Below are 72089 nucleotides of genomic sequence, written 5' to 3'. Positions count from 1 at the left end.
ATTATGGTGATGATTTCAGAACTATGGAAACATAATAAAGACCACTGAACTGGGCACTTCAAATGGGTTGATGTTATAGTTGTAAATTATCTCTTAACAAAGTTGTTAAAGTATCTTACCCATTTTAAAGAGGCAAAGGTGTTTTAAAGTAATAAAATAAGACCTTTATCACTTAACTCAATGTTAAGGGTCTACTGACTCTTCTGAAGTTTTTAATTATACTTTCAGGGAGGCTCAAAGATCCCTTTAAAAGGAGGTTTAGCTTATTTCTAGGATATATGGGACATTAAGAAATGAAAATTAGAGGTTTTAAAAGTAGGAGATAGACATTAAAAGAAATTGGCAATAGTGACAATTTGTTTAACGAATTAAAAATTCCTTTGGTGATATATGATATAAAGAAACGGTAGGATGTGAACCAATGCACATTTTGTATCAGTATCTCTATCCCTGATTAGATTGTGACTGTTTTCCCACTTAGAGGGCCTAGAGTTTGAAGTCGAGTACCTCTTGATCAAGGGAAGTAAACTCCCTCTATTTAACATTTTTTTGACCTATCCTTTAGATATCTACATATCCTTTAGATATCTTGCAATATCTAAAAGCATCATATACATTTTTAAAGAATCTGACCATTTACTTAAAGAACTGTGCTCTTTGTTTAAAACAAAAACACTTATTGGCATAGCCCATCCTATCCTAAGAACAAAATTAAGCTTATTGCCCACAATTTTTAAGTTTTATATGTGACTAAGACAATTCGAAAAGACCCAGGAGGGTATTCACTTTTGAATGCCCGTCTTGGTAAAGACAGCTTTCATACTAGTCTTACTTTCTGATCTTATACTCTAGTAATCTTTGCCTGCTACTCATTTAAGGGGGGAAAAAAAGACCCAGGAAAGGAATATCAATCAGCCAACTGTAAAAAAAAAAATAATAATAATTAAATTAAAAAAAATAAAAATAAAATAAAAATGGTTTTAAAACAATCTGGAAGCTCAAACTTTTGGAGAGGGCAAGATTTTTCTTGATAAAAATGTACCCCCAAATCCAGAAACCCACTTTTTATATCAAGAAATTAAAAATAAGCAAGAATCTAAAACACGAGGACAAATGAGTCATAGCCTGACCTGGTGACAGGCTGTAGAGGGACGATGAGAGCTTTTCCAACAGCTTGCCTGAGAAGAAGCCAAGGGACCAGCCTGGAAACCAGGAGCTAAATGTAGATGGCGGTGTGTGTGTGTCACTTGGAGCGCTGCATGGTGACTCTGTTCCTGCCAAATATACAGCAGCTTCGCTGTGTGTTAGGACCTAATAGAGGCATAAACCACAACTTCTACTGTTGCTGGGGACAGTGGAAACCAAACCACATTTCTAATTCAAAAGGAGGAAATGTGAACAAAGAGAAACAACCAACTAAATCTCATCAGGAAACGCGGGTTCTGCTGCCCAATTAAGAGAGGTGCACCTTCCATCAAACGTGCAAGGTGATCAGCACGGATAAGGGGAGACACCATGGCAAGGTTGGCCAGGACATCCTTACAACATTAATACTGTCCGTGATTTTCTTTCCTCTGTGTCTGAAGATAGATCACGAGGCCATTACGTAGCACACAGACTGTCATGGCTCACACACTTATTTGTGAGCAGAGCATGAATTGCTACTTTTAGCTGTCCAGTTCTTTCTATAGACTGGATGCTCCTGGATGTCATGTGACAGTGGCTTGCAAAGGATTTTATATGGGGCTTGGTACGTCTTCCTTACCAAAACACGTTCAGAGGTCTTTTTTTCCAAATATGAAGATAATGTGTGTTCATCATGAAAATTTGTAGGAAATTTAGAAAAGCATGAAGAGGAGAAGCTAAATTTCCCCTCCTCCTACATCAAAGGAAGCTATTAGCCATGTGAAAATTCTATGTATGTCTTTGTAACTTCTGACTTTACAGTCTTTCATGGGTCATTTTTATACGGATTCATTTTGCATTACCGGGAACTATGGTTTTGGAAAGCACACAGAAAGTGAGATACTAATATGTATCACTTCTTGTCTATTTAGCCAGCCTTGGTGTGTCCTATTGCCTTAACGTTGGGCATGGTCCAGCCACCCTAAATTCTTTTCTGTTCTCCGAAATACCATATTTCATCCTCTGCTTGGAGTGCCCAATCTTTTGGTGCCCAATTTATCCTTGGACTGCTCTTCATCTTCATCTTGAATACCTATCACAATAATCTTCTCCTTTGTGAGATCTTCCATGGCCCTTTCCAATGGGTTAGTTAAGACCGTTGAAAAGAAAACCACACACACAAAAAAAGAAAAACTACTAAAACTTTGATGTAAAGGACTCTGACACTCCAATCATGCCATCTTCCAATGGATATATTGTTAAAAAAGAAATAAATGGAAATTTCCCATAAAATCTATTAATAAAATATGAATTTGTCCAAAAAAAGAAAAGCACAGGGCCCCAAATGGAGTCACTGGGGCCAAGTCACCAAACTGGGGCTCGCTCATTACCCAACCTAACTACGGTTCCAAACTCCCCCAGAAATGTAGTCTTTACCAGTCAGTCGAGAATTTTCTGAGCAACACCAATGAGGTCATCTGTCACGAGGGTTCTCTCCATCTCCTCCAGGGCCCCAAAGGAAGAGGAGATCATCTGCATGAGAAGACCCTCAGCCCTTTCGCTAAAGGAGAGTGAGTGTGTCTGAAATAATCCTTTCTTTTCACAGGCTAACGTTGTTGCCTCACCTCTTTCCTAGGAAAACCTTCCGTTCTCGTACAACTCCTCAGAGCTGCCCTCTATGTGCCAGATGGGACGCTGCCCAATGCCTGAATTGCTGAATAAAGCCAATTAGATCTTCAAATTTACTTTAACACTACTATTTTTGTTCAAGCTACCACCCTACTGCCCAGCACATTGCCCTATTAATCTACCTACTGTGCTGGTGTTATAGTCACAGCTATTTAACTTCCTTACTGTACAATAAAGAGATACTGTTTTGTTTTACTTTCACGTGCATCTAAGAAAAAAGCGCCGACTTCACATTAGACGATCCATAAATAAGTGGCCAATAAATGAATAGATGGGTAAATGAAGTTGTTTCATATCTCTGAGCCCCAGTTTCCTCACCTGAAAATGGAAATACTACCCGCCACATATATTTGCTTTGAGAATTAAATGAACCAACATATACATTGCTTAACCCAGTGACTGACCCACAGTAAGAGTTGCTTACTTCCCCCCTTTGTTCTTAAGACAATATTACTTAACTTCTAAGCTCCTTTTAAAAATTCCCTTTGACCTATCTATCAAGAAATGTGAATGCTAAGAGCCAAGCAAAGGGTTTCTCTGAACAGGTAGCAATATTATGGTAACAGTTTTGCAATTCTGATTTATTCAGGCTTTGTGACTGTTAAAAACCCAAAGAACACCCTATAGAAATTAGATAAGCTAAAAGGGACAAGGGGTAATAGTAGAGCTAGCATTCCTTAGAGTTGTATTTTCATCTCATGGAAGCCTATCCAAATGCAAATAATGCTGGGGGACTTGTGCTTCATAAACAGTCAAATATGGAAAGGAGTTTGACTTTCATTCTTTGCGTTAAAGAACATTGTACTTCCAAAGGGGGGGAAAAAAGAACACTGTTTAATGCTTTACATGAAATTCCATTTCCCACCACATAATTATTAAAAGATAAGTCGCTTCTGCATTATTAATAAGAATAAATAATAAGAGGGCAATTAAATAACTATCATTAATGACTTGTTCATGAATACGTTAGCAGTTGGCTGTTTTATCATGAAGAGAAATTAGAGTAAGATAGTAGGAAAATTCAATAAATAATAAAACAGAAAGCTGTGTATTGTGCCTCTGTTAATTACAAATATATCTGAATCTTAGGGAACACTAAAGAGGAAATTTGCATACCAAGTACAGAAGTAGTTCAAAGCTAATAGGTGCTTTGTTACAAGCAAAACTCTCCCCTGTCTCTTTGCGTTTAAGTTTGTTTACTCTTAGAAAAACTTGATTTCCTGTGTCTGAGGAAAATAAGCTTATAAAAAAGATGAAAAGGCTGCTATATGGCACTCCAGTAAAGAGATGCTGACAAATTAAGTGTTAATGAATCAAAAACATATGGATTACACTTCACTTCAAATAGAAATGATTTTAGAATCAACGGGGAGAGTACTTAGCAAAATGTAAGTCTTTGTCAATCTTTAAAACCCAAGCATTTATGGTGTCTTCAGAAAGCTCTAAGTTATTCCTTTCCTTAGTAGTGACCTACCATTTTCATTTTATAGAGAAGATCAATGTCTCCGAGGCCGAATGACCTTTCAAACGTTTAACAATATACTGGGTAAGTTACAAACAGACATCCCAGAAGTTCAGGGATAAAACACATCAGGGGAGAAATATGTATCAATTAACCAAAACCACCATGCCAACGCAAAACATTTTCCTCTACCCCTTGCTCAACGTGATTTAAAAAAACAAAACGAAAGAGAAATGTCGGCAGTCATACACCTTCTTAAATCATCCTCTTTTATCTGTATTTTTAAAATTATAGCTAAGATGTGTACGTTCAAATTAGTTGGCTCAATATCAATGTCTTCATTATGCAAAAATTGGAAACTCTACGTTAGCAGTTCTAAGTACAGTCCACATTCACATAAAAACCTTTCAATATTTATTCATTTTTGAGAGAGCGAGACAGAGCATGAGCAAGGGAGGGGCAGACACAGAATCCGAAGCGGTCTCCAGGCTTTGAACTGTTGCACAGAGCCCAACGCGGGGCCCGAACTCACAAACCACGAGATCATGACCTGAGCTGAAGTCGGACTCTTAACTGACTGAGCCACCCAGGCACCCCTCATATAAAAACCTTTAAGATAAATGTCTTCATGCTTCTGTAGAACTGGGAATTTGTTCAGTGCAAGAAGAAAGTAACACTAGATAATGGAGTTCAGAATATGTATTTGATTACTGAGCAGAAACCCCTATGTTTCAGACAATTGAGGCATATTTTTAGGATGTATTCACCCAGGTCCCTAAGATATGTTCTTTACTAGCAGGAACAACAAAAATTTGATGTTCTTTTTTCAATGCAGCAAAGTCTGTGTTTTAGTATTTAGTCTACCAACTTCCCAAGGAAGACCTGTTCATTCACATTCCTAAATTGATGCGAATGTGTCTTTCACTAAGGATCTGTTCTGATGTCCAAGATGATTACTAACTACTGTGGGTACTTATTCTTGTGCCTGACACTTAGTGTAAAAGGCTTTTCCGTCATTTTGGAAGTGGAGCCTCCACAGGTCAATCCTGTGCGTATGTAATTCACTGCAATCACATTCAGGGGCCAAGAAGTGTTACATGTAGATGCTTTGAGCGCTCCCCTTTTGTTCTCTTGATGTAAGGAGTTTAAAATTTTTTTTTTTTTCCAACGTTTTTTATTTTATTTTTGGGACAGAGAGAAACAGAGCATGAACGGGGGAGGGGCAGAGAGAGAGGGAGATACAGCATCGGAAACAGGCTCCAAGCTCCGAGCCATCAGCCCAGAGCCTGACGCGGGGCTCGAACTCACGGACCGCGAGATCGTGACCTGGCTGAAGTCGGACGCTTAACCGACTGCGCCACCCAGGCGCCCCATTGATGTAAGGAGTTTAAAAGGTTCCTTAGCTCTTACTAAATGAGGCCCCTGCTTCCCACCTCCTGTAATCAGAGCAGCCCATTTCCCCTCTGAATTGACAAGAGTCAAGGGTGCTATACGCTGCAGTCACCATTCTGCCACCTACCATTTTGAATTCAGTTTGACTCCTGGTTTCCATTTCCACTTGGTTCCCCATTCCATTCCTAATTTCAAATTTGGCTAGGTCCAATGTAGCTTGTTACTTATCTTCACCTTCTTTTAAGTCCCCATCAAGCTTGCAAGCTTGTTTTTCCCTATGCACATTTATGATGAGTCCCTTATGTAATTCCACGGTATGACCATCTATTAATAAAAATTATTCTAACATACGACGACAAACATAGTTCCATCTGGTAGTTCCCAGACAATACACACACTTGAGAAACAGACCTATCCTTGCACTGCAGATCAGGATGATGAATCCTTGGTGGCATGTAAAATACAACCTATAAGGGATTGTGAGGTTGAGTTGAATTGAATAGTTAGGAAGTGCCATGGATAATTTGGACATTCGCTGAATAAACAACTCTTAATGGTGGAAAATTGAACTACGTATTATTAGACAAAGTGCATTAAAATATCAGAACTTTAAGGTAAGCAAATTATAGAATTCAGTGCAAAGGCAACCCAAATTCTTAATTGAATGAGTTCCCTCTTTTTACTAAAGCTTCCAATGGCTTTCCATTGCCTATAATAAACATATAGCCCCCACTATTGCGCACATTTCCAGTTTCTAAACTCCTTCTCCAGGCTGATCTTTCACTTTCTTCCACCCTCTGCCCTTTGTTCCAGCCCAAACAAATTGCTTTCAGTCTTCAAACTTGCCCTGGCATTTCCTGCTTCTGTACCTCTACTCACTGGTTTACCTTGCTGTATAATTCATCACTAAATGTAAATTCAGCTTTTGTTAATTGCCTCCTTTTATTAAAAATTATAGATTGTATATAACCTTCATAACAGAATTACATCAAGAATGAACTCAAGAACTCAAACATTGTTACAGTCACTAGCCAAGTGCACATAAGTAGCAACACCTATACAAGGAAGAGAAAGCAGGGTATGTATCTATGTGTGCTTGTGTTTCCCCTGTATACATTCATGATAAGAGTCGCTGATATAATTCCATTGTCTGGCCACCTATTAATAAAAACTATTCTAACACACAACAACAAAAATAATAATCTTCATTAATTGCATCTGGTAGTTCCCAGATAAGGCATACACGTGAGAAATAGACATTTTAGGTTTTATGCTTTCCAATTATGCTACTTGAATGGATCTCTAACTTTACGGTCCACTGTCCCACGAGGCACAACTTTCTCCAACCCTTCTTCTCTGCCTAACATCCCACTATTTTTATGAGCTTCAATAGCCCCTTTTAAAGTGGTAGTTTCTTTAAGAAAATAATTACAATGTAAATTAGTCTTCGACAAATAGTAAGGCACACTTTGGAATTAGGTTCCTAAGTATTGAAGCTTTGCTTCCTGATATGTTTAAAACCATTACATAAGTTTAACCATAGCCATTCAATCTATGTACCTAGAAATATCATTTCTTCTGTTGCTAATGAAGGTCCTACGGCACAAATTTATTAAAGGTATACGTTTGCATGGGATAATAATTGGGTCGATAATATTAAATTCATAGGCTCATTATTTAATTGCAAGGGCAGATTATGAATACAGCTTCTAAAATGTATTTTAATGAAAAACACTACATCCTGACCTAATCATATCAACCTTATGCTATCTAATTAAGGATGCAAAAAATCATTAGAGTTGCAAAATATTAGTTCCAATTCCATCAGGCTGTGAGCTGCCCCTTCATGAATATATATATTTTTACTCATGATAAATAGTTAATGAGGTAAAAATGACAAAATTTGCATGTAGGCAAATTAGTTTAATAGAATAATGTCTTTACTGACTACTGAAAGTGACCTTTTCCTTTTCAAAAGAATGGTTAAAATACTTTGAAATTATCATGTGGCTGTCTTTGCACAAATGACAAATTACGTGTATGAACAATGTAAAAATTACAAAATGCAATAATCCTAAATTCTCATCATAGTGTAAATGTGTTCTGTGCTTTTGCATTTATCAATTTAATAAAAGGAAATTAAGCATATTATAAAGTGTCCATTTGTGTGGCAATTTTTAATCCAGAGCATAAAAATGAGAAGCATGTGCTTAATAGCTGCTACTGTGGCAACGATCTAGATCAAATTTTTAAAGTGCAAAAATTCTAGACTACTTACTTGAAATGCTTTGATATTAAAGTGTCTGTTCCACTCTTAATTTAGCATTTTAGATTATAGATGATGATTCTAAATTAAACTAGCATTGTATCTTGAAATTAGTACATCAATGATTCAACAGGACTACCTTGCTTCCCTATTGAAATAAACTGAACAAACAAACATGAAACAGGTTAAGAAGAAGAACATTAAAAAATTAATCATCAGTAAGAGGAAGTCTTCACAGTATAAATACCAGGTCATGAAGAGACACAACAAATAAAATATGTATGTCTATTCACTTAAGTGTAGGAATGTTTCTGTATGCTTAATAAACAACACCCCCCGCCCAACAAGAAATAACAGGTGCTCTACAGATTTTCAGATGATTTGCATAAACATCTCTGAATCTCATCACTGATGGATGCTGAGTCTATACATATTGGGGAAGAGACAACAGCAATTTATCTGCGTATATTAATTTCTGTTAATGGCCCCAAAAAATCTAAGCCAAAATATTTTACTTAAGACACAAATGCCTTTGATAAAATTATTTACTTTCGCTGCATTTAAACAAATCGTCTTTTCTTTGATCCATCTCAATGTGTATACAGTGTATCCACTCTTTTCCTGAGTTCTATGGTTATCCATCATGGGTCAGCTATGCCATTTTATAAAGAAGGGGATAAATATTAATTTTAAAGAATTAAGGAATTTCACAATCTCCATTAATTTTCCTTCTAGCACCTAAGCATTCATTTTTTCTCCCACTTTTTATCCCCACTCCTCTCCCCCTGTTGTTCAACTGAAATCATTTTGGTACTCAACTTTGGATTGCTTCCAAATTCCTAAACTTCCATGTTGTGAAACAAAACAGTGAAATAAATATACTCTACCTACCCCAGTCACTTTGACATTATCCTACAAAGAAAGTGCTCTTTGCTTAACTTTTGGGATTATTTAAACAATTTGGGCCTTTTTAAATTCTGTTTATTTTTTAAGTAATCTCTACACCCAACGTGGGGCTCAAACTCACAACCCTGAGATCCAGAATTGCATGCTCTATCAACGGAGCCAGCTGGGTGCCACAACGATTTGGGCCTTTTAAAAATTATGCTGTTGCCAAGGATTTTTGAAAAAGAAACCAGGATGAATGTGGTAAAGTGAAATGTGTTTTATTTCAAGTCAGAGACAGTGGTCATCAAAATGTCTGCTGGAATGTTATATTTATCTGTCAACTTAACAGAATTAAAAACATATTGCATATATTAATAGTAAATCTATGTGGAATTTTTTTAAAGCTAATGTTTAGGTTTCTATCAGACATAGAATGGAATGAGGTAGATTATATGTTCATTATATGGACAAATTAAATATGTTCAATTATTCAATCATTCATGCATGCATTCATTTATGTACTAAACGAATAGATAGCAAAAATGTACTGTGTTCTGCAGACATTATTAAAGATCAAGAACAAAAAATGGAGAAGATACTCTATCGCACAAGAAGATCTTAGTTTAAAAAAGAAGAGGGAAACACAGGCAGATAATTGTTAATTTATGTGTTAGAAGGGTCAGGTAAACCAGGTTTTGGCAAAAAGGAGTTGGTCCTCTCTGGGGACACCCCATAGAAGCAACACTCAAGCTCAGCCTGGAAGAAGAAATAGTTTGCCAGATCGTATCTGAGGAGCTGGGAGGACGCTTCTGCAAAGACAGAGGAATGGAGGGTAATATAAAAGAGTATAACATATGTAGCAAGTTATCCTTATTTTTGTACGGGCTAATGATATTTTAGTAAGAAGCATTAGGCAAGAGGATGGCTGAGAAGGGAGGGGAAGAATGTGGATACAAGAGACATCACTGGAGAATCACATCAAATGTCAAAAACACAATAGTATGAATTTTGGCTTTTATTCTTCAGGCAATGGGTTTATGACAGGGAAATGCAGGGTCAGATTTGCACTTTGGAAACGTTCTAGAGAATAAATTCATGGCCGGTATGGTGATGTGGCAAGTGCAGCGTGAGACTGAAGATAAAGCAGTTAGCAAAGAATTGCTGGTCTTCAGAAGTTGGGTATCGAGGTCACAGATACACAGAAGCAAATGAAATAGAGAAGAGTCGATATTAAGAAAGTAAAATCAGTAGAACTAACTGGATGATCAAACTGGAAAAAAAAACTCGGAAACAAAAGTCTAGAAAAAACAGAGTTTGCGATCTTTAGGATTCAGAACAGATGAAAATGCCATGTGCATTATGGATGTGTAAATGCTATGGTTTTGTGATACAAGTGAAATGCATTTGCCAATTAACAATACGTGTTAAGTCAATTTTGTTTGGAACATACTGGGGTTTAGGTGTCTTTGGGGTGTGCACCGGAAGATATCAAATAGGTTGCTGGATTATATTACTTTAGAACTCAGAAGAGAGGTGTAGCCTTGAGATACGCACGTAATAATGTTTGAAAGGCTGGAAGATCCGTTTCAAAGGGGGTTAACAAAAGGATAGTGTGTAGAGTAAGAAGAGAAATAAATCAAGTACAGAGCCCCGGGAGATACTACCACAGAAGAGGCTGATGGAGGGAGTGAAGAAGTCTGTAAAGGAGATTATTGAAAGAGGGAAGAAAATCAAGAGGACTGACTAACAAAGGCATCAAAGGAGAAAAACTGAAATAATATTCTCTTCCTCCTGTTCTCCCAAGATGACACTGAAGCCAACAATTATGTCACATATGGGAAGTCTGTCCCTCGCTTCTTTTATATTCTTCACCACCCTTGTGTAATTTGGCCCAATATATATACAGCAGTATCAATAAATATTTCTGTAAGAAAATAACATCGCGGCACTCTAAGAACCACCTGGCCATGTTTCCTCATTTCAACTCATAAAAAAATAATCAATATACAGTTGAGTTGCAAGATTTGTATAGTGGTGGCAGTCAAATTCAATAATAAATGGCTTCAAGAACAATGTGAGGAAATTTAACAACTTACTGATATGCCAACAGAATGAGTTTCTCTTGCGCGGTCAAAAAACAAATCTACTTCAAACCAACTCACCTTCCTTCTGTCACCGTTGATTCCTCTCCACTGCTCAGACCTTTTCACTATGTAACTGAGCTCCTGATTGGAAATCTCCAAATCATACGGTATGAAAAACTTGGTTTCTTCACTATGGATGCGTTGAAATACATCCAATATCCAAGAATCACTGTGCAATCTAAGAACAAAACTACTTGTTATTTTTGTTCCCCAAATATTGTAAACTTTTTTTCTTCCAAAAGCGTTAAACAATTTATGTTTCTTCTATCAATTTCTATGTATTCTATTCTAGTTCATCATTCCCATTTATTTTTCAGAAATTATTTGACTAAGAGTCCAGAAATAATTTAATAATTTCCTCCACTAAACATCAAAGAATAATCTGGGTTGTTGTTGTTTTTTTTGCCATTATCTCCTATAAGCCTACTATTTCTGATTTTTGATGCCTAAGCAATAGGCTGTAGAAAATTAAGAAATATTTAGCCATTAATTTGTATTATGGATATCCACATTAATTCGAACGTGAGGGATTTGGCAAAGGAAACTTAAATTTGGATTTCTTTCTTTCTCACTGAGTTGGTTTGAGTCCCCCTTTGGTAGAAACCCCACTGGACCAGCTCCATTGGCACAGAGGTTTCGCTGAATTGGTTGTTTTCCAACATGAATGATAAATGGATAGCTTTAGTGAGGCACCTAAACAGATAAACTGTTTACTTAATTGTCTCCAACTTCCCCAAACAGCTCCAGATATTAATTTAGAAATGCACTGTGCTTCTTGTGACACTAGTAAAGTAACAACAAAGTATCTTACTGAAAAACATTAATACTTCTTTAGTAAGGTGTATTTGAGGTGAGTATTATAAATACCAATTAGGCCAATGCTTATAACATTTTTCCACTAAATATGCTTAAGTTCTGAAAAGAGAAAATATGTATTCTATTCCTGATTGAGCAGTATGTTTACTTTAATAGCATCACAGTATCAATAAACTACCCATTTGGAAAGTTATTACAAAATGCCCAAGTTATGAATTAGAGTCCCAAGATAGTTAAGCATTACATGGAAATGCCTTTCTGTACAAAGTAGAGATCTGTAAGTATTTAATTTCAATGATCAGGATAATTCTATTTGGTTTAAATAGGATAGATGATTAAAACTAAAATTTATTGAGTTCCCATTATAATGGTGGCCTTTCACATCCATTATTTTTATCTAGCCTTCCTTTAATCCTGTCTTTTACATAATATAACACTAAAATAAAAAAAAATAGTCTTGCTGTTTATAAGTAACAAAGACAGCATTTAAACCCAGAGCTAATGCCAAGGTTCATTTCATTCCACCATCTGACTCTTCAGTGAAAGTAACCAATACAATGCGTATCTTCATTTAACGAACTCTATCTTGATTCTTTCCAAAATAGTAAAAATAGATTTGTTGACCCTACCTGCCAAATAAGATCTATGTGTCTTTTATTTTCCCCCTATTTTGCGCTCATTACAGAGTGGCAATAAAAGCAAAACTGCCAGCCAGTGTCACTGATGGCCCAAGACAGGCCATATGGCTTGGCACCATCTTGAAATTCAACTACTACTCTTATTGTGCCTTGAGATTCTAGGTTGGCCATTTGAATGATTTGCTAGTTGTCTTGTTAAACAAGAACTAGTCTTTACCATTCTCTTAAGCTTGCTTAATGTAACATTCATCTTTTTCTTTTAATGGTAGGAAGATTTAATGTACTTAAATTACTGTCAATTTGCTTCCATAAACATTTTCTATATGAAGATTTTAAGTGCAAGATTATCAACAACGCAATTAACTTTGAATTAATTAGGAATCACAGTCCTGTTTCTGCTAACTTCTGTTCCTTTTGCCCAGAAAATGTCTGTCGTCTTTATATCTCCTTCATTCTGTGTGAAAGAATAATTATGTAAACATCCAAGCAGGGATCTACAGGATGGTACACAAATGTTTGAACAGAGAACAAAATGGCACATTCGAGTGTGGAAAGCTGTACGAAGATTAATCGCGTTTTAGTTTTACATTTTTTACTTGCTATGTTGAGTGGCATTTTCCAGTGAAAAAGCTTTGTGATGGGTTGTGAATGAGTCAACTTACCAACCATTACTAGTGTTTAGCATAGCTTCCAGGTCTGTAGAGCAAGTTCTCACAAAAAAAGGGAAAAAAAATAGTCTGTAGTTATATGTGCAAAAATTTTAAAATAAAGGGAGTGTTGAATATTATATAATTCATTTGATAATATAATCAGTCAAGTGATATAACATTTACCCAAAAGTGAGTTATTTTATCCATTTGGATATTTACACAGGCCGTACTGATCAAAAGTGGTGCATATCTCAAACTTTCACTTCTCCAGTTCTTTTTAGAAAGTTAAAGAGTCCAAGTAAATGTTAAGTAAATTTCTATAAAGACATTCAATGTCTAAACAGTTTCAATTGCATAAATAAACTAGGCATTGGGAGACATTGATGAGAGAGAGCAACAGACTAATTTCTCTGTATAAACAACATTGGAGACAGTCAATGAAATATGGAGTTTAAATTTTCCAGGATCATGTTTAATTATGAAAGTTTGGTATTCTCAAATGGGTCAGAAATAACACACACACACACACACACGCACGCACACGCACACGCACACGCACACACAGATGCACATTTAGTTCCATGCATTTTCTGCCATTGTAGGCATGTGTGTATAAAAATCAGGTTGAATTATATAAAATTGAAGATACTAAATCATAGTAGATGAGAGAAGAGAAAAGGAAAAACAAACAAGGAAAAATTTTAAGTAGTACAATTAGAAAAAGAATATGAAAGTTCATTGTATTATTTTAGCAATTTTTATAGGTTTGAGTTACTCTTTAATAAAAAGCTAATATTTTATGATAGTCTATATCATTACATGATGATGGTTACAAATTCGGATTTCTTTTAACAATACAACTATTCAAAGTGTCTGAAAATTTTACATTTTTAAATTATTTCTTCAAAATGTAATTAAAAGAGAAACGGTATTCCACCTGTCCATAAAGCCTTAGGCATTATTGTTTATAGAAATAGGTCACATATTATGCCACAGGTTCTGATGATGGCCAATGAAACAAAGTAATTTACAAAGTCCTCTGCCCTGTGTCCTACATTTGAAGCAATTCATTGCCTGGTGAATGGCAGAAGCTATTATGTTTGGTTCACATCTGAATGTGGGTCATTTACAGAAACCTAGGATGTGACATTTCTTTTAAAGCTAAAAAGGACAAGTGTGAACATTTAGCTAATGTAGTATTTTAAGGGTCATGAAAAAGGATGGAGTCTGTAACTTAAACCAGCTCTAAAAGAAAATACATATATGTATGTGTGTGTGTGTGTGTATACATATATAAGTATATGTGTGTGTATATATATATATATATATATATATATATATATATATAATTTAAAAGAATCAAATATGATTGCTTCCTTTTAACTCCAAAAGTTACAAATGAGTTCAGCAGTATGGCTTTATAAATACTGTAGTCAATTTACTCATAAAACTACTTTTCTACTGGTGTAAGTACATTAGAATGCTTCAGGTATAGCTCTGAATAGCATATGCTTGCCAAAATTTATTCTTATTCTTTTAATTATAAAAAAGAATATATGAACAGATTTCACATATTCTTTTTTATAAATGTTTATTTATTCATTTTGAAAGAAAGAGAGAGAGAGAGAGAGAGAAGGTGGGGGAGGGTCAGACAGAGAGGAAGAGAGAATCCCAAACACGGTTGGCATTTTCAATGCAGAGCACAATGCACAGCTTGATCCCAAGAACCCTGTGATCATGACCTGAGCCGAAATCAAGAGTTGGATGCTGAACCAACTGACCCACCCAGGTGCCCCGGCTCACATATTCTTTAGGAGACTTGTTGAATATTTTAAATGAGGTGTATGACATTAAAGTTTTTACATGTATGGAGGAAGCTTTTGTTGGCTTTCTGGAAACACTCGAATGCTCACCATTCTGTTAACATTAATTGAAATTCAAATGGCTTTGGTTTGAAATCATACTAAATAGAGAAAAAGAGAAATACAAAAAAAGAATAAAAAAAGAGAAAATAGAAAAGGGGAAAATACTTTTAGAAAAAGAGAAAAGAAATTTAGAAAATGAAAATGTGCACACAATGGGAAGTCGTCAACCCCCCTCCACCCCCATTTCCAGAGATAGCTCTATCACGGGTTTATGAGTTCTATAACCTTCAAAATATGAGTGGTCTCATGTTTTTAAGGGGACAATCATCCTCTTCATTCACTCCTCATTAATTTACTACCTTAATCAACAAACATTCACATATGCCTACCAAACATCAAATACTTGGTAAGTGCAAGCAGTAAGGAAGGGGGTAGGGATGTATCCCAGGAAGTGGGTGGAGAGGACCCTGTGTGGGGCCCTGAAAGCTGCAAGAAGATGGCAGAGTGATGAACAAAGTACAGAGTATTAGGGTAGTGTAACATAGGGAAGGCAGGGCCCAGGTCAAGAGAGCTCTTATTGTGATAACAATAGGCAGCCATTATGTGGATTTAAGGCAAGCCTTGATATAATATTTTTTAATTAAAAATCATTCTGGTTCTAATGAAGAGAATAGATTAAAAGGCACAAAAAGGAATATAAAGAGACTAGTCAAAGAGACTAATGTTATGGTAAGTCAAGGGAGAGATCAGGGCATATTGGAGAAGAAGGAGCCTATAGATAGAACACGATGGACAAGTTCAAGACTTAAGGAATTGTCAGAACCTAGAGAGGATGAGTGGAGGGTGAGAGAGAGGAAGAGTTTGAGGACAGACCCCGAGTTCCTTCCTCCTTCCTTTCCTCCCTCCTTCTTTCTCTCTTTCTTTCTTTCTTCCTTTCTTTCTTTCTTTCTCTTTCTTCTTTCTTTCTTTCTCAGAATTGGATTGGTGATCTTGTCATTTACTGAGACAGGGAACCCTAGATGAAGTGATTTGGAGTAGAAAACAATGAATTTCTTTTCAGAATGTCAGTTTTGAAGTCCTATTGACATATATATATGTGGAATTGTCAAAGTTAATTGAAAGTTCTAAATTGTTTGACTAAATTCATGTATATCTTGAAAGAACTGAATTTTAGAACTAAACTGAGCTGCCTAAATTACAAATCTGTTAGAAATATACTATTTAAATCAATTAAGTCACTCCCAAGGAGCAGATCAAAGTTTTACTCTTTTTTTCTAAAGAAAAAAAATTGAGTATGGATGTCACAAAATGTTACCTTAGTTTCAGGTGTACAATATAGAGATTTAACTTCTTTACTTTTTTTTTAAATTTTTAATGTTTATTTATGTTTGAGAGAAAGAGACACAGAGTGGGAGCAGGGGAGGGGCGGACAGAGAGGGAGACACAGAATCTGAAGCAGGCTCCAGGCTCTGAGCTGTCAGCACAGAGCCCGATGTGGGGCTCAAACCCACCAACCGTGAAATTATGACCCAAATTATGACCTGGACCGAAGTTGGACGCTTAACCGACTGAGCCACCCAGGAGCCCCTCGACTTCTTTATATTTTATGCTACACTCACCACAAGTGTAGCCACCATTTGTCACCATGCAACATTGTTACAATATTATTGACTATATTCCCTGTGCTGTGCCCTTTATTCCCAGGACTTATTCCTTCCATAACAGGAAGTCTGTGTCTCTTACTCCTGTTCACCCATTTTGCCCATCCTGCCAACCCCTTCCCTCTGACAACCATCAGTTTATTTCCCTGTACTTACAGGTCTAATTCTGGTTTTTGTTGTTGTTGTTTATTAATTTATTTGGTTGATCCTATAATTCCACTACTGCATATTTACCCGAAGAAAATGAAAACACTAATTTGATAAGATACATGTGCCCCTATGTTTACTGCAGCATTATTTGCAATGGCCAAGATATGAAAGCAACATAAGGGTCCACCCATAGGTGAATGGAAGGAAAAAAAAGTGTGGTGTATGTGTGGGTGGGTGTGTATGTTACCCAGCCATAAAATAAAGGACTAAATCATGCCTCTGCAACAACATGGATGGATCTAGAGGCTATGATGTTAAGTGAAATAAGTCAGACTGAGAAAGACACATCACACGATTTCACTCATATGTGGACTCTAAAAAACAAAGTTTTACTCTTTATTTACTGTCCACATTTTAAAGAATCCTAGAGGTAAAACCCTTGCCAAAGACACACACACAAGCCACGATTCAAGCCAGGCCCAACAGTCTTCAATCCAGGTATCAGACCACAACATCGTATTCATTCATTAGGTGAAAATTAACCACAAATATGAAATTTAAGTCATCTCATTGTGTAGAAAAAGTAAGAAATATGAGGGACAATTAGTACTGCAGGTTCCGGATGTCTGAAGGCTGCGTGTGGACATCAGTTGAGCTACTGGCCTCCTGTGCAGCCTTAGGCAAATTACGTAAAGTCGCTAAGGCTTGGTTTCCTCAAGTTTGAAAAGGAAACGATGTTAGCAGGTCCTGAATTTTTCACTATATATTAGAGTTAGAATTCTATTCTTGCTGGTTCAGTGGTTCATTCTAATGACCACAAGGTCCAGTTCATATTGTCTTCTATTCCCGTGAGGGTGCTGACTCAGGTGATGCAGGCAGATCAATTATTTTTTAATGTTGATTTATTTTTGAGACAGCGCCGGCGGGGGGCGGGGGCAAAGAGAGGGGGACGGAGGATCCGAAGCGGGCTCTGCACTGACAGCAGCAAGCCTGACACGGGGCTCGAACTCACAAACCATGAGATCATGACCTGAGCTGAAGTTGGACGCTCAACCCACTAAGCCACCCGGGTGCTACTGTAGGCAGATCATTTTTACAGGAAAACCCAAAGTTTAAAGAGTGGGGTGAACCAGAAGAACTGCAGTGGCATTTTCTCAAATCAAATTCAGCTGTGTGGCCTTGACCACTGGGAAAGCACAGGGCTGGTGAGAGGTCCTGACTCAAGATCACTATTAATGACAAAAAAAAAAAAAATGCTGCTCAAGCGCTTAAGTCAGACTAAAGGCTGAGGCACCTTCAACCATTTGTGTCCTTGCAGAACGATGGCTCCCTTACAAATGTGACCAAAATCACTAAGAATCCATCCGCAGTTCTGAGCATCTAAGCAAGCCTCATATGAACCTACTCACCAGATGAATAAAGAGAAAAAATGAGTTGGAGAGAGTGGTAGAGAACGAAGATTGAGCCAAATGGAATTGAGCTTTGGAGACACCAAATCATAGCTGAGAACCGGCAAGCAGGGAGTTACAAAGCACTCTGTGTCTATGACAGGTTCAGCCCTCCCCTGGGTCCTCTGGACTTTTTTTTTTTTTTTAATTTTTTTTTCAACGTTTATTTATTTTTGGGACAGAGAGAGACAGAGCATGAACGGCAGAGGGGCAGAGAGAGAGGGAAACACAGAATTGGAAACAGGCTCCAGGCTCTGAGCCATCAGCCCAGAGCCCGACGCGGGGCTCGAACTCCCGGACCGCGAGATCGTGACCTGGCTGAAGTCGGACGCTTAACCGACTGCGCCACCCAGGCGCCCCAGTCCTCTGGACTTTTTGCATACAATGCCTATAAACTCTTCTCATTTACTCTGCTGTGGGCACCATTGCGACTCCTTTTCGACTCCTCTTTGCACATTGCGCTGTGATTTTTTGAAGTTGGATGTTGCCAGAGAATTCAGATTTAAAATCTATTCTTTTTATCACTTGGATAAGTCAAATTAACACACCTGAGAGCTGTGTGTATGTCTTTTTCACACCCCCTCATTATATTCCAGGGAAGAGTTAAAAATGAAAAGCAGTTGGGGACTAGAGTCATTTGAACTTACAGTCTGTGAACCATATTTTATTGAAAGGGGTATGTCTTCAATATTAAAAAAATGCATTCATTTATTCGTGTTTTCATTGCAACCAATATTTGTTGGGTGTCTATTGTGTTCTAAACACTTTTCTGGGTACAGAGAAGACAATGGTGAATTCTACAATCAACACCTTTGCCCTTTGCAGTCCAGAGTTCCATGTCATTTTGCCACTATATTTCTTTTTTATTCTGACCTACTTATGTAACATTTTAGATACATGGTTTGTGAGTGTAACCTGCCATTTGATGCACATGTAATCCTCATTATTTTGTAGAAGCAAAGCAAAACAGTTGTTCTTTGTGTTTGATCACTTGTTTGTTCAATGATTTTAGTGATAAGTTAAGATAAAAATCCTTCACAGAGAGTTTTATGGATTATACAGGATATCACAGAGAGAAGTAGGGACTGACGCCGGTTCATGCACGTGACCTGCACTATCAGATGGAGATACTTACATAGAAGGAGGAAAGGACATTTCTCATTCCAGTGGCCCAAAAGAAGCCCATGCCAGAGATATGGACTGTGCCAAAAAGAGAGTGTGTACATTGTCACTTTACCCAGGTACACATACCTTTTTGACACCTGCTTGCCATTGGTCAAGACTCATATACCCAGTTTCCTGTGAGTTCGGGATGAAAATAAAAATTGTGGTAGACTATTTTAGTTTCTTTTATCTTAGAGGTATCAGAAGAAGGCCAATTTACCAAAAGCCAATTTATCAAGTGACTGATGAATGATTTAGATTTAACTGAGCCACTTTTATTATAGATCTACAAGAGAACATTACGTCAAGAAATGTTCAGTTTATCTCCGACCCAGCTTCTTGCAGCTACAGATGGGGTTAGTTGGGGTAGAAATAGATCCTTCTACTTGCTGAAGAAAAGACAGAAGGGGAATCAGCATATAGCAGGAACTCGGCTGCCCACACCAAGGAGCTTAGGGCCTAAGGCACAGAGTGGGGACACTGATGGGCTTTTGAATAACGAACGATCAATGAATTATCTGGACCCACAGCAATGAACTAATTTGGTTATAATCATTCACTTTGCTGGAGCTGACACAATGTAGCGTCCAAATCTTTTAAATAGATATATTCCGGGGCGCCTGGGTGGCGCAGTCGGTTGAGCGTCCGACTTCGGCCAGGTCACGATCTCGCGGTCCGTGAGTTCGAGCCCCGCGTCGGGCTCTGGGCTGATGGCTCGGAGCCTGGAGCCTGTTTCCGAGTCTGTGTCTCCCTCTCTCTCTGCCCCTCCCCCGTTCATGCTCTGTCTCTCTCTGTCCCCAAAATAAATAAACGTTGAAAAAAAAAAAAAATTAAAAAAAAAGTTTAAATAGATATATTCCTAGACAAGCAGGGCACTGAGTGCCCGTCACGAGGTGGCAAGTTCAGGAGGTATGAAAATTGTTTAGCTCTACAGTAGTTAGAGAGTTTTTAGAATTTTTTCCCTACATGATAAATAATATTTTGCTTTTATTTTAAAGAAGATTGATTCGGAAAGTGGAAAATCTTTGATTATCTTATATGTATTCCCTAAGCAATGAATATGCTCATAATATCCTCATCAAAACCTACCTTTAAATTATTTTCATCCAAATTAATTTTCCTAAGTAATAAGTGTCCGCAGCTAAAATTTATCAGGCTATTTGGAACTATTAAGTCAATAATTAGGAAGACACATCCACACCCCAAAAACTAATTAACTTGAGTACCAGTCTTTCCGATTTGTGTACAGCTCCCAAGAATATAAAAGCTTAAACAAATCTGACATTTAAATTGTGATTTCTCATTCTCTGAACGTTATAAACAAATATGTAAGCAGCCTGTAGGTCTTCTGGATGACTCCAATAAGGGATTTAGAGGAGAGGGATCCATATAATATCAACAAAGGCTTTCCTCAGAAGGGTTATGTGGGACCCACAGTGATGCAAATGAAGCAAACACCCTGTGAGGTGTAGATGGTCGTCAGTTTTTCGTCATGCCAATGCCTATAAGATGGCCATCTAAAGTTTGTCAAAATGTAAATTTTTTAGGGGCGCTTGGTGGCTCAGTCAGTTGAGCGTCCAACTCTTGATTATGACTCAGGTCATGATCTCACAGTTCATGAGTTCGAGCCCCACGTCAGGCTCTGCACTGACAGCTGGGAGCCTGATTGCGATTCTCTCCCTCTCCTCTCTCTGTCCCTCCTCCCACTCTCTTTTTCTCAAAATAAATAAACATTTTTAATGTAAAATTTTTTAAAGAGGCTCTACCAAGGAGGAGCTCCATTTATCACACTGGAAACAGAAGCTGACAATTAAAATTTCTCAAAGTAAAACAAAATAGCACAACAGCTAATTAGAGACAATACCAACTTATAGAAAAGACCAGTAAAATAAAATAAAAGGTGTCTTGTTTAAATCTTGACACTATCTGTATCAAATGAACTCTACATGGCTTATGGTAAGGGGTTCAATGAACAAAATACAAATTTTACAAAAATAGAAGTAAATAGTTACAGAATTTCTGAATGAGGAAGGATTCTTTTAACTTAAGATACATTTAGATAAGTCTAATAATGATCAAAAGGCTCTACTGCATATTAATTATAATAGCTATTTTTCTAAACTATCAAAAATACATTTAAAAGTTAATTGTCAAATGGAGAATTAAAATATGCTAAAATGTGTTAAATATGTTAAAATATGACAAAAGAGTTAATTGTGTCATATGTATAAAACTCATATAACTCAGTAAAGAAAACATTTGGATACTCTTTAGAAAGAAAGGCAGAGGCAAAGGGACATTTAAAAGGCAATTCACAAAGAAAAAATACAACTGAGCGTTAAGCCTACTAAGAATATTTAGTAACTGGAAACAAAGGAGAGCATATGTAGAAAAAGATGAGATCCCATTTCTTCTATTAGGTTAAAAAAAGTTAACACATGATGTGAATGTGATTTGGTAAGATCCCCATGTGCTTCTGGCATGTATAAATGCATACAAAGTCTCTAAAAAACAATTTTGAAACGTTATCAAGTGTCTTATAAACATCGTACTGTCTGGAAGAGTGTTTCTGGGTCTCTAGGACACTCTTCAAAGAATAATCTAAAATGTGAACAAGACCCTGAGTCTTAAGATGTTCATCAGAATTATTCATAAGATGCAAAAGAAAAAATGAGAAACAATCTGTTGTCCAGGAATAAATAAATATTTAAATATTTTATACTGCTTATATGCTATAAAAAATGTGTGGGCATTAAATGTTCATGAGGTAAGTAAAGAATATGAAAATATTTATCATAGAATATTAAGGTTAAAATCAACATATGTAATTATTCTTACAGAATAACTTCAGCTTTGTAGAAATCAATATATATGGGGAAAAAATTGAAATAAATTTGCCAAAAGATTAACACCACTTTGTCTAGATGGTGACATTATTGGTGTTTTTAAAATTTATGTTTTGATTCTCTTCTGTAGTGTCAATTTTTTTCCTAAATAACACAGTCTTCCTATAATAAGGAAAAAATAACTTAAAAAGATTAATGCTTTTTTATAGTTATAAAATCCAGTTCAAATAACCACACTCATGTCCAGAACGTCCTCGTACAGGTCAACTCTCCCACTAGAACTATGACGAGTGAGAATTTTCTAGTAGAACCCCTTCAGCAATAAATTACTCAGGCTCTTGGAGGAATAAGATCCAATCAGCCAAACTCAATAGGGTCCAATCTAGAGCCTCTACATTTACTCTACATTTATAATGTAGAGCGTCTACAGAGCTAGACAAAATTCTCCGTTCACAGCCTACGCAACAGACTTGATCTGCTCTATGTTCCTGTAATACTAGCCACGTTATCGCATGTTTTGACAGGACTGATCCAAAAGCCCAGAAGATTTAGGATCATTGCCTTAATATTTGGATGAAGAATGCTAACCTACAGGGGTGCCTGGGTGGCTCAGTCGGTTAAGCGTCCGACTTCAGCTCAGGTCACGATCTCACAGTCTGTGAGTTCGAGCCCCGCGTCGGGCTCTGGGCTGATGGCTCAGAGCCTGGACCCTGCTTCTGATTCTGTGTCTCCCTCTCTCTCTATGCCCCTCCCCTGTTCATGCTCTGTCTCTCTCTGTCTCAAAAATAAATAAACGTTAAAAAAAAAATTAAAAAAAAAAAAAAAGAATGCTAACCTACATCAGTCAACATGCACAAATCCAGACTGGCACAAGATGAGTTCTTGTGATTTCGTGTCATTTTGTCTACTTTTAGGCCACAGCAAACCCTGCTTCATTGACCAGATGCCTCCACTGGTGGCAGTGCTTGCTGTGTAGATGAACAGCGCCACTCAGCTATTTAGCGTTTTAGAGAGAGACGTTGTGCAAACATCAGTAAAGAGAGCTCTTTCAGCTGACGTGTAAGAGCGACTTTATGCCTACGAAAAATACAGGTATTTTCCCTGTAGGAGATTACTGTTATCTCTATCACCATGTAGAGATATTTTGAGGGCACCTGCTTCTAAACACAAGCAAAACCTGGGGGTTACCGAGCATGCCTGGTTCTGATAGAATAGGATCGGCATGGAAGGCAGTGAGGGGCCTAAGGTCGAGAGAGTGAATAAAACTTGTTTATTCCTCCTGGACTTTTTCAGGCTCATTCTCTATGATGTCCATACACTTCGTTTACCTTTGTTTTTCCCTAATCATTTATCCATCCATCACAGGGCTTCCCACCCTTCCTACACACATGTTCCCAGGGGCTAACCCTTCTGTTTTATTTTAAAGCAAACAACTCTTGGTCTGAGGCAGCAAAATATTAAATCCTAGCTATTTAGTGCATACATTCTATGCTTATTTTTCCATACTTCACAAGCAATCTTGATAATAACAATGTGAACCTTACGTGAGTTCAAGCCCCACGTCAGGCTCTGGGCTGACAGCTCAGAGCCTGGAGCCCGCTTCAGATCCTGTGTCTCCCTCTCTCTCTGCCCCTCCCCACCTCACGCTCTGTCTGTCTCTCCCCTTCAAAAACAAATAAACATTAAAAAAAATTTTTTTTTAATGTGAACCTTGGACAAAGAAATGCTTGGTTGTAAACATCCACCTTCCTATAAGTGAGAAGAGTATACTGATACGGTAATAAATGGTACATAACATTATCTGATAAGTTTTTAATCCTATGAAAGTCTAAACTGTATGATACACAATTTGATTTCTTCAACTTCTTTAGGAGACCCTAGTCATTTTAAATAATAGAGTAATGCTTCGTGTGGAGCCTCTTGTAATAGCTACACATATGTGTCATCCTTACCAAGTTACACAAGAAAATGCCAGAAATCTAGCAAATGAACATCCTTGCCTGGGGCCATAGGACAAGTTCGTAGTCAAATGGAAACTGAATGATCAGGGAAGACTTTCTTCCCTTCCCCAGGGACGTACAACTTTAAGGCAGCTATGTTGTTGATCTAAGAAGGGAAGAATGGAGGGGTGTGCTCATCTCCCATTTCACAGAAAATTATAATGGCTATCATATGTGAATTCCTTCAGCGCCCTGCCAGGAACCCCCATGCCATTGCATTCACCCTTATCTCTTCCCTTTTCACATTGAGTGACAAGATTCATTTCCTAAAGTCCCGGGTTTGTCTCCATATGTGCTCAACCTCCTGTCTTCAGAGACTTCCTCACTCAGTCACTCTCCCTTGCTTAAGCATTTGCAATATTTTTCCTCCTTGTAGAATTTTCATATATGCATATAAATATATTCAGACCACATCCATGTTAAAAACTATTCTTTTATAAAAAAAATATCTTTTTCCGACCATTTTCCACATTTTCCATTTACAGCATAGCTTTGTATTAAAAATAAAACAAACAAACAAACATAGTTAGCAAATCCTGACTCTGTGTCCTTATTCTTCACTCAGCCTACTGCAATCAAGCATCTACCTTACAAGCAATGACACTCAAGACGTCCTCCACATGAATTCACGGTCATTATTGTTTTCCCTGAGCTCTACACTCATCGATCTGACTTCTTATGATGTTTTTTTTTTTTTCCCTTGACAATATCCAAGATACCTTAAGGTCAATATGAATAAAAATTGAACTCACGGTCTACCTCCTCCAAATGTTTACTCTCTGTAATCTTTGTCTCTGAGAATGCTACCAACATCCACCTTTCTACCCAACTCCAAAACCTAAGGTTATGCTAAATGCCATCCTTTCCTTCATCTTCAACTTCCAACAAGGCCAAAGGTTCTATTGTGTGTCACCTATTTCTTCAATATGCCACAACAGTCCACTTCCCATGTCATTCTCTTTAGTTAAGGCTCTTGATACTCACGGCTTTCTCATTAGATTTCCCTTAGTTCAATCTGACCACTATTAAATCCACTTTCCTTTCTCCTAGTAGAGTTATTGCCCTAAAATTAAAGTTATTTAAAATCTTCCATTCTTTTCACCTTACCATTAGAACAAATTCAAACTCCACAACATGATATTTAATACTTTTTTTTGAGAGAGAGAGAGCATGCAGGAAAGGGGCAGATGGGGGAAGAGAGAGAGAGAGAGAGAGAGAGAGAGAGAGAGAATCTTAAGTAGGCTCCATGCTCAACACAGGGCCTGACTCAGGGCCTATGCAGAGTCCAATGCAGGGCTCGTTCTCACAACCCTGGGATCGTGACCAGAGCCAAAATCAAGAGTTGGATGCTCCACTGACTGGGCGCCACCCAGGCACCCTGATATTCAATAATTTTATCATCTAGTCCCTGACTACATTTCTAATCTTATCTCAGCCAACTGCCATCGTCCCTTATCTTGTACTCCAGCCATATTAAAAAACTTTGGTGTGGCCAAATACATCATACTTTCTCATGATCACGTGGGTTCACACATCTTTCCTTTGCCTGTGCATGTGTTTTCTTCTGTTTTTCTCCAGCCAAATTATATGAAACCTCTGAAAATTACTCAAGGGTTATATTTCCACTTATGTCTTTGGTTTCTGCCCCAATCCTCTTCCAGACCTGTCTTGGTTCCTTTGTTCTATGTATGCTCTCAGAGACACTTGTGTTGACCTCCTCCTAGCACTTTTTTCTTTGTTAATTATGGTAAGAACACTTAACATGAAATATACTCTCTTAATAATCTTTAAGTGTATAATAGAGTATTGTTAATTATAGGCATGATGTGGTACAGCAGATCTCAAAACTAAATCATCTTGCGTAAGTGAAACTTTATGTCTGCTCTAAAGCAAATCTCTATTTCCCCCTCCCCATTAGACCCTAACAATCACCATTCCACTCTATGCTTCTATGACTTTGACTATTTTAGATGCTTCATATAAGTAGAATCATGTAGTATTTGTCTTCCTGTGACTGGCTTATTTCATTTAGCATAATGTTCTCAAGGTTCTTCCATATTGTCACATATTGCAAGACGTCCTTCTTTTCCAAAACTGAATAATATTCCATTGTGTGTGTCCACAACATTTTCTTTTTTTCTTATTTTTTTAACATTTATTTATTTTTGAGAGACAAAGCGCAAGTGGGGAAGGAGCAAGAGAGAAAGAGACACAGAAGCCAAAGCAGGCTCCAGGCTCTGAGCAAACTGTCAGCACAGAGCCTGACGTGGGGCTCGAACCCATGAACCATGAAATCGTGACCTGAGCTGAAGTCAGACACTCAGCTGACCGAGCCACCCAGGCCCCCCTCCACAATATTTTCTTTATCCATTCATCTGCTGTTGAACATTTAGGCTGTTTTTCAATCTTGGCAATTGTGGATAATGCTGCAATGAACATGGGAGTGCTAATATCTCTTTGGGATCCTGATTGTATTTCTTTTGGATAAATCTCTAGAAGTGGAGTTGCTGGATTATGTTACAAAGATACAGTAATTAAGACAGTGTGGTAATGGCATAAATACAGACATTTAGACCAATAGAACAGACTAAAGATCCCAGAAATAAATCCACGCATATACAGTCAACCAATCTTCAACAAGGATGCCAAGAATATACAGTGGGTAATGGATGGTCTTTTCAACAAATGGTGCTGAGAAAACTGGATATCCACATGCAAATGGATACCCAGCTTCATGACATTGTGTTTGACAACGATTACACGGATATGAAAATAGCTTTTGAAAATACAGGCAACTAAGGCAAAATTGAGTAAGTGGGACTATTTCCAACTTGAAAGCTTCTACACAACAAAGGACACCATCAACAGAGTGAAATGTGTTCCTGGCCCTTTTCGTGCTGCCTCAAATTTGTTGCTTTTCTCATCTTTTTTCATTCACATACATTTCTTGCCAAATGAGCAAACTGGAAAGCAAGACCCTATGACATTCAGGATAAAAGCTGCAGGATGATTCTTCTATTGGTGATTCTGGCGGGGGCAGGAAGACTGGAAAGAGAGTGGGTTGGAAGGGGGAGAAAAAAAGAATTTTACATGAGCTGCCCAGGAAACTTACCAGAATATTTTGGGTATCACAGGATTACTCTTTGTTTCTTGTTGGCCCCTAGTTGGAAGCGCTAAGTATAATGATTTGCAGAAAAATGTGATCTCTCCATTATGGAGAAATCTTCCCCCAAAAGTCAATTTCTCAGCTGATTTTCATGACAGTTGCTACAAACAAGGACATTTCTATCTTAGATGGGTAGATGTGATTCTAACTTCTCTTCTTCAACCATAGTCTCACAGCCTGACTGCAGAACAAGACTGAACACTCTAAAGACCCAAAAAAGATTGAAGCACCTTACCTGAGACAGTACAAATATAAAATCAAAGAAGAAATGATGAACAGGAGGATGTAAATTAGCACTGTGAGCATGACACCGAGAATTCCCGACTGCATGGTTCTTACAAACACCCAGTACAGCTTTGCTGCGTCAGCTACGGGAGTCTCCCCATTCTGTGTAAGCCGCTGAGGGAAAAAAATACAAATCAAAAAAAAAATTAGGATGGAAACACTGATCATCAAGCGAGATTAATTTTATACACAAAAAAACCATATGATACCACAATTTGTTTTTAAATTGAATTTTCAGGGTAGTAAAGACCACCAGATCTTCAGCTGTAAAGGAAAAGAAAACCCCTTGGCTTTCATGGCTGGTTTGCTAGGGTTTTTTTTTTTCTCCTCATTTTCCCTATAAGCTTTTAAATGTGTACACTCTACATGCAATTCATAAAGTGAAAGCCATATATTATTTATGTACTATTAACTTCTGAATTTAATGAGCACAAGATATGAAGAAATTAAATATGATGGTGGAAAGATCCCTTTCTCTCTGAAGCAGATTTGAAAGGAATTTAATTTGTGCTATGCATAAAATAGATGGCTTATTTTAGAAACTTATAAAAAAGTTATCAGGCTATTTAATGTGAGCTTGGAAACCAAAGTTTACATTAGGTCAATTTAACAATAAGTCCTTATTAGAGACAAGGAAAAGCATATCCTCTACTGAGTTTGAAATAAATACAAGGCAATGAGGCCTTTAAAAACAATATTAAATGTTGAGGACCTAGAACATTGTCATTTGACATCTTTGACCTTTGAGTTTTATAAAACATAAATGTTCTGTAATTATGACTCTGATATCAGGTGGAAGTAATATGCAATATAAATGTAAATAAGGTATGTTTTCTTCAATGTAAGAAAGGAGGAAGAATTTCTTCACTTTTGAAACAGGCAACTATATAAGTATAGCTTAAAAGGGCATGTTCAAAACTAATCCATATCACATATGTATAGATAAAATCAGAAGCCTAGAGAGGTTAATCTGTATTTTCCCTTTACCATCCTTTAACATGTGGGCAATGACTAGAAGTCAGATCTTCTGACTCCCAACTGTCGTTTCTTTCACTGTCATGCCAAAACTTTGATTTTTATATTCTGTACATGTTACTCAGTCTACCTTGCAGAATACAGAACCGTCACTTGGACTTTAGGCAGAAGATCTGTAAGTGTTGCCGTATACCTCTCCTCTTCTAGATCTAATCTTTCTACTATTTCTTAAAGGAAGAGAAATAGACGCAGTATTCACTGCTGAAAAAAACAAACAAAAAAAAGATATATATTTGATGCCAATAACATAATTTAATCAATAGATGTTGATCACTCGTTTGATCCACACACATTGTTGTGAACGCCCATCATGTGTCACTAAGCTCTGGAGGTAAGACAGTGAATAAAATTGGACGAAAGCCCTGTTTTTGGAGCTTACTTTTAAGTCGGGGGTTGGGGAGAGGGGAAGGAAGTGATAGTAAGCATGTAAGTAAGATTAAGTGATACATATGGCATATAAGAAGATAGAATCTCAAAGAAAAACGTAAAGCAGAAAAAAGTGTAGGAGGGATGGGGGTGTATTATTAAATACTGCAATCAGAAAAGGCGCCATTTGAACAAAGATTTAAAGGATATAAGGGAATGATGATAGGCCTACCAGAAGGCTCTCAGAACACACTGCCCATACTTCCTCTTTGTGTGTGATTCTCCAGTTAGGTTGTAAGTTCCTGCCTGGATCACTGGGGCCACGGCTGTTCTACCTGATGTTGTATACAGAGCGTAAGTCGTATCATTTCATTACCATCTTTATCCTCATTCTTTTCATCTTTGATGTGAGGTGCCTTACATTTTTCAAAGTGCATTTCCAGCTGGCTGCCCCAACAACACTGTGCAACGAGTATGGTAGGTGTCACTATTTGTAGGTGTTATTACTTTTTTCGTGATACATATGAAGAAGGTGAAGACTGAAGAGGTTAACTGACTTATCCAACGTCATCTGGCTGACAAATGGCAGAGGTGGGACCAGAACCCAATTTTCCCTTGGAAAGCGCTCTATTACCATGCTCTTCCATGATCATTTCTGATGGATTTTCAAGAATGATTGGCTGAAGGAAGACACTTGTATTCTACCTTTTGTTTGATCTTGGTTCTTATGTGCTATTCTTTTCTCACTATCTATACGGAGGGCAGAAACAACCTCAAACTTATTCTGTTTCTTTTAAAATCCTGCGCAGAGAGGGACACCTGGGTTGCTCAGTCGGTTAAGCATCCGACCCTTGGTTTCGGCTCAGGTCAGGATCTCACGGTTTTGCGAGTTCCAGCCCTGCGGTGGGCTCTGCATTGGCAACTTGGAGCTTGCTTGGAATTCTCTCTCCCTCCCTTTCTCTCCCTCTGCCCTTTCCCCTCCACCCCCACATAAATGAATAAACTTAAAAGAAAGAGAAAATCTCGGGCAGAGATTGTATAGTCAATAAATACATGCTGATCAATTAAAACATTCAACAGCAAATGCTTCCTCTACTTTTTATCTAGATTGGGGCTTAGGCACGGAAAGAATTTATGAACTCAATGGAACTGTTGTATCATCAATGGGGGTCTGGGAATTCATTGCCAACTTATGAACCAGCAAACTGAGAGACTAACAAAATGTTATTAGCACCATCAACAGCCACTCAATGCCTCAGCCTCAAACCATTGCATCTGCCACATCTCCTTTTAGATTGCCATAAAAAAAAAAAAAAAATTGATCCAGAACAAAACCTATCAGGAAAATAAGGTAGCCTCTCTCTTGGCGGGCCTACCAGGATCCAATACAAGTTATCCCTGGGTTTATCTGCTAAAAAGAAGGGCTCAAAGAACCGGAAGTATGAACCGAGACAACTCCAGTCTCATGAGTGACATTCAGTCTGGGATAATTATGAAGGCATGTGGAACAGTAGTTCTCTAAATTTAATGAGCATGAGAATCATCTGGAAGACTTGTTAAAACACAGTAACCCCTTCTCAGAGGCTGGGCTCCTTCCCAGACTTTCTGCCTCCACGGCTTTGGTGCAGGGCCTGAGATTTTACATTTCAATTTGCACTGCAGTTAAGTTCCCTGGTAAAACGGATGCCATTGGTCCAGTGACCTCGTTTTGTGAACCACTGCTTTAGAGAAGCACCTCGAAAACTTGGTGCGCTGTTCCATCACTGGAGAGCTTGTTTTCTGGTTTTTTGTTTGTTTGTTTAAAAATTTCTTTAACGTCTATTTATTTTTGAGAGAGAGAAAAAGCGCGAACGGAAGAGGGGCAGAGAGAGAGAGGGAGACACAGAATCCGAAGCAGGCTCCAGGCTCTGAGCTGTCAGCACAGAGCCCAACGCGGGGCTCAAACCCATGAAGCATGAGATCATGACCTGAGCTGAAGTCGGACGCTCAACCGACTGAGCCACCCAGGCGCCCCTGGAGAGCATGTTAAAAAGTGTATTTAGATTTAATTATTGGGAGTGTCCATGTGTAGACTCCAGTGTTGCTGCTCTGTGCATTACATGCAGCTTTAAAGTTTTTTTTTTTTCTTAAGACAGAAAAATTAGATGTCATCTGCAATGAAGCATGATCGATTCTAATTGGAGAATCAATAATTGTGCAGATGGGGAACGAGCCTTCAGCTTTTCTTTCCAAGTGGAGAAGGATATGGGTGCCATACTCATCTATTAGAGTCCAAGTCAGTTTCCATCAGGTTACAGACCTCTGAACTGGTTCTGAGATGGCCCTGCTGGAGGCTACTTTCCTATAGATTACATCAGAGGCCCCAGAGTATATTAAGACTGCTCGTTGTGTCAGCTGCCTTTGATACAGTGGATCCTTCAGCTATTAATCTCTCTAGAGGACTCGACTGGAATACAGAAAGCCATTCTGAGAGGGCTGCAGACATTCTGTACAAGGAGATCTCAGAAGATCATAGACATAGCCGCTCATCCTCTCCAAATGGCTTCACATGTGGTGTCGCGGATCACACCGGCACCCCATCTGCTCAATACGCACCTCAGGCCTCTGGAAGGCATTCTGAGATGCCATGGAACATGATGCTACCAGAATGTCCACAGCATGTTTCTCTACACTTCCTGCTCAACCAACCTTGAGGGTGTGGTCTCGTCGTCTCTCACCTGGGGTCTGAGGGAAGTGGGAATGTGGACAAAGTCCAACTGGCTCCAGCTCAATCCACTCAGAATCAGAAATGCAGCCAACGATCAGGGTGGAAACACTTAGAGATGGGGTTGAAAACACAACCTCTTCGGACCTCTCATCAAGGTGTTAGACGGTATTGAGGCTTAAGAGGGTAGTTGCAGGTTTGAACGTGGAAACAATCGGGCCTTCCAAACACTGATCAACTGTCCTTGGTATGTGGCCCTTCCCCGAATCCTCAGCAGTGGGACCAGAAACTAGATACATTGGTAGGTTCAATGTGCATTGATTTTAATTCATTTTAATAATGTTAAATGATCTACATGGTCGCAGGGTCAACTACTGCACTTATCTGCAGGTTCTAAGCCTTTCTAGCAGAGGTCATTCTAATGCCAAATACGCAGGCAGAATGCCCACACAAAGCCTAACAACCCATCAAGGGACTCAGTGCACCTAGGTCCAGGTCTTGTTGAGAACAACCCAGGAACCCAGAAGAAGTGAAAGCCCCACCTAGCAAACAAAGGAAAGGGAGAGAGGCTGTCTCAGTAAAACATCCGGCACCCTGTCACGGTGCGGTCTGGCCCATGGAGCCGACATCTCTGGTGTCGCCTAGGAATCTGTTAAAATGCAGAATCCCACACTCCAGCTGCCAAATCAGAATTTGCATTTAATAAGACCCCCAAGTGATGCAAGCCCAGGATCCTTGAGAAAACCTGCTGCAGCATTGTGCGACCTGAGAGACAGAAATAAAACCGTGACCGGCTTTGCCCATCCTAGCTGTCTACCACAGCACCCAGGACGCTATCTTCACGATGCAGTTTGAACACCAATTTGGTCTTTAGTTCTAAAAGCACATTTCAAACACTTAACAAGTAGAGTCCATCAAAATGCCCCACCTCTTTGATCTGCTTAGCACAATGAATACAGTCTCGACCTATGTAAACCCATCGGGAAATCTTCCTTTTTCTTCCTGATAGGAGAAATATACCCATTGTAGAATATTATTCGATAAATTGAGATAATTTTTAAATGAATATTTGATCATATTGATTTATTTATAGTATCCGTTCGCTCTCTTGCTTGGGGTTATATTTCATAGCCAGATCTACAATACAAAAATTTAGTTAAAATTCAGATTTCCTTTCCTTTTATTAGCATCACAAAAGTCAAAATAAATGCCTATGGACGAAGGCTTTATATTTTATTTATTACCTAGAATTGTCTAAAAAGCTCTTCTTCTTCTTGAGTGTGTTTATTACAGAAGAGTCGTTGATCACAAAGCAAATAAATAATCTAACCAATTGAAGGAACCACTGTATGATTACTTTTTAAATAAAGTTTGGCAGTGAAAATCCTTACTACTAAAAAGTAAGTTACCAACAAAAAGTTACAAATAAGACTTCACTGTAATAGGTTTTGTTTTTTTTTTTTTTGAAAATGCACCAAAATTAGTTTGGATCTGATCTCCAACATTATTTCTTGCTTATTTTGCAAATGTTCATTTAAGATGCTAAAAGCACATCAATGGATAATAATAGACATCCAGAATTTTTTTATGATGTGGAAAGCTTAATAACTTCAATTTAAGATACATAGTGAATTGCTCATGATTCTTGAAACCTCTCATGTCAGCTGATTCATGCACTGAAGCTAAATTCTATGTCAAGAACTCATATCCCGATTATTTTACTTGACTTACCCCGAGGACAGTATCCACTATAAACACGGCCAATGGGTCTAGAACTGTCCATAGTCCCATGGTAATGATTAATTTTGACAAGACATCAGGGCAGGAGGCAAACAGTAGCTGACAGCCCCATCTGATCAGAACCAAAGGAAGTATCACTGCATTCAGCATTAAAGGACCCACCACAACTACGAGCAACTCTTCTTTGATGGCAAGTGAGGAAGATGGGTAGCAAAGCTCAACCGTGAAAGGGGAAAAATGGAATCTGCAGGAGAACAAAGCAAACACACACATGTAAACAAGAGAAATTATACAAGATGCCAGGCACACAAAATAATTTTTTAAATGACACATTTTCTTTTTTTTAATATACAAACAATGACACTTAATACTACCCCCAAATCGGGTGTTAGGAAACTTCACCTTTCCCTACCCCAAAGTACCACCCCAACAGTTCACTTTCCAGTAAAAGGCTATTTCTAGCTTGTCCGTGGCTCTTGTATCATAGGCAACAATAGAAAGAATATCAGTTCTATCCACTGAACAGAACATTCTATATTCTATAAAAACTGCCCTGCGAGTAACACATACTGACAGGTAGGCTATTTGAAATGCAAAATATATCAGTGTACCTAGCCATGGGTCAACCTCTGATAGGGACCAGAAATACAAATCAGTCTAATAACTCTTCTGAGCTTTAGCGTACGTGACTAGTTTTCCTGTGATTCCTCTAGATATACCCTTAAATACAAAACAACGCTGCTCTACTAACAACAAAAATAGGGCATCTCTTAGTTGTTCTAAAAGGGACAGTGTGACACAACCTAAAAACCTAAGGGTTGAATCCAAGGCAGGCCCAGTACAGACTGACCCAGGCCTTGGCACCTTTTTTCCATGCAAAGTGAGACTTCACCGTGCTCTAAATTTTCCCTCCCCTGCATTTCAGCCTTTGTAATTCTGCTTGTGTATCCTACTTAGCAGCTCTCTACTAAAAAGAGTTCTTCATTTTATCTACTCCCTGACCTTTGCTTTGACGGAAGCTTTATGCTTCCTTCCTATGCAGTTGTGAATATCAAATGAAGTAATGTGTGTAGATTTCTTAGCAGAGGGCCCAACAGAGAGTCAGAGCAGGAGAAATGCTCATTGTGGCTGTAGTTATTGTCTTGTCTCACAACTACATTTGATGTGGAGCTAATGCAGGATTCGAGCCTACAGATCTAGACAAAATATCCTATCATATCTTGGGTCTTCTGATGCTTAAGAAATCGGATCAACTAGGCTGCCCAGATATTTTTCTCACAGTCCCATTTTACTAGCAGCCAATAAAGATAAAGCTATTTTTTTTTAATTGAAGAAGTAAAAGAGCCGTTAGCAAAAAGCAACTAGCTCGAGCATACAACATTTGTCCCTTCTGCTTTGGAAGCCCTCACACAGAAGAAAGGGAAAAAGGGAGAGAGGGGAAAAAAAAGAGAAGAAAGGAAGAAAAATAATAGCTAAGTAAAAATTCTCCTGTGAAGCTACAGTAATTTATTATATGTAAATGTGCATATTCTAGAGCATTCGTGTATTTGTGACTTAATTTCAAAACATGACAAAAAACCACATCTGTGTGTATATAGTATACACACATATTCTTTTTCATAGTGTCTTAAAGTTATATGCAGTCCTCTAAGTTGAAAATATACACATATCTTAAAAAGAATTAAAAAGAAAAAAGGGCGCCTGAGTGGCTCCGTCGGTTAAGCATCCAACTTCGGCTCAGGTCATGATCTCGCGTTTGTGGGTTTGAGCCCCGCGCCGGGCTCTGTGCTGACAGCTCAGAGCCTGGAACCTGCTTCAGATACTGTGTCTCCCTCTCTCTTTGCCCCTGCCCTGCTCATGCTGTCTCTCTCTGTCTCTCAATAATAAATAAATGTTAAAAAAAAAAAAAAAAAAAAGAAAGAAAATATACACACATCTTTACTTTTATCTGGAACATCTACATTTGGGAAAATGAATTTTACTTATATTGATTTCTATCTGTTTGTTTATCTATACCATCTATGGAATCATGTTTATGGAGAGATAACCTGTAAAGTGTCATCTTTTTCCAGGGTATAATGGCCCGGAAAGCTGCCTGGGCTTGAGTTTGGTAATTGTTTGAATTCAATCACTTTGCAGAAGAAGCAATCTTTGCCTCTGTGCGTATAGGTGATAAATCATACTTACATTACTTCTAAACTACTCTCAGCCAGAGTCACTGTGATAAAATCAAAACAGAATAAAACACTGTTGCTAAACTCCTTTTTGGATTCTGCTCAGATATTAGAACATACTTGACTCTGTTCAATTTGAAATAAATATCGATGTGCCAGTTATGTATTTGTAAATCGAGGCCCAGAAGATGAGAATGCAATAGACGTTGCTGCTCTGAGATAAAGACATTTTTTTTGTCTTTCCAAATCCTGGGTCTGTGCTGCATTTTAGGTCTTGCGCTACGTGGACGGAGAGGAGTTTTGTACTTTCATTTGGCCTATCAAGACGAAAATGCATTGCTTTAACTTTCAAGGGAAGGCACTCACTTTGTAACAGGAATTGAAATGGCCTGGAGGAAAAGCCACTGGCTAAGGTAATGGAGGTAGAGCCTCAGGAACCAGAGAGATGCCATCAGTAGGATGATGTACCAGAAGCCCTGGCTTCGCCACTCAGCGAGTTGAAGTTCCGAGAACGCCGACACCATCCCGAAATGAAGGTGCTTGAAGAATTCTCTAGATCCAGTACCATCAGCAACCGAGGAACACCTACAAAGAAACGATGAATCCTGAGCTTCCAGGACAACCAGCAGTAAAATATTTTGAAATGACAATAAAGACATTGTGAAAGTAAAATTGAACGAGACTATTCCTGAAACACTTGGGCTCAAGTGATCTCTATTTCTTTCGGCTCTGGTGGAGGATCCCCAGGGAACATGGAAAGAAGCATGCACCCAGGAATGGAAATCAAAATCACGGTGAGATATCGCCTCACACCTATTAGGACGACTACTGTCAAAAATAGAAAAAAGTGCAGAAGAAGGAGGAGAAGGAGGAGAAGGAGGTAAAGGAGGAGAAGAAGACGAAGAGGAAGAAGAGGAAAAAGAAGAAAGGAGGAAAAGAAAAAGAAGGCCATAAAATAGCAAGTGTTGATGAGGATGTGAAAAAATAGGAACTCTTGTGCCCTGTCGGTAAGAACATAAAATGGAGCCTTGCTAGGGAACACAGAATGCATGGCAGGCCCTCAAACAATGAAAATGAGAATTAACATATGAGCCAGCAATACCCCTCCTGGGTAGGTAGCCAAAAGGATGCAAAGCAGAATCTCGCACCAATATTTGCACACCCATGTGCATAGCATTATTCACTACAGCCAAAAGGCAGAAGCCGCCCAAGTGTCCACCCAATGAATTATTCAGCCTTAAAAAGAAAGGAAACTAGCACGTGCTGCCACGTGGCTCGATCCAGAGGACATTATGCTAAGTGAATCAAGCCAGTCACAAAGAGACAAATACTGTAGGGCTAACTTACGTGTGGGAGCTAGAATAGTCAAATTCACAAAGATAGAAAGCAGAATGCAGTTTTCCAGGGTCTGGGGTCGGGGGCGGGGGTTGATGGTATAGTTTCAGTTCTGCAAGATGAGGAAATTGTGGAGATCGGCTGCATGATGATGTGAATGTACTTAGCATTGCTGAGCGGTACTTCAAAATGGTGGCGATGATAAATTTTTATGTTATGTGTATTTTTACAACAATACAAAATGTTAAAAGAAATATGAAAAGGAACTATTATAAAGAATAAACTTATTATTATTTTTTTTTTCAACGTTTATTTATTTTTGGGACAGAGAGAGACAGAGCATGAACGGGGGAGGGGCAGAGAGAGGGAGACACAGAATCGGAAACAGGCTCCAGGCTCCGAGCCATCAGCCCAGAGCCTGACGCGGGGCTCGAACTCACGGACCGCGAGATCGTGACCTGGCTGAAGTCGGACGCTCAACCGACTGCGCCACCCAGGCGCCCCAAGAATAAACTTATTTTTAAAAATCTTTAAAATCTGTAATATATCCCTGCTTATCTCACCTACCCACGGTGTTCCTTCTTTATTAAAATGAGATTTCATTTTTGGTTATAACCTGTTAAACATTTAACTATTTCGGGGGTGCCTGGGAGGCTCAGGTGGTTAAGTATCCGACTCTCGATTTCAGCTCAGGTCACATTCTCAAGGTTTGTGAGTTCCAGCCCTGCATCAGGCTCTCCACTGTCCACACAGACCTTGTTTCAGATCCTCTGTCTCCCACTTTCTCCACCCCTCCTCCACACTCTCAAAAAATAGTTTATTTTTTTTTAATTAAAAATATAAAGTTGACTATCTTATTTTATTTATTTTTATTTTATTTTACTTATTTTATTTTATATTCTAATATAATTTATTGTCAAATTGGCTAACATACAGTGTGTAAAGTGTGCTCTTGGTTTTGGGGGTGGATTGCCATGGTTCATCGCTTTCATACAACACCCAGTGCTCCTCCCAACAAGTGCCCTCCTCAATGCCCGTCACCCATTTTTCCCTCTCTGCCACCCGCCCCTCATCAACCCTCAGTGTGTTCTCTGTATTTAAGAGTCTCTTATGGTTTGCCTCCCTCCTTCTCTGTAACTATTTTTTTCCCCTTCCCTTCCCCCATGATCTTCTGTTAAGTTTCTCAAGTTCTGCATATGAGTGAAAACATACATTATCTTTCTCTGACTGACTTATTTCACTTAGCATGACACCTTCCAGTTCCATCCATGTTGCTGCAAATGGCATGATTTCATTCTCATTGCCAAGTAGTATTCCATTGTATACATAAACCACATCTTCTTTATCCATTCATCAGTTGATGGACATGTAGGCTCTTTCCATAATTTGGCTATTGTCGAAAGCATCGCTGTAAACATTGGAGTACATGTGTCCCTTAACTATCTTATTTTAAAAATTGAAATGCATTGTTAATATATCACTAAAACTATGGTAATGAAAATTTGAAACTTAAAAAGTCTTTTATTCTTTAACACTATACTGACATTTTCAGGTGAAACTAAATGTACAATAATTACATGCAAGGTGTTCTGACTTAGCTTCGGTTTCCTCTCTCTGTTTGGTATTGGGACAAAACGATGTTTTCAAAGTTTATAAAATTAGAGCTTTTGCAGGAAAGAAGATGAAGAAGTATTTGAAAATAACTGTCGAGGCAGAACTTGTTCCCCACCTAATCCCAAGAAAATGTGCAGGGAGTACACAGTAGGGTTCCCATAGCTTACCGACTAGAAATACAAACTTTGGACTCAAATGCCCAAAGCCTCAATGTCTACATAGAACTCCTATCTATGCCTCAGTTTGCTCATATGGAAAAGGGGAGTAGTGATAGTACCCCATAAGCCAGGGTCAGGATAATGACCAAATTAACAGATGTAAAACAATTTGAACAGTGTGATTCTGCACTGTCATCACAAAATAGTAAATACTCAATCCACGCTTTCACCCTCTTTCCCCTCTTCCAATATTTACCAGAGCTGCTTTGAAATAGGTTGGCCTTCCATCAAGCCTAAGAAATATAGCAGTTGATATGATTCCTTTCATTTTAAAGAGATATAAGCAGGAGATGCATATGTTATTTAACTCAAGCAGTAAATATCATCGGTATATACCATCACCAGCTTAATAAAATGTTGGTTTTGTTGAATCAGTAATTGATCTTTATAATAACTAGGTTCCAAGTCCTGTCTTGGAACCTTAGCCTGTCTGATTCTGCTCTAGAATATGTTTCTAGAATAATTTGGGAAATTCCTCAACCAAAAATGGTCCGGATTAAAAACATCTTACCAAAGAAGAAGCTAGTATGATACGAAGTAGTTCAGGAACAATGATAAAACCAAAACAAGTCGAGGCAGCGTGAGAACATAAAAGAAATGGGATTCATAGAGAGATACAAAAGATTGTATATGCAAAAGCTCATCTCTCTCTGAAGACTGTTAAATACGATGATAATTGCACCATGAAAAGGAGAAGATAAATAATAGAACTAAGAGCCTTTGGGGGAACAAAGAACAAACGGGCGACAACAGAAAGTAAAAAACAAAACACACAAACAAACAAAAGAAACATATTGTTCTCAGAATTCCAACCCAAGACTTTAGCCTTCTGGTCTGCACCGGACGAAGGAGGCACTGAATTTGACATCGACCGTTCCTTTGTTGTTCGGGTCTGTATTTTGCCATGAAGATGTAGACCATCATCTAACCCAGAACTCCGTGCGGAGTCTGTAGTGAGCATGCTTTTCAATTATACAAACGAGGAACAGCTAAACAGGAAACAGGCCCCTGAGAGGTTTGGGTTTACCATTGGTAACAGAGTCCTCATAGGAGGATTCCAGAATACCTTGCTACATTTATCATCATGTGAAATGAAACCCAGAACTTTCTACCCTCCTAAAGCAAAATAGTCTGTGCCCGCTCCTCTTCAGTTAATTATTCCGTTGCTGTTTTGCCCCTTCAAAGAGAAGAGAAAATCAAATGCAGATTTGGCATTGTGTTGTTTGCAAAACACCAGAAAATCTCAAATGATGCAAAACAGAAGAGACGGTAGCCTATTTGACCTTTGAAAATTTCCACTGTTCTTTTCATACCCATTGAGACAAATGACTAAGCAGTTTAAGTGTTTATTCACAGAACCCACTATAAAGTCATACTTTTGCCATTAGTTTCACTGATAAATGTTTCCCATTCACATTCAGATACACATATTGGTTTCTGGGGCATGTGAGTTAGGACAAATAATACTAAAATATCATCGTGGAGCATTTATATCTAACTCAAAACTCTCAATTGCTTTGTACCTGCTTAACACACTTCAATATTTGATTTTACTTGTTCATTTAACAATGGTAACTCGAACATCGGGAACCAAAGAATTAGGAAAAACCTGGAATCCATCATTTAGAGTTTGAACAATTACAGACTTCACAGTTAGAAATTAATAAAGGAATTAGTTGATGCCAAATGATGCCAAATAAAAAGAAGTTATCAACAAGCTTATCAGGTGAACAAAACTCATCAAGGAGAGCCTTACAGACAATTCTCATATGACAGTGACAGTCCGTTTCTCTTAATCATTTCGAATTTGCACTTGAAATCCAAGGGTGTACCGACGGAGAATTACATCCACAACCCTCTCTCGATTCGTTGTTTCTGAAATAGATTTCATTCAAAAGAAAACTCTGCATCCATGTTTCAACATTTTCTTGAAAGCAAACCTCTCTTTTATTCTCGTACACATGCAAGGCATAGTCTAAGATGCAGGGCCATTGTACAATATCTTCATCCACATTTCCACTGTTCTCTCCTTCCCCTGTAATCTTTCTTGGTTATGTACAAAGAGTATGACCATCAAAAGGATAATAAATGGCCTCTGCCACTGGGGTGTGTAATACGTATAGTGGGAATTGATTTGTTGGTTATGAAGGAAGCCGGAGAGCACACAGATCACTGCAAAATCACATTGAGGCCAGCAACTACTCCTCGGTTCATGCAGGCGAATCCTCTATCGCTCACAGGGTGAGCTGCCAGAGGCTGAGAAGAATGGTCAGGTCATCCAGTATTCAGCTATTAAATGAAACCTATTTCTCTGAACTTCAGCCACATTTCATATGACACACATATATCCCCCTTTCCATGCCCAGTCCTTATAGAGACCCGATATCAAACAAGATTTCTATGATCCATCAGTGTAATAATAATAAAAAAAAAAAAAAGACCCAAGTTGCTTTATGGAAAAAAAAAAAAGCATGGAATGAATTCTTTTACATTGAACAGTGAATAGGAGTCCTTAGGGATTTGTATATAACCCAAACCCACCATTTATCAGCTGTGCATAATAATCCTTTTAAGAAGTGACTATCAACAAATGGCACTAAAATTTCCATATTCCTTTCTTCTGTATGACTAACCATACACTAAGTGTAGCACTGAAAAAAAATTAATGCTTATTTATTTTTGAGAGAGAAAGAGAACACCAGCGGGGGAGGGGCAGAGAGAGAGGGAGACCCAGAATCCAAAGCAGGTTCCAGGCCTGAGCTGTCAGCACAGAGCCCCACGTGGGGCTCAAACTCAGGAGCCGTGAGATCATGACCTGAGTCAAAGTCAGATGCTGTACTGACTGAGCCACCCAGGTGCCCCATAAACATAACATTTTTAAAAATCAAGTTTGTTTGTTTTTTTTATTTTTTTTGTAATTCTTCTTGGGGGGGTATTTCTCATTTCTTTTTTCACTGTGTTCCATTTATCAAGTTTTTGAACATAGAACCCCTGGTGATTGTGAAGCTTTTTCTAAGACTTAATATTCAGCATTTCAGGGAATCATTCTAATGAGGGTATCAAAGAAACATGGATAGGTTATACTGTGTTAATGTTGGAGAAGGCCTCATCAGATTCCCTCAGACTTTTTCAAAAGCGGAACTAAAGCCCAATCAGTTAAGTGATTTGCCCAACTTTATACAACTGGTAAGAGTTTTCTGGGGCGCCTGGGTGGCGCAGTCGGTTAAGCGTCCGACTTCAGCCAGGTCACGATCTCGCGGTCCGTGAGTTTAAGCCCCGCGTCAGGCTCTGGGCTGATGGCTCGGAGCCTGGAGCCTGTTTCCGATTCTGTGTCTCCCTCTCTCTCTGCCCCTCCCCCGTTCATGCTCTGTCTCTCTCTGTCCCAAAAATAAATAAACGTTGAAAAAAAAAAATTAAAAAAAAAAAAAAAAAGATTCTAACCACTGTATCCAGACTTGCCATTAGGAGCTCTCCATCAGTTTAACAAGACAAGAAAGTGTAGCCTGCTTGAAAGAGAGACCCTTTATCAAAACCTGAAAGAAGGAAAGGGTTCTTCTTTTATGGAAGTTGGTTTAATTGGACACAACTCATTCATTCAGCAGATCGTCATTAAATAAATGTAAATGTCAGGCCCTGGGATGATGTAGTAAGCAGAATAATGGCCTCCCCCAAATATGCCCACACCCCAATCCTTGTAACCTGCAATTATGTTAAATTATATGGCAAAGGACAATTAAGGTAGTGTACAGAATTAAGTTTGCTAAGCAATTGAGTTTAAAGTAGATTATTATGGGTTATTTGGGTGAGCTCAGTGAATTCACAAGGGTCCTTAAAAAGTGAGAGGGGAAAGCAGAAGAGAGGGGGAGACAACAAGAAGGAGAACCAGAAGAATGGCAGTGTGCGAAAGACTTGTCAAATGTCTTGGCTTTGAAGATGGAAGAAGGGAGCCATGAGGCAAGGGATAAGACCAGCTTCTAGGAGCTGGAACAAGCAAGGAAACATTCTCCCTAGAATCCAGAAAATAAAACATGTAGTTCTGCTGGCCCCTAAGTTCAGCTCAGTGAGACCCATTTCAGACTTCTGACCTCCAGAACTGTACAATAAACTTGTGTTGCTTTAAGCAGCACCAAAACACTAACATAGATACAGGTTCTGGATTTTCACAGATGAGCAACATTGTCACTCACCCACAGCAATTTCATTCTATTGGAAGAGACATATCAGTGAAAAGACAAATAAAATCCAGGGACAAAATCCAGGGTGAGAAGTGTTACAGTGACATACAGAATGCTACGAGAAAACATAGGATGGACACCTATCTCCAACTGGGCCAAGGAAGGCTTCCCCCCGAGACCTATGAGGTAAAGAGGAATCAGACAAATGAGAGGAAGAGGTATATGGGAATGCTAGGAGGGCATTCCATCACACATGCACCGCTCAGGACAAGAGAGTTCCATTTCTAAAGCTGAATATAAGTTGCATAGGGTAGAGAAAGTCCAAGTAGGTGAAGGGGTCTGTTGGTGGAGGCCTGATTAATGGATGCCATGCTGCAGAGTGTTCACTCCATCCTGGCACTCTTAGTAGCCCTTGGAGTAACTAAAGGGGAAGGAGATGGGGGGAAGCCATGTTTGTGTTTTAGAGATACTGCTCTAGCTGCAGGGGGGAAATAGTTTGGGTAGGTTCAGACCAAAGGGGAGAACAGATTATGACTTAGATGATGACTGATTAGTACTGCTCAATGATGAGCAGAACTGTAGACCTTTCAGAAGTATGGGCGTGGGTGTTCTTTGCTGTCACAATAACTTGAAGGGTGGAAAAGGCACAAAGCTTCATGAAATGTGCTTGAGAGTCTCAACTGATAAAGATTTCTCCTGACCCCTATGTTAGTTCCCGAGGGCTACTATCACCACGAATTGGGTGGTTTTAAACAACATAAATGTATACTCTCACAGTTCTGGAGTCTAAAAGTCCTAAATCAAGGTGTTGGCAGGGCCATGCTTTCTCTGAAGTTTCCAGGGGATGGGGAGGTGGAGAAGGAAAGATTCTTCAGCTTCTGGTAGCCTCAAGCATTCCTTGCCTAGTGGCAGCAAAAATCCAATCTCTGTCTCCAGTTTTACATGGCTGTCTCTCCTTTGTTCATCTGTGTCTTCACAAATAAAGACATCAGCCATATTGGATTAAGGGCCCACTCTACTCTAGTACGATCAGCTTTTAGCTTACCTTTAGAGTAACCCTGTTGAGGTACTAAGTCCTACAACTTCAACACATTATTGAAGGACAACAGTTCAACTTTTAACACCCCAAATGCCAATAGCATTTGCCAACAGCAGCCCTTTTAGAGGAAAAGGGAATTAGAGGGGTGTAGGACAGGGGCAAAGAGATGGATTTGAGAGACAGTTGACTAAGATGAACAGGACTTGGAGACTGTTTGAATTCAGGATCCCAAAGAAAAGAATCTAAAATGGTTCCAAAGTTTCTGGCTGGGGTAGCTCATCCAAAGAGCGGCTTGCCATATTAGAGACAAGGATTTAGTGAAGAAGAAGGGAAAATGAGGAAACAATAAGCTCATATTGACCCGCATATGGAAATGCTCATGGTAAATCCATGAAAATTTGCCCAATAGTCTGTCATACTTATGGAAGTGAGGTTCAAGACATATCAGAACTGGAAAACAGTTTGATGAAGTCACCAACATGGTAGTAAGCCATTAGAATGATTGAGACACATTGTCAATACCCAGTATGTGGAAATGATGTAAAAACTAAAAAATATATATACAGGTGCTTGTCCCTCAGATTAATATAAATATTCTCTTCAAATGGAATCAGCAAGCTTGAACAATATAAACTCAAGTACTCTTTGAAGGTATTCTTTTCCCATATGTTGGTTTACAGCTGCAAACCCACTTAATCTAGACAAAACCCTCCTCCTTCATTCACGTCCCTGAAAAATAGTTTATGGATAAGGGTTTTTAAGGTAAGTGAGAATTTTTGGCATAGACAATAAAAACTGATACAATAAAAATATACACAGTATATAATATGTGTATACTATATTTAATTTACAGAGCCACTTTGGAAGACAGGTGTTTCTATACACATTTTACAGATGGGGAAATGAGAACTGAGAAAGTTCAAATTACTTGCTCTAGATCATACAGCTATTAGGAGACAGAACAAAACAAGCATCTAGATTTGAATTTAATGTTAGTGTGATACCACAGCTTGTGTGTTTCCACGACCCGTGTGGCCAAGTGCATGGGGGCCGACGGGGTTGGCAGGAAGAAGGTTCACAACTCATTTACATGTACCAAGAACTTATACTGCAGCTCAGTAAAAATGCATTACGAAATTAATATTAATATATTTAGTGAGGCTTGGGGTGCATGGGCGGCTCAGTTGGTTAAGCGTCTGACTCTTGCTTTCAGCTCGGGTCATGATTTCACAGTTCGTGGGTTCGAGCCCTGCATTGGGCTCTGTGCTGACAGTGTGGAGCCTGCTTGGGATTCTCTGTCTCCCTTTCTCTCTACCCTTTCCTGCTCACTCTCTATTTCTCTCTCTCAAAATAAATAAATATTTATCTATAGATATAGATATGTAGATATAGATATAGATAAATGTTTATTTATATATACATATATACGTATGTATACATATGTATACATATATATACGTATCATATGTATACATACATAGATATACATATATACATATACATATGCATACTTATATATGTATATATATGTATATCTATGTATGTATACATATGTATATGTATATATGTATATCTATGTATATCTATATCTATATATATGTATATATGTATATCTATTTATAGATATATATATAAATAAACATTTATCTATATCTATATCCTATATCTACATGATATACATTATAGAGATATAGAGATAGAGATAGAGATAAAGACATAGATATTAGTGACGCTATTCACTCACTGAAGGCAGGAACTGTCTTGTTCAGTGCCATATCCCCAGGCCCAAGCACCATGCTGTGTACATAGTAGGTGCTTTAAAACAAGCATTTGTTGGGGCACCTGGGTGGCTCAGTCGGTTAAGCATCTGACTTCGGCTCAGGTCATGATCTCGCGGTTCGTGAGTTCGAGCCCCGCGTCGGGCTCTGTGCTGACAGCTCAGAGCCTGGAGCCTGTTTCAGATTCTGTGTCTCCCTCTCTCTCTCTGACCCTCCCCCGTTCATGCTGTCTCTCCCTGTCTCAAAAATAAATAAACGTTAAAAAAAATTTAAAAAAAAAAAAATAAAAAATAAAATAAAATAAAATAAAACAAGCATTTGTTAAATAAATAATTTTTTAAATGTGTCATTTTCTAAATGGTTTAGGTAAAAACTCTGATCTGCTTCAGTCATTTGATCTGTCCCTTTAACTTAACATTTCTAGATTCATATAGTCCATTCAGACAGTCCATTCAGACAGTTAATTGTTCGGTGCTTAAAATAAAAAACCACCATTAAAATGGTAGCTGAGAAAAGTCTCATAAATTCACAGCAGTATATTATTAAATGATTTGGCTGGTAGGGACTCTTGGGCAAGTTCACTGTGGTACCATATTTAAAAGAAAATGAAGTAAAATATGCCAAGATAAGGAAACACTTATTTGGAAAGAGATATAATTAACCCAAATGAATTATTACAGAGGGAGGGGGGCTGGAGAGGTGGGCGAAATGGGTGAAGGGAGTTCAGAGGTGTAAACTTTCAGCTATAAAATAACAAATCCTGGGGATATAACAGGTAGCACGGTGACTATAGTCAATAATATTGAAATGCATATTTGAAAGTTGTCAAGAGAATAAATCTTAAAAATCTCACCACAAGAGGCAAAAATCATAATTTTGTCTGGTGGCAGATTTACTGTGCTGATCATTTTACTATATGCACAAACATCAAATCATTATGTTGTATACCTGAAACTAATAATCATATCAATTAAAAAAAATGAATTGTTACAATACTATTATCATATGATGATTATTGGATTGATATATATATATCTGATAAATGACATCAATATCAGTTTTATTTTTAACCAAAGTTATTATTAAAATGCTCAAATCTGATATTGCCTTGTCATTATTTCAAGTATTTGGAAAAATACTTTCACAGAAGTATCTGTACATATACAGATTTCACCAACATGTTCTGGGTAAAATTGTGTTCCATTCTTTCAACTTTTACAAAACGTTATGAGGAGGAAAACTTCACAAGTTTATCTTGATGTTAGCATTTTTAAACTAGATCCCCCCCCCGCCCTAAAATTGTATCTCCTTGGCCAATTTGGGTATTATACTTTTAATATAACACATTGCACCTTTACCAGATTTAATTCAATTTATAACAAATGCCTCTAATTAAGTTAAAAGATCTTTGAAAATTGCTAAATCTTCGGGGTAATATTACCACGACTGACATTGAAATAATTGATCATTCCCACTGAGGCACAAAAGTATGAATGTTCTAATGAGAAAACAGGGATTGAAGTATGTTGAAGGAGTCCAAAGAGACTCCCAAACTCTTTAGGCTGTTATTTCCAGTGACTGTCTCAGAATGGGACCGGGAGCTGGGGCAGGGACAGACGACACTCAACCCAGAGCCTAAGAAGGCAATGAAAGCAAACTTGAAACACAAAGTCACCACTTTGAGCAAAGGTGAACAAGGTCTGCTTTGCCTTCCTAAAATACTCTCATTTCAGTATGCATGGGTTTCTGTTTTACAATGTCAATTTTTGCCATTGACAACATTTTCGTGACTAGTCCACGCCAATAAATACCAGATGTAATACTAGAATGCATCTATTTTTCCAAGAGAGAGTCACTTAGAGCCAAGAATCAGTAAATATGTAATTAGTTAGACCTAGTGGCAGAGCTCCTGACCAAACACCACCACCAGAGTGGGGAGTAGAAACAGAGTTTGGTTAAAGTGTTTATTGCGGCTTTGTGAAGGGCTTTAGGAAATCACTTACCTTTGCAGCTAATCTGTTAGTAAGAAGGAGAACACCTACCTTGCCGGTATTTGCTTGGCCTAATTAGTTAAAAATGTGTACAAAACGCTTCCAACGTGAAACTCGCTAAATACTTTATGCATAATGGAAGCTTCATTAATGGCTGGAACAATAACGTAAAATCAGCTTTGCAAACAGTCACATTAATGAACTGCATGATAATGCATAAGCAGGGCAGCATAAGAAAAAAGATACTTCACAGCTTAGCCATAAGAATATCAGGAGGCTTCACAATAGATGCAGATTGGAGAGAGGCAGATCCGTATACAGGCTGACAGCACAGAACCCAGTTTAAGTCTTTGTTCTTCTGTTTACTAGTCTGCTGATATTTTGGGGGTTATCTAATCTCTGGGCCTCAGAAACTTCCTCTAAGATAGGGGTTTGGAATGTCTCCCGTTTTGAGTTATGAGGATTGAGAGAAGATGTCAGATTTCCAGGAAGGTGCTTGCCACTTTTAGAGAGGGATTATTTTATAATACAAAGCTGGAAAGTCACTCAAGACCAAGAAAGCCATTTCACAAAATTGACTTCTAATTTTGATTCCACTATTGTGGGCAATGGAAAAACATTCAGAAAGAATTACGTTGTGATTCAACCAATAGCATCTCAGACATTTCAATTGAAAAGCAACGATATATCTTTAGACCCTTTTCTTCCAAATCATAGTTTGGATAGCATGTATTAGATAAATAGTTTTTGTTTTGTTTTGTTTTGTTTGTTTTTTGTTGTTTTGTTTTGTTTTGTTTTGTTGCAGTAATAAGTCCATAAAGGGAAATGCAACCCAAATTATTGACAATAGCAGATAGGCTGAAAGTAGGAAAGAGAGAATATTCTTGCAGTGTGCAGAAGAGTTTAAACAGAAGCTTGATAAACTATTATTATGTGTAAGAGTACTATAACATGCTCAGATTTTGTTGTGGGATTGAGTTTAATTTTACTGTTTCTAGCAAAATGTGGGCACATGGCAAATACACTGTGAGTCTCACGTCATCTCACCCCAACACGATGGCCTAATTCAGATATAAGTCAAGTAATCAAGTTAAAATGAAGATGAAGACAATTTAGGAAAAAGTGATGGCCAAATGTTGACAAGAAGTCTGAGGGTGTCATCTCTCCCCTTTTGTCTAGTCTCTGGAGCAACGGGTAGCTCTTGCTCATGTTCAAGTTCTGTGCAACTGAATTGAGCTGAGTTGGGTTGAGTTGAGTTGAATTGAAAAATGCACATAGCATAATAAATGAGCTTTACATAACAGTGTGTCATAATATATACATATATGTTTGATATGTATCAAAAGAAATTTTATAGCATAGTTTTAAAAGTATGAATTTTTTAATGTTTATTTATTTGAGAGAGAGAGACAGACAGAACACAAGTTGGGGAGGGGCAGAGATAGGGGGAGACATAGAATCCGACACAGGCTCCGGGCTCTGAGCTGTCAGCACAGAGCCCGATGCAGGGCTCAAACTCACAAACCTTGAGATCATGACCTGAGCAGAAGTCAGACATTCAGCCTACTGAGCCACAATGACACCCCTAATAGAATGCATTTTTAAAATCAGATGGAGCTGGGACTGAGTATCAGCTCTTTCACAACATGCCTGTGTGAACCTAAGCAAAACATTTAATCTCTTTAATATAATGCCTTTAAGATACTTACAATACTTATTCCAAATGTTTATAAAGCAATCTAGAGAGAAAATGTAATTTGTGTCTCATAATAAGTGCCAAATTAATGTTAGTCAACAGAATTGTTTAACACCATCAATAACAATAATAATATTTTCAAAATAAATAATAATGAAAATAACTTAAGTTTCTCTCTCTTCTCCCTGATTTCTTACAGGGAAGGATGCCTGCTGTAAAAATAAAATTTAAAGCCTTCCAATTATGCCCAGAAAATTTTTAGTAATTATTAATCTATACCTTCTTTTAAAACTTCTAAATAAATACCTAAAAATGGAGGGAACTATATCTTATAATTTAGTACAAAAAAATACATAATACAATATATTAACTCTTTTTCTTTCCAATTTAATTCTGTGTTGTTTTATTTAGCCACCTATTATAAAAAGTAATTTGTGTTGATAGCTCTGAGGAAATCTAGAAATTAAAGAGCTAATTAAATTTTTTCTGAGTAATTCGTGAGTCTCTGTATCAATATATACATGTAAGTGTGTGTGTTCATCTGTGTGCACGCACACATATTTAAACATCCACGAATGGACAAATACTGCTAGATGTTTCTGGAAATTGACCTTCCATGATGTCTACTCTGACTAACCATTTCCTCTGGGCAAACACACCTAACCTTTAAGCCATGTTTCCAAAGGAATCATAGATCATGCACCTGGTAAGGCTGAACTAGAATGTCAGAAAATGTGATCAAGATAGGGAAGAGAGGTAATGAGAAACTGACCTATTTGTTGTGAATTTACTATCTATGAAGGATCTTGAGAAAGTTTTTGCTATCTTAAGTTAAAAAATAATAAGTAACTTATAAAACATTTAAATAATGCCCCCATTTCTATAAATAGTTTTGCATCATCACACATATATAAGTGATACTTTCATAAATAATTTGCCTGAATATTTTCAAAATGGAGCTCATACACATATTTATAAAAGCATTACAAGAAAGGCACATCTGGTATAATAATTCCAGGATGTCATCCTGAAACAAAAAATATGACCACAATTTGCAAAATACTTTGCTGAGTGAATGCTGTGTATATACTATACTCCTATATTTCAAGGAATGCACAAGTTTTGTTAAGTGAAGCTCTCACGTATAAAAGTGAGAGTTTCTTCATCTTCCCACTTACCAAAGCACATGTTTTCAATGGGGACATCTGCAAACAGAATGTTAATTAAAACAGCAAGGTAGACATAAGTCACAGAAGTGTTCAGTTGTCTACCACTAAGTAGCTGCCTTCCATTCTAGGGCAGAGGTGCATCCAGAACCCATTGAGAAGACATCTTGACCACTTTGTACTGAAGTCAAGGAAGTATAACCAAGCACAAGGAAACCCTGACCCCCACACAGGTTGTAACAGAGGCTTTAGCTGATGATCTGGAGTTTGTCCTTGGGGGCTGTTTCAAAAAGAAGGGAGGGGAGAATGCTTCTGTATTTCCACATCAGTCAGTTAGTGACAACAAATTGTCCTCTGGGAGGGGCATGATCTGGATGAGGATGTTTCCTGTGGCCGAGGAAAGTTCCCACAGACGGACTCTGGTCTGAGCCATAAGCAGGCAACATTCTCAGCAACTGAGGGGTGTGGGTTTAACCCAGAGGGAAGTAGGTGAAACACCATAGTATCTATCACAGTCCACCCCTTCTTATGCTCAGATCCATTTGCTTCTATGGTAAATTCATACCATCTAGGAACTGTTCCTCCAGGCTTATGGTCAGTCTTGTTTTCTGGGAAACTTAGTGGAGAAGTGTTGGTGAAGACAACTCAGCTGTGCAGCTGACATCGAGGTTGTAATGAAACTCTTCATCACTCTCCTCCACCATCCCAGATTCCCCTCATCCTGATCTGCATCTCTACAGGTCTAGATGGCTTGATCTTGCCTGGTGGCATAGTCTAAATGGGGACTCCTGATGTGTCCAGACTTCTAGAAGGTATGCTCCTCTTAGGTGGTGTCTATTCTCAGTTAAAGACCTCAAATGGATCACCTGAAAAACAAACCTATTCTTCTCCACCCCCTTTGTATATTAGCATATCCACCTCTCCTAATGATAAGGAGTGACTAACCAGGCCGGTCGTGATGATTCCTTTCTTTCCTTGCTGGTCTCCCAGCATGAGGAATCTGATGTGACCTGGTGGTGTCTATGGCTAGAAGGTGTGTGTTCACAGATGGAAATGTTCACCTTTTGGAAACCAGGGCCTCCAATGCACCAGTGGTAAGAATCATGCATCTATTCATGCAGCTTACTTTAAATTAAGATCATATGAGAAACTGATAAGTGCTATGAAAAGGACAAATGAGGATAATGCAATAGAATGTGATTATCTGTGAAGGTGGCATTGATGAGATCTGAATGAGATGAAACCAGCTCTTTCCCTATCAGATTAGATAGAGCGATGATGTCCTTGGGTCAAGCTATCCCTGAGGCCAGCCAGCCAGTGGGCCAGGTCTACTTTTTATCTTCTACCTCTATTCACACCTACTTTTCTTTCATATGCCATGTTCAGGAGCTGGGGATGGGGTGGGGAGTGAGAGGAAACCTCTTTTCTGTGAATCAATAAACACAGCTAATTAAAATCATCGTTAGGTTCTTATGGACCACACAACAATGATCAGTTGGCTATCCAGAAGCACTTTCCAATCCAAAAATGTCCCTTGCCCACCTCCACCTGTAAAGGCAAGACAAATTTAGATGTTTCTTTCTCTTAACTCCCCCTCACCCACTGAATGGCTATCTGAACCAGTTCTGGACAATAACATGCAACTCGAGAAGGTTGTTGAAGGGATTCTGAGCATGCTAATAATCTCCCTACTAGGAGAGAAAGAATAAGTAGGAAGCTCCCTCTCCACTGGCCCTTCTTTCTGCCTTTGAATGTGACCTTGATATTTAGAGCACTTGAAACTAGGAGGGCCAGAAGGAAAGAATCACGGAGAAGCTGAGCCAGAATCCTTCCTTAGATAAGCTACTGAAACAGTATCAGCAACTGACTTCTTACCTACTCCTCTTAAGTGAAAAAGAGTGAACTCGTTGTATGGGCCTTTGGTACTTGGCTTTTCCTTTATTAGTAATTTTAAAGTGTTCTTTGCTGATACTGACCACACAGTACATTTAATTTCTAAAATCTTGTGAAACCTCCAAGAGGAACGGGCAGTGAACAAAAATGGACGATGAAAGGGAATTAAAAAATATCACAAGAAGCAAAACACATCATTTCGTTTGCCTTCATGATGTCACTCAAGGCACTAAAAGCCAGAAAAGCAAAGTGCCTAAGTTTTTGCTAGCTTGGTTTTTAAATATTCCGTAAATACTTCATTGAATGACAAAGGTAAAAAAAAAAACAACAATAATTGAAGTATGTATAGATTTAGATGTTAGAGCTGTGGCTGCTGGTATGTGTGTACATATTTTATAGGCAGCAGGATGATTATTAAATGCCTGCACTGCACATATCATGAGAAGCAAGTACCATTTAGAGAGGTTACTATGATATTTCCTAATGCAACATTTGCCAAGCTGAGCATCTGAGTGTGTGTGTGTGTGTGTGTGTGTGTGTGTGTGTGTGTGTTCAGAAGCAATTCACAGCCCTGAGATTGCATCTCCCTGGAGACAATCACCAGACATACACACACAATAAGTTTAGAAACATGGAGAAAATAGATTATGTGAAATGTTACATTTCCTGTACTATTCTTCACAACTATGACATTAATTATTAGGTCCAACTTGGTAGAGAAAGCAAATACCCATTCAATAGGTAATTTAGGAGTACAGTGTGTATAAAATAAAAAGAAGGTTATGTTATGTTGTGATAAAAGTGGGTGGAATGCCTGACTGCTCTGAATGGAAATAACCAGTACTAACTCAGAAAGTTATAAATTCCAGAATTTAGGGGATTTTCAAAATGAAGGGACAGGGCAATAATCCCCGTGTAAGACAAATCATAATAGAGCTCCCGTGTAGGACACAAGCCACACAGGAAATCTGAACCCAAATCTTTAAGAAACCCAGAGGGAAACACCATCTTTCCCCGATGGTAGAGAGCCACATAGGAGAACATAACCTGAGATATCTCAACTCAGCTTCTAGAATCTTTGAGTATGTTTGGAAATTAATCGCCATTTATATAACAGTTGATCAGATTGCTTTAAGAAAGAACTCATAATCCAACATCCTGAAGTCATGATCAAAGCTTGTGAAATATAAAAATCCTCTTTGCTTTCCTTCAAGATTGTTGCTATAGTGTTTTCGTTTATTTTCAGAAAACGGTAGAGAGAGAACAAGGGCAGATTGCCAAGTTTGAGACTAAGGATGTCCTTGAAGACAGCCCAAACCAAAATAAACACAAAAACAAACATGTCTACAATTAAAAGATAGTAATACGGCATTATAATTAGTTGTCTCAGGAAGTAAAGATATTTTCAGTTAAGTGAATGGGTGACAATTACTTGGATTATTGTCATACTTAAAATGTCAGTGTTAAATGATTGCTTTAAGCACATAATAATAAATTCTGCATTCTTAAGTGGCAAAGACAACAGAGCCGAATATGGAGATTGTTTTTACTGGAAGCAAAATTAAACATTAACCAAAACCTGCAACACACATTTTAAAACACAGGGAACAAAAGAGGAAGAGCTGTAGATAAACACAGTTCTGACATTTGCCACTTGGCTTAGAATTAGGATCAATTCAAAGACACATGCAGAAAATTTGTCTAGGGGTACACCTACAGTTTCAGAAGCAAATGCAGAGGGAGAGGTGACTACAGAGAATTCTAGGGAAACTTAAAGACCTCTTCCTGGAAATCTGGTTAATTATAGCATTTATGGCAATAGCATTGGTTAATTTCACACCTGCCTCCGTTAAATCCTACACGATTTCCTGGGATATGTTGTGATTACATTGTAGTCCTGCAAACCATATTTTCCCCATGTCACTGTTAATTGTACAGGATTAACAAATAACAAGTGTCATTTGCTTACATTGCCACTGTCGGTAATGTCTCCCCTTGTCTCCAATACGGGTTCTTACTTCCTTTCGAATCCCCAAGGCCCCCAAGTGAGCCTAAAGCCCTCGGTGATTCAACGGTGGCAGTTTTTCCGTCCTGCGAGCCATGCCACCTGGACACTAATACCACAAAGCAGGAAGTTATGTCTAATCTCAAAACTGTGGGAAGGGACAATTCTTGCCCTGTCAACCAGAGTCTACTTGGAAATGTTGGATATCCTTTTATTCACCATCTATGGTTCAACCAACACTAGTAAAGGCACTGAGAACAACAGAGCAGAGATCCCCCGGTCTCTGTTTCTTCTCCTTTCCCTGGGGAGACAAGATGTGCCACCTACAAACTGCTGCTTCTCTAACCGGAAAGTTCTAGAAGTCTGGAGAGGATAAGAGGCCAATGTAGCCAGGAATGTTCAAGGGCCATCTCCTGAGAAAATGGTTCATGAGGAGGACTTTGAGGGAGTGGGAGCATTCGCGTTGGCCAAGGGGTAAGAGTTGGAGAATTGTAACCATATAAAAGCAGAATCTGAGAAGAGGGCAAGTGCTAGGGTGGACAAGAGAAGCCTAGCTGCCTCTTACCTTTCTTCCCAGAGAGAGGAAATACCTTTCCCCTGAAAAAGTCTTAAGTATTAAGTAAATTTTTAAAAAGATCCATTTGTTCTGTGTTGTTAATATTCTGAATTACACATTTCTAACAAAGAAAATAAAGAGGAGCAAGATGATCTATTCTTTCTGCTTTTTATTTTATTTATTATTTATTTATTTATTTTAACGTTTATTTATTTTTGAGACAGAGAGAGACAGAGCATGAACAGGGGAGGGGCAGAGAGAGAGGGAGACACAGAATCTGAAACAGGCTCCAGGCTCTGAGCTGTCAGCACAGAGCCCGACGCGGGGCTCGAACTCACGGACCGCGAGATCATGACCTGAGCCGAAGTCAGGCGCTTAACTGACCGAGCCACCCAGGCACCCCTCTTTCTGCTTTTAAAAAAAATCATGTTTTGGGGAGTCTGGGTGGTTCAGTCAGTTAAGTGACCGACTCTTGATATCAGCTCAGGTCACGATCACACAGTTCATGGGTTCGAGCCCCACATTGAGTTCTGCACTGACAGCCCGGAGCCTGCTGGAGACTCTCTCTCTGCCCCTCTCTGCCCCTCCCCCATTAGCTCTCTCTCTCTCCCTCTGTCTCTCCTAAATAAATAAATAAACATTAAAAAAAGTGAAATACAAATTTTAAACATCATGTTTTATATTGTGCCAAATTATTCTGATTTTTTTCTCTCAGAATTTATATACCCAGGAGAGCTCACTGCGAAGAGCTTCCAAGTTTACCACCTTGAAGGAAAATCTATCCTCCTTTAAAGTTAAAATTTTCTTTGCAGAGTTTGATTTAATAAACACACAGACAAATCCAACATTTCGAATCTACCAAATGCTGATCCCAGAGGGCAGTATCTGCATTTAACCATCACTAGGGCCATACAGAAATGAGCGACAGGTGCAGAACCACTTCCTGCAACAATACTTACCAGTGAGCTAACTGGAAATCGCCCCAAATTGCAGTGAAGTGAAAATATGTGACACGCCACAAGTGGTGTCACTTGGTGTGCTCACAATCTACCTGGGATGGATTTCAAACCAGTAAGAAAATGCAATGGATGGGGCTGTCTTTTCCATAATGGAAAAGATCATGGATTTTTAGCTCCAGTCAGAACCAGGGTGCAAAGCAGCTATCCCTTTAGCACGAGTGGGCAGATCACTTAGCCTTCTGAAAAGCAACTTCCTCCACTTGAAAATACACTCTCTCTCTCTCTCTCTCTCTCTCTCTCACACACACACACACACACACACACACACAAAACACACACACGTACACACACACACTTGAGTTTTTGGTGAGAAAGGTCTGGAAAACAAATAACCATGCTGACTCCAAGCTACCCTAACAGTAAAATAATTAAGCAGTATTTAGCCACCTATTTCATAAACATTGATCACCCACCATGTAGGAAGAATACAAAGAAGGAGAGTGGTTACAAGGCGGCTTTCTGATACTAGACAAGCAAGGCCCTTACTGTATCCATAGGCTCCCGCCCATGGAAGAATTGAGATGACCCAACCCCCTCCTGGGTACCTCTCAGTGCCCTTTTTTGCACTATTTTTCAACTTATTTCTAATATGGGAAGACTTTCATGAGAAAATTACCTGATTAATGAGGAAAAGGGGAAACATTAAAAGTGGTCACAACAATATTAACAACCCGATGTAAGCATAAAACATTCCGTCAGCTTCTTTTCTAGAACCATGTCTAAAAAAGGATGCCATTTTAATTATTAAACAGAGAAAATAAGGCAATTGCAACATACAACAAGATTATTTTATTGTAACTGCTGTGAATGTTAATATTGAAAGAAAGAATTATGCATGCATTTATTTAAAGTAAGATCCAATTCCTTTCAAATGCTGTTGTATAATGAAGAAGCGAGGTCTATAGAATCGGTCGGGGAATCAGGATACCCTGGGATCATACGTCTACTCTGCTCAATACTCAATATTAAAAAAAAACATGTCATAAAACTCTTTACCTGGCTGGCATGTCTTAGACACTAACAAAAGATCCATGGAAATTACATTTTTTTAAAACCAGGGTGTTTTAAATAATGACTTTCAGGTTGTTTCGAGGACGTCGAAGTATTTTAGGAAGCACACTGCTTATTTTCTCTCCTAGAAATTGCCTAACTCAGAGCAAGGACTTCAGCATTTACTGGAAGATGAGAATAGTGCCCCAAGTATACATTAAAGCAATGTCGTTTCCGTGGGAAGTTGGGGCCTGAGGTCTGTTTCAATTAGCTATTTTCTGTTCCAAAATGTTCAGAAACCGTTTCCATCAAGAAGTCAGAATATTGCTGTCGTCTTCTGTCTCTTACTAGTTAATGAAAAGCAGGAGGCCAAACGCCACCAGGCCCTAATGCCAGCATAGCCAATCCTAGGCCGGTAACTTGCCAAGGAGCATGCCCTGAACACTGGCACCTGCATCCAGAACTAGGAAGACACACTGTGGTGACACTGCATCTATATACAAGAGGGATGAATAAGCCAACAATAAATGAATCACTAAAAATGTCTAATGTCTGATACAGTGCTTCTGGCCACAACAGAAATTAAAATAATGTTAAAACACAGCTCTAGACGATATAATCTTGTTTTGAGTGCATTGAAGCAAAGGTTAAGGGTAAAATAAAAGAATGTGGGGTGCCTGGGTGGCTCCGTTGGTTAAGCGACCAGCTCTTGATTTCAGCTCAGGTCATGATTTCACAGTTCCTGAGACTGAACCCCATGTCTGGCTCTGAGCTGACAGCGTGGAGCCTGCTTGAGATTCTCTCTCTCCCTCTCTCTGCCCCTCCACTGCACACGTGAGTGCTCTCTCTCTCTCTCTCAAAATAAATAAGAAAACATTTTTTAAGTTTATTTATTTATTTTGAGAGAGAAAAAGTGCATGCAGGGGAGGGGTAGAGAGAGAGGGAGAGAATCCCAGCTTTGGCTGACAGTGCAAAGCCTGATGTGGGGCTTGACCTCATGAACCTTGAGATTGTGACCTGCGCTGAGATCAAGAGTCAAAGGCTTAATTGACTGAGCCACCAGGGGCCCCAAGAAGGAAACATTTTTTTTTAAAAAAGAATGAATACGCATTTGTGGCTGGGATATCATGGCTGCTTCATATATGGACCCTGGCAACAAGGAGCATATGTGTCAAATCCTATATAAGTTCAGAAGGTTCATGGTTATAGAGCAAGAAAATGTTTTTCCATATTTTTTCTATAAGACTCAAAGGGGAAATGTCAAAATGCAATTTAAATTAAAGACACTTACGACATTCAGGTTCTCTATCAAATTTTATACCTTGAACAGGTACAGGTAAAGAGAAATTCATTTCAGCAATACGCATGTCTACATACGCCTACGTGCCTCATGCCCAGGGAAGTATTAAATATGCAATAAGCATTCCACAAATACTGTTGCCTTGGCAAGGAAAAGCATGGATTTGCTTTTCTAAGACTCTTTTCATGCTTTCCTGTATGCGATTGCCAACCGGGAAATCTGGAAAGCTGGGAGCTATGTTTCCTAGAATCTCCTTCCCTTTATACTTTTGGGTTAGAATCAATCAGAAGCAGGGTCAGTTTATCCATTAAAAAGTCCTAACCGGCTACACGATTTGCAGAGACCAGTGCAAAACGCAAACATGGGAGCTTGTATTCGTTTGCAAGGGCTGCCATAACAAAATGCTACAGACCTCGTGCCTAAAACAACAGAAATGTATATTCTCACAGTTGCGGAGATGGGACTCCAAGATCAAGGTGTCAGCCATATTGGTTTCTTCTGAAGCCTCTCTCCTTGGCTTGCAAATGGCTGCCTTCTCTCTATCTCCTCACATGGTCTTTCTTCTGTGTGTGTATGCATCCCCGATGTCTATTTGTGTGCCCAGTGTCCTGTTCTTATAAGGATGCCAGTAATACAGAATTAATGCCCACCCTAAGGAGCTCATTTTAACTGAGTCACTTCTTTAAAGACCTCATCTCCAAATACAGTCTTAGTCTGAGATACAAGAGGGTAGGGCTTCAATATATGAATTCTGAGGGACACAGTTCTGCCCATAACAGATCCTTGTACAAATGGCAGGAAAAAGAAAGTCTTGGTATAGCTGCTAAAATATAACATGTTTTCCTTTCTTCTGCCATCTTTCTCTCTCAGCGTGCAATTTTCACTTTGTTATTTAAAGTCTCACTTCTATGGATGTAGAGACACTCTCTGGCCTGGTGCAGACTCACCTAGGCTCCCAGGGACTCTGCTGCATGGTGCATCTTGTACACACACTGGTCCGTTGGCTGCCAGATTCTCTCTCCCTCCTTCCAGCTCTGCTGGACCAATAGACTGAAGCCTGGTTGGTGGCAGGGAAGTCGATTCACTCTGGCCCTTGTGCCCAGGCCACCACTGGGGATGGAGGGCAACACTGGTCACTGGGCAGGGTGAGGATGTGAAGACTGGTCAGAGCAACAGCCATTACCTTTGGTGCTTCTAGCTGTGTGTAACAAAGTATGTCAAGCGAGATAGGAGCTGAAGAAAGAACTTTTCCTTTTGGAAATATAGAGGCCCAAGGCTTCCTGGGATGACGGATGAAAGTGTTTCTCATCTTCTGTCTCTTCAGCCAGCAAAACAGTCCCCCAGTCAAGGAATGGCTCCAGAGTAGAGATTACACCAAAAGTGTACTGCAAGACCCTTTGTCAAGACCTGAAAACCATCAAAGGCAGTGATATCCTCCTCAGGATAAAAGTTCTCTAAGAAGTTTAAAGATGTTGTACCACAGCATCCTGACCTGCCATCCAAAGTATAACAGGATGATTTCAAAAAGAATGGTAATTGTGGCTTTCATATAGGAGTCGAATGGAATGGACTTTCATCAGCATGGTAAAAGCATGGAAGAAAGACTCTTTAGAATAAACATGGGCAGCTTTCGGTGGGCAGGAAGCAGGGTGGGAAGGATATCCAATTGCAAACATGGGTAACTTCTCACCAAACATGAGAGCTATTTCAGAGCATGTAGCCCACAGCCCAGCAGGGTAGTTAAGAGCAAAAGAGAGCACTGGCATAGAGAAGTGTTTGCAGGGAATGGAACTGAACTCTCCTCAAGATATATCCCCTGCCTCCCGAATAGGAGACCTGACAACGACACACACTCACCTGGATTTCAGAATCGCTAGGAACCAGTTATGGATATGAGCTTTGCTCCTCTCCTTTTGAAGAGAATGTCTATGATGGTGGGTGGGGAGGGCAAAGGATGGGGGTCACATGCAGATTTCTCGTCCTTTTTGTTCATCGGTCCCATATCTAAGTAGCTATATCTGAGAAGACTGATTCAAATCTAGTCCTGACTTACATGATGAAATCCAGGATGAGTTCATCCTGATGTCATAATGGAATAAGACTTTTAAGAAGAAGGTGAGTGTCTATCAAAAGGAATGTAGAAGTGCACGTAGAAGGGAATATGAATAACTATGACTGGAGAGGCACAGATCGTTTCCACTGGGTAACTGATACATCTCCTAAGCCTGTGTATTCACATGTTTATAACTCTGGGGTCAGTGGGCTAGTGGTAGAGTATAACAGTAAGAAAAAAATGCAGTCCCTTCCACCACTGAGTTCCCAGTCCAATAAGAGTAAAGAAATATTAATAAAATAAATTACAAATAAAAGTCAATTGCACCGATGGCATATGTTAGGAAGGTGAAATATAGGGTATTATGAGAATCAAAATAGGAATTTAGGGAAGACATTCATCTAAAGAATGAGTAAAGGAGAAGGAAGAATTTCTAAGCATAGGAACACATACCTAGGTGGCAGGGAGGTCCCAGAGGAATATAAATACTATGATATTTTGAAAGAAATCTAAACACCATCAGGCAGTTAAATCTATCCTTAAGTACTTCCAGTAGACCTCAGTCTTAAACCTTGAACGAGCCTCATGCTCAAAAGTACTATTTTGAAGCAAAGCAAAGAACAGATGCCCATCATTTTTAAAGAATTGATTTCTTCCATGTTAAAGTAAAAAAAAAAAATAATCAGGGATCCCTGAAGAGAAGAATCCTGGACCCCTGAATATAGACTAAGCTTAGTTGTTTGCCAAAATATTGTTCACCAACCTAGTATTTACTACAAGAAAAGGATATTTTAAGAGTTCACAAGATATAACTTAGAAATGTTACTCAGAGACATAATTTCATAAACATTAAATTGCTGTCATAAGGAGGAACTGCATTATTTGTTCTAACAGTTTGCTTTGTGAATTTGTTTTGGACAAATTACATTGTATGTAGAAATTGACAGTCCATATAAAACACTTTAGTGATTGTTGATGAGATTCTAATATAATGTTTACAACAACCAACCGAAATGTCTTCATCAATGAGACTAAATGGAAATATGTCACAGAAATCATCATTCTGTATGTTAAAACAAGAAACAGAACTCTTGCCAATTATGAAAAAGACTATCCACAGATTGTTTCTGAGGACATCAACATCCTCCAGAAGGTCAGGATTTACACCAAAGTGTGGGGCTTAAATTCAATCACAGAAGTTTCAGATTATACACAAGGGAGGACCACCTTGACAAAATATGACCTTCAGAATCTACTGGAAATGTTGCCATATTGTGTTTAAGTGATCGTGATTAGAAACCAAGAAGTGACACAAGTTTTGGAATGTACAAGGAAAAATGCCTAAATGTATTGCATATTAACAATACCATTTCAAACTTATGCACTCAACCTCGACAAGTGAAAGCTGGAAATTGACCCAGATATTTTTATCCGTTGACAAAAGTAATTACCATATGGTGCTTTGTCATTATTTTAGTGATTGCAGAGAAGATTTTGGAAACTCAGCTGTAAATGCTCCAGATGACACCTCTGAGAAATACCTTCTGCCTGATGATTTAAGGGGTGTCCACGGGCCTCTTGTGAATGAATTAGCTCATTCAGAAGGATAGTTATAATATGAAGAGAGTTGGTTTGAAAAACCAGAAAGGTGGTTTCCTAAGGTATTTTTTGGAGCTTATGAAGAGGAGTTGGCATCTCAGATTCCTGACTAGCCTAGTTGTTCAAAGGAACTTAGAACCTTTCATGCTAAAGGGAGAAGAAGAACAAAGAACACGTTCTGAGGAAGCATTTATCTAATCGAAGTACAGTAGTCTTCTACAGTCAAGAGTTAAGCATGCCATGAATAATAAGCTCTTTATGGAAGCTTTGTGGAAACAAACAAACAAAAATGCCCAGTTGGAATAAGGCACATAACCAATAATCTCTGCGCTACAATTTCTTACCTGCTAGATAAAAATTAAAATGCCCTCCCCCATGAGTTGTTTAAGAGATTGAACAACATACATGAATATAGTAGCCTAACTATAAAGTGTTATATAATCACTACATACCTTTAATAGAAACATCAACATTCTCACGCCCATCTTTATCTTTATCAAATGTACTCCCACACAGTGTTGACATAGAATCAACTACACCTGATGTAACTTGGGAAATCGTTTTAAACTCACCTGTTTCTAGGGTTATTAAAAGTTGGCTTTTAATGGTGTTACTGCAGACACCTAATCATTAATCATTGAAGAGCATTCCCATGCAGCTTCTCTCATTTTAGAATTTTTTTTTTTTTTTTTTTACTGCTGAAGTTTTACAACGCATCAGGGAGATTCTTAAGGAGTACAGGGAGAGCAACACAATTGTCTGTAAGCCAGTCGATGCACAAAATGAATGTTCTCACCAGAATTATGACTCTCCGAGATGGTGACTCTTAGGGGGGGAAAAAAAAGTCATCCTCCTTGAGAATGACTAATACTCAAAGTACTCCCTCCTAGTCCTTGGATAGAAACCTACTTACTCGTCAGGTTATGTGAGTTAAGAAGAGAAAAAGCCTGTCTCTCTTGCTGTGTATTGTGGTACTACTGGATGCAAAGTGAAAGACGTGTTTGTAAATCACATGTGACTCTGGAGAGAAAGACGTAGAGCTTCTTCTTTCTTAGCATCACCCATGACCCTCTTCAACCCCATCTGTTAATTCTTTTGAGATGTTCGGTAATAATCTTAAACTCAGTTGCAAGAACAAGAGAAAGATTTTGGAAATGGAGACCATTTTAAAAACAGAGATCTATTTCACAAAGCCTTCGGATTTTGACTTTAATCTTTTTGGAAATTGTCATATAATTTGATTTTCATTTTCCCCCAAATACTTTAATGTATTTTTTTATCATTTAAACATACAATGGTTTATTAGTTTCAGGTGTACAATATGGGGATTCAACAATTCCATACATCACCCATACGTGTGTAGTAAAATTTTAAACTCATTTATAAATACATGTAAATGTCTTTCTAGGGCTGAAGAGGCTACCAAGAGTGAGAATCTATTTCAGAAAGCCTTATAAATTTTGGCTTTAAATTTTTGTAAAACTGTAATAAATATGAATTGAGACTATCAGGCTAAGTAGAGAAATAATATAGTCATTCACTTTTGTCATTTCTCTTTAAAAAAATGGCATATTGGCAATGTGAAGTCAAAAATGTCTTCATTTATTGAAACAAAACTTCAAAGATAAGAATAATTTAGGGATTAGCTGGCAAACAATGCATAACAAATTACATCGGTAGCTAGTTAAAAGCACTGTAAAAATATTTTATCCTGTATCTTTCAATAATAGGATTAGTCAAGAACTTCTGAGATATTAAAATGCTGATTCACAAAACAGATTAAAAAAATTTTTTAAAGATACAAATAAACTTGTCTGCACCCTCACCCCCAAATTAACTTCTTGTTTATATGCAAAGTTTACAAATATGACAAGAAACTCTTGGTAAGTTCAAATGAAGGTCACAACTTCAAGACCATAATATCTGACTTAAGAATTCCCTCTTAAATATATTTATCTTCCTAGATACAAGAGGAAAAAAAAAACAAAAGAAACCCAGCACAGGTCGTGAAATCCTTGGTCTTTCAAGAGAAACGTAAGCCCAAAGGTTTGGTAAATGTTGCCCTTGGTTAATTTTTACATTAAATAAGAATTTACATGGGAGGAATTAGAGAACCTTGACTGGTGTGGGAATACACTGAGGAATTTATATGGTGGACAGAAAGTGCCAAGTACTTTGCGAACAAATGCTTGTGCATTTGGAGAGTAACATTGTTAACTCCTTTATTCCCTTTATTTGTCCTTTTCCTATTGGGCAAAAGGAGAAAACATTAGCCAGTAATTCTGTCCAAAGAACCAATGCAATTCCACAAACTCATTAGGAGAATACCTTGTAGCCAGATACGTGGAAATGTACGTTGCGTGGTTGGGGTTGGCGTGAACATAGGAAGAGGGGAAACCAATGTACGTGATGGAATTAGCCATGACTGGTCACTTTTGTTACTTTTTAGATTAAACCTACTGTTAATCGGTTTGTTTTACTGAAGAAAAATAAACAGTGCATATGAAGAAGAAAGACAGATTCCTCTCTTCTCTGGGTTAATTCAACCAACGAGTAGTTATTGAGTCTATTAACATTCCAGTGTTGTTTGGGGCAGCCAAAGAGATTTTACTTCTCTACCCCTAGTTTCAACAATGGTGCGTGGCTCATAGTATGTACTCAGGAAAGACTTGTCAAATTAATTGATTAGTAAACAACTGCCATATTTCTCAATAGGTAAACATTGTGCAAAGTAAAAGACACAGAGCAGTATTATCACAGATAATCAAAGAAAGTTCCCAAATGCTGTTGTGTGGAGAAATTTCAAACACGTTTATCCAAGGGGAATAAATACATAGTATGGTTCTATAATACTTAAAAAGGTGAAAGAGAATAGACCTTTCTCAAAATCTAGAAAACAATATCCAACATTATCTGTGGCACCTCACACCCAAATCACTTCGCTGGAGTTTCTACAAGTCAATGGACATGTATAGCCCCATGATATGTTTTCTTGGGCTCAACTGAAAACCTATATAAGCTGAGAAACCACAAATTATGCAAGTCTACAGAGTGCAAAATCCATAGCAAAATGAGTATTTTGCTTGGTACAGGTCAAGGGAACAAAGTGATTCATTGACACTTCTTACAATGTTTCGTTTGTATTGATGTACGTCATGTACATGCAGGACCTGCCCTTTTACATCTCAGGGTGCAAAGAAGACTAGTCGTACCATGCACAGAAGAGCTGCAAGCCACTTCATCTGGCCACTATACAATCCCAGCAACCTCATCCCATGAAGACCAGCCTAACATCCATCAGAACAGCTTACGTATTTGCCTACATTAGTGACCAAGGAGAGCCCCAGACACCTGGCAATGCATGTTCCCCTTCAGTGGGCTATCTTTGATGTAGGTGCCAGGGGGATAGAGCTCAGCACTGGCACTAGGACAGAAAAGAAATGGGTGGTCCTTCCTCTCTTGCCTCTGATAATAGGGACAAGCAATCTTCAGAGAAGAATTGAGTGGGAGGAGTAGACACTTGGCTTCAAGCAAGCTCCACAGGTGCTGGGTGCTCCTGGTTTGTGTGGAATTAGTTGGCAAAGATAATATATATGTATATATTTATTAGCTATGAAGAAGCCATAGAAGCCTACCTACCATAGAAGCCAAGATTCTTAAGCTTGACCATAGAAAAGAGATAATGATACGCTCCGTTGTATTACTGAGCCCATTGGGGTATGGAAGAGGAATTGTTCCTGTCTTCTGACACAAGGCAATAGATAACTAAATGATTAGAATGGTAGAAAAACTTTAAATCTTAAAATAGACATTTGTTTTTTGCAAGTGGAGAAGGTATCACAAAGAATTTGGATCAGCCTATGGCAATAAGATTCAGTATTACTGAGACACTTATTGTATGCCAAGCACTACTGTAAGTGGTTTGTTTGTATGGGCTCATTTAATCATTACCATATTCCTGTGAGAGAGATCCTGTCTTTATGCCTCAGGAAACTGAGGCACAAAGAGGTTAAGCTTACAGTAGGACAGTATTAATTGATAAAGCCAAGTAGTAAATCGCATGCCTTGTGCTCTCAACCACTAAACTAAGCTATATTTCTAGATTAAGATGTCTCCAAGAGACATCCCACAAAAGTACAGAGGAATAAAACCACTTCAAATCAATGGCAATTGTGAGCTAAACTTTTATTTTGCATAATTACAGTTAGTCTATGTGAAGTGTAATATGTTTTGCTCAACTTGTGGTTGCAAATGTTTAGTTGGCAAAGTATTCTTTTCAACTCTGAGGTTTGATGACGCTTTTAGTTCTTAAAGGGAAATAGGGCATGTTGATTTAATAACAGTACTTATTTCGTAAAATCTGCATCTAAGTACTTTGAGGAAGTCATTTAAAAATACATTTATTCAAAACAAATTAGGTAAAAAATGAAACGATCTAGATTGTTCCATGCTTTCTAAACCTAGCCTTCCAAATATAGTAGCTGAGCCTCCTTAAATTCTGTCTCCTGGCTCATCACCAGCCCCACTGCCAACCCAAAACCCGCCTTGACCCCATGAAGGGACTTATATTAAAATATCAATGGGGAGCCTAGGTGGCTCAGTCAGTTAAGCATCTGACTCTTGATTTTGGCTCATGGAATCATGAAATCTCATGGTCACAAAACTGAGCCCTACATTGGGCTCTGCACTGACTGTGAAGCCTGCTTAGGATTCTCTCTCCCTCTCTCTCTTCCCCTTCCCCACTCATTCTCTCTCTCTCTCTCTCTCTCTCTAACTAAATAAATTAATTAACATTTTAAAAAATTGATAAAAGATCTCCCCTGGCTTGGCATCCAGAATTGTTGCTATGGGCTCTATCTGCCCTTAGTACCTACTTCTCTAGAAATTGTTTCCCATGAGGCAAAACTCAATCCTCCGGTTCCTCGTGATCCTCTCTTTAAAATCTTTTTTTTTTAATGTTTATTTATTTTTGACAGAGAGAGACAGAGCATGAGTGGGGGAGGGGAAGAGAGAGAGGGAGACACAGAATCCGAAGCAGGCTCCAGGCTCTGAGCTGTCAGCACAGAGCCCGATGTGGGGCTCAAACTCATGGACCGCGAGATCATGACCAGAGCCAAAGTCGGATGCTCAACTGACTGAGCCACCCAGGTGCCCCTTTTAGGATCCTCTCTTGAAGCCTCATTTACAGTGCATGCAGTTCCTTACCTATTCGTTCAATTTATTTACGATTAAGTCACTGCTACCTGGGTAGCTGCATCATTGTGCAAACAGTATGTGACTTAGAACACCAAGATTTAATGCCTAGATTTGATAGTTACTAGCTGAGTATGTTTTCACGAGTTACTTAACTTCCCTAACTTTTAGTTGCTACAACACAAGATAGTGTTACCCATAATAATGTACTTAGTGGCCCTGTGTAAGCTGTTAACGCTTTGCCGGTACAGGCTGGGTCCGATACATTTTTGTATCCTGACCACCCAGTCCATGATCAGTGTTCATAAGTGTGTGCTGTATCCATTCATGAAAAATGAATAAATGACCTTCCTGTTGATTCTTTAGTTCCTCCTAAAACAAAGTTCCAGATTCTCCCAGTCTGTCATATCCCATTGGCTCCTCATTCCTAATTCCCAGTTACACTCTGACTTCTAGAACTAAATCAGTGTTGGGTTCCATCTGACAAGGTTAGCATGGCATACTGAAGACTTAATCTCATATTTTCTGTTTGCTTGTTTTGTTTTCCTGCATTACGCCGAACTAGTAACACAAACAAAACTCAAAACATGACCATAAAAATTAAATTCCGTTCTCACGGACACTTCTTCTTTTCCCGTTAGACAGCCAGCCACCACTAAAACCTCTGAGGCAATCCTCCAGACCACCGCTGATGGTGGTGCTGATATACAGGAGCAAACAGGCTCAGAGACGGGCTGATATTTTCCTTAGCAGAGAGCCACATCATTACGAGCTGGCATAAAATTAGGTCAGACATGGCCAACACCTGGAAAAACCACACAGGCATCCAAATACTGTCGTCCGTGGCAGAAAACCAAAGACTGGAACTGAATTTCCTCCATACTACCCCCTCCAACAATGAACAGTTGGATAAGGAGATAGCAGCCCTCATTTGGCCTGTAAGTGCATCGTTGGGACGCTTGTCAGTCAGGACGTGGCGTCAGTGTGGAATCAAGATACAGATGAAAATTCATGTCTCCAGAGCAGTGGTATCTGCACAATTACCTTCATGTGTCCCAGATTTGAATTCATCATTGACGTTCCCATTAGTTACTGGACAAAGTCCACTAGTGCCACCAAAGTACTACTCTTCACGTCAAATCTCCACCAGTGAGCCCTGGAGTGTGTCCAGCCTTCGCAGGCTGAGGCCAAGCTCATCAAAAGACAGCACTATGGGGAAAGAGTTTGTCAGTAGATTGGATGAAGAGCCAATTCTCCAACTTTTTATGATAATCTACAGAGGGTAAAAGGACAGAGAGAGTGATGGAATGAAATGCTGCAACTCCAACAAATACTTACTGAGCGACTGGTGTTCCAGTTGTACTCCCAGGATACTGGGCACAAACACATGACAATTCACAGCCACTGCCTTCAAGGAAATTGAAGTATATAGGAGGGGACTTCCATAGAAAGGGGAGGGGAAAGGGTATTTGTGAACTTTGAGGTTAAGAAACCTACGTGAGAGTCACAGCCTGACTCTTAATTATTTCTTTCACAAGACAAATTATTTAAATAGCCAAGCCTCAGTTTCCTGACCTATGTCATAAATAAGAGACATACCCTTCAGTAGACAGAAAAGGGAAAACCATATTGCTATGTGAATTTAAAATAAACAGAGTGTAGTGAACTCGAAACAAATTGAGATGTTAATGAAAATAGTAAATTATAACCCTAGAAGAGGAAAAGTAAGGGATTATCTTTTTCATCTAGGGTGAAGAAGAACATTTATTTAAAACATAGCATTAAAAAAAGCACAAACCATAAGGTAAAAAAAAAAAAAAAGTCAGATTACAATGAAGGACTTTAATTTAGTAAGGACCAGCAGAAAAATATTGACAGATAACTGATTGAGAAAAGGTATTGGCAATATATAACACCACGAAGGCGTGCGTATCTAGAATTTACTAGAATGCTCCATAAATTAACAAGAAAAATACAGAAAACTCAGTATAAAATGGACAATGTGAACAAGCTATTCACAGAAGTAGAAACGAAGATGTAAATAAGTATATGAAAAAAACATTTAAACTTTTTTGTAATTAGAAAAAAAAGCAGATTAAAACAACAATGAGGTACCATTTGAAATTGCCATAATGCCACATGTAGAAGGATATGATGGAAAACAGAGTGCTCAGGCTCTCTTGGTGGATAAGACTTGTGTGTACTAGTGCAATTGTACACTATGACCCAGAAATCCACCCCTAAGCATATTTCTCAGAATGTCACACATTTACTTCAATATTATTGATGATAAGTGGGATTGGAAATAGTCCTCCCCACAAAAATATGAATGCATCATATGACACAGTACACAGCTATTAGACTCTGTTAGAAGATTATCTTAGCTATTAGTATATTATACACAACAACATGAAGAGATCTGAAAGACATAAGGCTAATTAATAGACATAGAATAGAATATCTACAGAATGGAATAGAAAGAAAGAAAAGAAAAAAAAGAAAAGAAAAGAAAAGAATAATATATAGCCCAATACCTTTTAAGCAAATCCATACAAAACAACAGTACATGCTTTATAATGATATACAAAATTCAAAAGCACACATCAAGCACATTATGATGGTCCAATAATCATTCTCGTCAACTTTGTATCTATGGAACCAAGCACCATGGTTGGTGCCCAATAAATGTTTTCTGAGTAAATCAGGAATTCAATGCAGAGAACAAAGTAGGGAAAATGGAAAGAGATTCCAAACCTTTGAAGGGGGACACCCATTAGAGACCATTTTAAGAAGTTATCTGCTTCTTAGATGAGGAGAGAGATCTGGTTGATGGAGAAGGTTGGTGACTTGACGTCAGCACTTTGCGGCTTTTGAAGTAGTGTTAATGAGCTAGAAGGAGATATATGTCCAGAACAGAAGTATGTAGATTTAGGTCTCACTTGCCAATAGATGATAGAGGTGAAAGGTAGAGAAGTAAGGTAGCAAGTATGGGAGCAATGGAATAAAATATTACAGACATGGGATTCCAATAGTATCAGATGGCGGAGGATGAAGTATGTTTGATAGCAAATGAGAACTGGTCACTAAAAAGTGGAGAATTATCGACTCATATGTGTAGGGGGAGGGGTGAGGTGGGATGGTAGTAAGAGAGGTTTACAGAGAGTAAGAGAGACTAAGTTAAGTCTCAATTTTGGGCAAAACCCCAAAATAAGCCAAGCCATTTGTTTCAAACCTTTTGCCCTATTATTTGCTTTAACTATTGAAGGACTGCTTTAAAATTGATATATTTGAGGAGAGAGAAGGAGAGAGAGTGGGGAGAGGAGAGCAGAAAGGTCAGAAATCAAATTAAAAATAAGAATAAAAATCGCTATTCCCAAATCCATAAACTGAATTATCTAGAGGAGACTGCCGAGGACTGATAAATCCCCAAACAACTTTAATTTAAAATATCCTGAGAACTGCTGTTCTTAAGTTATTCCCTTGATTCCAATCTGCTATCAGCCAGAATCAGAAAGGTACCCAAGATAAGAATAAATTTGAGATTTACTATTATTGAACCCAATTCTCCTGTTCTAGATCCACAGGGTGCAACAAATGTTTCTCCCAGAGTGGTAAAAAGAAGAAGAAAAAAAAAAAAGAACGAGAAGAAAAGCAACTCCCCCACCTGTGCTCTTGTAGGAAAGACCACATTTCTAAAAGCCTGATGTGACTCATGGTTTTTCTCCTAGGCAGGTTTATGCCACATGACTCACTGGCCATGTCCAAGAGCTGTACTTATCCGACACTGGGAATCCATGCCTGCTGGATAGTTTTAACACGCTATCTGCTGGATGAAAGGATGTTATTGAAGTAGGTGGTTTTTTATTTTCATTTGTGATTGGAGGCAGCACAGCATCGTGATTCAGGCTGAGAGTTCATACTGCCTGGGTGTGAATCCCAGTTCTACTACTTGCCACATATGTGACCGTGACAATATTAGTTAACTTCTCTGTGCTTTTGTTTCCTCCTCTCTAAAATGGGGATAGTAAAATTACCTACCTTGTAGAGTTGTTGAGGACTTGAGAAATGATACAAAGCAGTTGGAATAGTGCCCACGTAGAGAGAATATTGGCTAAGAGTTAGTAATTACTGACATCAGAGGAAGGCATGAAGAAATTCATGTTTAAAAAGAAAATCGTTGGGGCGCCTGGGTGGCGCAGTCAGTTGAGCGTCCGACTTCAGCCAGGTCACGATCTCGCGGTCCGTGAGTTCGAGCCCCGCGTCGGGCTCTGGGCTGATGGCTCAGAGCCTGGAGCCTGTTTCCGATTCTGTGTCTCCCTCTCTCTCTGCCCCTCCCCCGTTCATGCTCTGTCTCTCTCTGTCCCAAAAATAAATAAATGTTGAAAAAAAAAATTTTTTTTTAAATAAAAAAAGATAAAAAAAAAAAAAAGAAAATCGTTCATTCTAGATAGTTCCTAGAATGCAGGATTGGATGGAGCTTTTGGAAGGAGAGGGATTGGAAGAAAGAATATCATAATAATTTAGCCATAAAAAAAAAAAAGAAACGAAGAAAGGGGATGTTGGCTACAGATGTCACAAGGAAAGGATATATACTGTTTAGGCACAGATATGTGTGCCTAAGGGTGCCAAAGGGTGTGGGGTGGGATGCCCATTGCTATCTCAAATTCAAAACAGTGTGCTAGGGAGAATGATAATGTAATGACAGAACTATGGTGATCAGGAGGACAAGAACAAGAATTTATTTTTGTTTCAATTTTATTTTAGAGAAACAGAGAGAGCATGAGTGAAGGGGAAA

The 72089-nt window shown here is 38.6% G+C and overlaps 1 protein-coding gene across 1 annotated transcript; it reads right to left on the bottom strand.

Moving 5' to 3' along the window:
• Window positions 1-17349: 17349 nt before the first annotated feature.
• Window positions 17350-39802, bottom strand: LOC147580780 (uncharacterized). Its single transcript, XM_086708373.1, has 7 exons — window positions 39655-39802; window positions 37022-37121; window positions 36041-36259; window positions 33492-33744; window positions 27606-27769; window positions 23393-23445; window positions 17350-17459 (listed from the first exon to the last, which is right to left on the bottom strand). The coding sequence occupies exons 1-7, from the start codon at window positions 39800-39802 to the stop codon at window positions 17350-17352; spliced, it is 1047 nt and encodes a 348-aa protein (XP_086564499.1).
• Between the last annotated feature and the right edge of the window lie 32287 nt (window positions 39803-72089).

Source organism: Puma concolor, chromosome B2, assembly GCF_028749965.1.
Source record: "Puma concolor isolate L17-30 chromosome B2, mPumCon1.1.hap2, whole genome shotgun sequence".
Classification (NCBI taxonomy): domain Eukaryota; kingdom Metazoa; phylum Chordata; class Mammalia; order Carnivora; family Felidae; genus Puma; species Puma concolor.
The sequence above is the reverse complement of the archived record's forward strand: the minus strand, read 5'-3'. Positions and strand labels throughout refer to the sequence as shown.

Excerpts from the sequence above, each read along its gene's own strand:
- LOC147580780 (XM_086708373.1), bottom strand. The coding sequence starts at position 39,802 with ATGCTCACTACAGACTCCGCACGGAGTTCTGGGTTAGATGATGGTCTA. Across the intron at positions 33,745-36,040 it reads ATTTCAATTCCTGTTACAAA|ATTCCATTTTTCCCCTTTCA; the intron begins GTGAGTGCCTTC and ends GTTCTCCTGCAG. Across the intron at positions 27,770-33,491 it reads TAGTGGATACTGTCCTCGGG|CGGCTTACACAGAATGGGGA; the intron begins GTAAGTCAAGTA and ends TTTTTCCCTCAG.